The sequence below is a fragment of the Panthera uncia genome, chromosome C2, assembly GCF_023721935.1.
Source record: "Panthera uncia isolate 11264 chromosome C2, Puncia_PCG_1.0, whole genome shotgun sequence".
NCBI lineage: Eukaryota > Metazoa > Chordata > Mammalia > Carnivora > Felidae > Panthera > Panthera uncia.
Genome location: NC_064810.1, coordinates 37370590 through 37442678, shown reverse-complemented (window position 1 = coordinate 37442678; position 72089 = coordinate 37370590).

Sequence of the window (72089 nt, the reverse complement as noted above, 5' to 3'; positions counted from 1 at the left end):
TTGACAAATCTTCCTTCAAGTTCATTCTCTGATAATGATTAAATTTAATTGATAAAATCTTTAGAGTCCCTACAAGGGGTTAGCTTAGAAGCACAAGCTTTGAATTTCAGGAATAACGTTATAAAACCACAGGTTCCTGGGGTAATTACATGGGAACTGTCTGGGTTGTAACTTTCAGATGCCACAAGCAGAGCCAGTCTCTCTCAGAACCCATAAAAATTTTAAAATATTGTGCTTCCTTCACCAAGAACAATGCATGTTCCAAAAGTATCGTGTTTCTCTTGCCTTTTTTTTAAATCAAACTTTGGCCATATAAACATCTGGGACAAAAAGAGGTATTACTTTTTCACACAAATATCTCCAGATTTCACCAGTTGGTGGAGGCAACTTAAATGCTGTATTTTAAAACAAAACAAAACAAAACAAAACAAAACAAACAGGGAAATCCAATTATCCCTTCCCTGACCCCCATACATTTATACCAACTTTATCCCTTTTTGATGATAAATATTATACATATATTTATAAACATAAAACTAGGTAGTTAGGTCTTGGAATTCCTTTGCATTATTATAGATAAATGGATGGCAAACTATTATTTGCATACTATTTGTATTTAAATCTTAGTATAAAAATTAACCCAAATAGAATGATTAAGGTGAAGGGATTAATTTCCTACAGACTGAAATATACTGAATGATCCCAATGGAATATTATCAGTATTCTACAGACTGTTTTCCTGACTCCTCAGTTTTTATTTTTTTTTCTTTAAAACGTAAGTCCCTTGTAACTAGATTATTAAATTTTATGACTTTTAAGTGTGTACATATTATGTGTATATATATGTAAACCAATGTTAGATCATCACTAATCTAAATTTACCCTAAACAAAAAAGCTCAGTTATAACAGACTTGAAATATTCTTGCTTGATTTCAGTAACATGCCATATTATATTAGAAATAGATGGTAGAAAGTATTTGTGTGATGCTATAGATCTCCACATAAATAGGCTAGATCATCTAAATAAATACATACATTTAAAAATGTAACTGGTAGCCATCAGACTAAAATTTTTCCATATCCTAAATTGTCAAATTTAATTATATTTCAAAGTCCCAATACTTCATATTATGTTGATTCCAACCTTCTATGCGTCTCTGAATAGGCCTTTAAAACAAATAATGCTAATGTTTCTCATTTGAACACACTGATTTCAAGGGTTCCTCATGTGTTAAAATGCTTAGAAATTATACGATTCATAAATGTATTACCCCTTTCAATATGTAGTAAATTAAAAAAAAAAAAGAAAAAGAACTACACTATTCAGCACTTCCTATAGGTCTGGCACTGTCCACATACTTGTGCACTTCATCCCTTTCAGTCCTGTGCACTTGTATGGTAGGTATATCACTGCCTTTATTTTACAAGTGAGGAAACTAACATTTAGAGAAGGTAAGAAAATGACTTGCCAGTGGTCACCAGCATGGATATGATAAAGAAGAAATTCCACTAGTCTGTCTAACGCACGCGACTATCTCCCAGCAGTTGTCCAATGACTTTTCAAGATAACTAGCTGACTCAGGCTGATAACCCTACTTCAAGTGCTTGCCATGGACTGAATTATATCACCCCCAAACTCATATGTTGAAGCCCTACCCGTAATGTGTTGGTATTTAAAAATGAAGCCTTTGGGTCGTAATTAGATTGAGATAAAAATTTCAGAAGGGGGGAGCAGTCATGATGGATGTTTGCCCTTATAAAGAGAGACTCCAGAAAGCTAGCACTTTCTGTCCACCAGCTGAGGACATGGCAAGAAGACAGGTACCCACAAGTCAGGAAGAGAGCTCTCCAGAACCTGACCAGGCTAACACCCTGGTTTTGGACTTCTGGCCTCCAGAATTGTGAGAAAATAAATTCTACTGTTGAGTCTACCTTGTCTATGGTATGTTGTTATGATAGCCCCAGCTAACACAGTGCTCTTACACCACTTTTGCAATAAATGGTCTCAGAATCCCTTTGTTTACCAAGCATAACAAATTAATTACCATCTGCTTGAGTAACTTTGGGATTTATTTATTTGATTTATCTAATTATGATTTCTGGTTCATTGTTACTTTTCATGCTTTCTTTTATTGAGTTTTTAAAGTTTTGTCCTCAATATATTGCTAAAGTGACTCTGAAATAACAACTACAAAAAACTACCATGGTTTAAAATTCATCTTAACCAGACTCTATACCTAAAATCTTCAGTTCACCTTTCTTTGAAAACTAAATAATCATGAAGCTCACTAAGCACTTGCAATGGCTAATTGTGTCTTTATTTGGCTCTACTTTTATCTTGAAATTGTCCAGGTAATTATCCAGTCACTAGGAAATAAAGATGTGATAACCTAGCTTTCCATGTATAAGCAAGTTTATTGTGCTCCAGGGATTATTGGGCAAGTTCTCAAGTGATACAGTGTTCAATTCCAAAAACTTCTAAAATGAAGGGTAATTTAGCAAAGGATTGTTTGTAATTGTGTTGCAAATACAAGAAAAAAAAATCATGCTTTTGAAATGACTACTTTCTTGAAACATTTGACTTTTTTACAGATGCCTTCGTTCTGCTGTTTCAGAAACTCTTACTTATCCTCAGACTGTCTCTTTTTCTTAAAGACATCCTTGACTTCTTCAGGATGGATCTGCTCTAATTCTTATACATTTCTGCCTAGAACTTATGACAAGAGATAACATTTATTCTTATTCATATAAATCTCATTTTTTTGATATTAGCTTCTTGATATTGATGTTACAAATATTTACACACAGGCCTAGTGTTCAATATGTAATATCTTTGTTGTTTGTTGGTTATTTTAATGAAGGAAAAATGCACTGAAAATGTTTAGAAAGAACACTCAAACATAGACATTAATTACTACTAAAACAGATTTGTATACAATGTAAACACTCCACATAATGATAATTTATGTTCAATTGTCTCACCAAGTAAAAACACAACAAAAATAAAAGACATGTTGGATATATAATAAACTACTCTTTTAAAATGCACACATGTAGATATGTACACCTTTACATACTGGGATGAATGTATAAAAAGTAGTAAAACAATAGCTAACATATTCTGAGCACTTACCAATTGCCACATCTTGTTCTAAACAACTTTACATGTACTAACACACTGAATTCTCACCAATGAAAGATGGTACTAATGCAAGAATTTATAAACAAAAATTTAGACAGAATTTTAGAAGGTTTTTGTAACTGGATTTGCTATGCATCATAGTTCAACAAAAACAAGAATTCATTAATGAAATAATATTAGGAAAGTCACTTGACAAATTCTCATCTGTCAAAAGTTTTTTTTTTATTTGATACTGGGAAAGATAGCAAAAATAGGTCAATATTTAGGTCAATTATACCAAGACCCTCCCTGGAATAAATCATATCTATATTTGAAAAAGGAAATTTGATTAGTAATTTTTTCAATGCTAATTAGTTTCTAGCCACAAGCCACCTTTACTACCCATATCACCCCTTCATTCCAATACCTTTGGGTTAGTTCCAATCATATTCTGAGAGTTGTTTAACCTAAAATGTCTTTAGGGGATAATTTTCTAACCACTTTTTACACTACCACCCACAGTTTCCCACAAACTAAGATGCATCACAAAAGTTCTTTTTTCTTTCTTTTTTCCTCTTCTAAATAGAACAAGGGAAATACTAAAACATAAGTGACAATGACAATTTGATACTTTCTACTAAAGGTATTGTTCTCCCGCAGATAAAATGGACAATTCCATCTAAGTTTTAGGCAAGGTAATAAACAATTAAAATGATGAAGTGGGTGAATAAATAACCAAAATTTCAAAGCTTTCCAGTTTTAAATGATATTAATGATTCTAATGTCAAATAACTGATCCAAACTGAAAAAGATTGTGGAATGGATTCATGACAGTCCTCACAATTTTGATGTTGAAGCCATCGACAGTGATTTAGCTGAGTAGAAATATTTACCTACTTGATTACTACATTATCAAGAAATCTAATTGATGACTTACTCCCATACATTCACGTAAATGTACGCATATACTACAGGATGCATGTGTACACACACAAATATGCACATAGACACACACACACACACACATATATATATTTATATTTATACGTCATACACATTTTAAAACCCCCTTTTTTGCTTTTTTTTTGTTTTTGATTTTGTATAAGGCTATCCATTATTTTCAGTGTTTTTTATTAAGAAACTAGTTCTTATTTTATTATTTTAATAATTTCAGTAACAAACATTTTTTAAATAATATTCCTCTTATAGATGATTGTCTTTTTAAGAAGTCTCATATGTATTGAAGTCGTATCATCTATTAGTTTTATTTTGTAGAGAGGGTATTATAAAATATTTATTATATAAAAGGTGTCTAGCATCTGACCGGTTTTTAACCACTGCCTTATCGTGAGGATCAAATGGTCTAAAATATTCGAAAACACTTTGCCGTCATTAAGTGACTACGAATTCTATTTTTCACTTAGATTTGTAGCACTATGACATCTCTAGAAGGCAAGTCAAGCATTACTATCCCCATTTTACAGATCCAGAAATTGCGGCAGCAAGCAGGGAATGGACTTGTCAGCTTCTTAGGGGGAGAACTCAGGGAAAGTCAGTTTATCATCCAGTCTCTTGACCACTTGCAATCTGTCTGTTGCCTTACATGAAAAGGAGGCCAATAAGGGCCTTTTGAACGATGTTGTTAATACACAGATATCTAGTCTAATGGTGTCAATTATAGTGAGATTTGGTCTGTGCTGGTTTCTTGGAAGTTTTCAAAACCTAATTAATATCAATGTCTACTTCCATATTTACCTCCTATGTCCTTTGGCCTGTGACCATTGCTTCAGTAACTTCGAGACTTAATGTTTTCAAAATCCAAGTACGTACAATTACCTGGAATAAATCAAGAGCTACCTCATTCCATTTTAACAAACTTGACTCTATCATCAAGCAATGGGGAACCATGGAATGCATTGACTAAATTTACATTTTAGACAAGTTGGTCTAGTGGCCTTGTGGCCCACTTCTCACTAGTCAGAAATACCACCCTGGAGGCTGTTGCAGGCACAAAAGCAAGAGATAATCAAGCCCTAAACTAAGGCAGTGACAGTGTGGGCCATTGATGTGAGAGAAGTAAGGAAGAGAAACCAGGAAAGTCCTACAGTCCATGGCTGCCTGTAATTCAACTGGATGCAAAGAAAACAAAGGAAAAGAACAAAATGGGGGGGGGGGGAATGAAGGCTTGTAGGGGGGGGTTATATGTGAAAGGATTAAGTTTTAAACCTTATACATTAAGTTCATAAATCAAAACTATTTGCCACATCTGTTTTTCTTTCTGTAAATATCTTGCAAATTTGTTGTTTTAGGTATTAGCACTGGATCTAGGGTTACGTTCTTTCTTTACTCACTCATTTTAAGGAGAAAATAAGACACAACTCGAAATAAGCTTGGAACTTTTACCACTTATAGTCTTCAACATCCCACGGTGTGCTTTAATGCTTCTAAGACTGTGGTTCTTAATTTGAAACATTTCACACTTAGTTAAATTTTAAGAGGTTTAAAACCCTGTAAATTCAAAATACAAATAAATAAAATGGAAATGTGTGAAAGCCTTCACTTTATATTCACAGATGGGAGGGTATAAAGCGGATATCAGTAGCAACAGAAATTAGAAACTAATCACCACTAATGTTAAATAAAGATGGCATAGAACAGAATATCTAATCTGATTTAATTGAAATTTAAATTCATAGTACGCAAAAGAACGGGAATACAATCATTGCTTCCTCCTTTATCAGCACACACAAGTAATATCAGGTTGCACAATCACATTCCATTGCAAAGTATCATGATGCCATTTCATAAAGAATAGCTAGAGAAAGCGAAGCTGACGAATAAATTATGGTTTCAAGTGCTGCATATAAATTTACCGTCTGGAAGGTCTGTTAAACAAAAGAACTCTAGGATATTAATGTATTTAGAGGGTTATAAAAAAAGGAATGGCCTTTGCCCTATTTTTAACCTCATCGACCTCTCATTACAAAACCTTTCTACCATACTAGTAAGAAAACCTATTTTAAGGGAAAATTCAATGACCTAATCTCAAAATAATACTACAAACAATCTCTTTGCTGCTGTGGGAGAGGGTTGGGGATGAATGGTGGATCTTTTGACTCACCTTTTAGAATATACTCTTTTGTGTTTCAGTTTTGTTTTGAAACTACTGCATAATAATTAGCACATCTGACAATGCTCACTTCCTACTTGTCAGTACATGAAAGCTATATTGGGGATAATGAGGAGTGATTAATAGTGAAAATTTACATAAATCCTATAACATTAAGAGGAGGATTTTTCAGTGGAATAGGGGACTTGATATGAGAGAATGAATGGAGTATGTGTTTAATATAATAGTATTGTTTATTGAGAAATGTCCTCTCCTGTCTGATGTTACACAGAACTATTTATAAAAGAATTCTAGCAGCATACTTAAGAAACTTTATTTTTAAAAAAATCATGAAATAGACTTCACAGATTGCAATGCTAAAATTCAACATTTAAATATGTGTTATATATATTAATGTTATATATTATATTTAAAAAACCTGTTGTCATTAAAATGCAGCTAAATGGAACTCAAACTTGTAAGTAGTTTATGAATGGTGAATCCACAATGTAAATTTGAAAACCCATTGTAAGTCAGCAAACAAAAATGGTGACACAAATGAAAAAAACATTCAGATGGGTTATACAGACTTCACTATCTATATGAGAGAAGTTTCATTTCATTGACAGAGACAAAACTTGTCCTGAACTCGACATCTAGGAGAATTTTGTCTTTATTTTGGTTCACTAAAAATAGGATGTTGTCCACAATTATGTTCCATCTGTTGCTATTTCTTCTTGGTGGCTCTTGGTGAACACTAAATGAACATTATAAAATATAATGGAGGATATTTCTTTTTACATGAACAGAGACAAAATATTTTCAAACTTTTGGCTCTGGATAAAAGTACAATTTTGAAATAAAATGTGAGAATAGAAATAGAACTGCAACTCCTCAATTTGAAAATTAGAATATTAAATCCAAATAAAGTACGTAAAAGAACAACAATGTACTATCATTATTATTTTATAAAAAAAAGACAGTGCTTCTAAGAGAGAAGATATATGTTATACCAATACGTATACAAGAATATGATGGGGGTCCCTGGTTGGCTCAGTAAGTTAAGCATCCCACGTCGGCTCAGGTCATGATCTCACAGTTCTCGGGTTAAAGCCCCGCATCAGGCTCTGTGCTGACAGCTCAGAGCCTGGCGCCTGCTTTGGATCCTGTGTGTGTGTGTGTGTGTGTGTGTGTGTGTGTGTGTGTTTGTGTGTGTGTGTCTTACTCTTCCCCCTCACCCCCACTTGTGTTCTGTCTCTCAAAAATAAACAAATGTTAAAAAAATCAAAAAAAAATAAGGATATGATGTATGTATGTACATAAAGTTTATATATATAGTACATATATATTATATACAGAGTATGTAAAACTTTATATTTGAAGTATATACAAACAATAATATATACATACTATATATAGTATTTGTAAACCGTATATATAAAATATATAAACTGCTATACTATACTATACACATATAAACTTTTGGGAAACACTGTTTTAAATTCATCTTTTAAAAAAACTATCAGATTCAGGACTTTAAAAGAAGCTATATGGTAGGAATTCAGAGTTAATGTTTCCAAAATTGTCAGATATTCGTTTTCAAATGAGACCCTAGTTCATGGCTTGAATCTGGCAAGTACTTTGAATCATTTTTCAGCTATGAGGACTATATGTCTGCAATTTGAGGATATTACCACTAGAGGCCAGCCTTTCCCAGGCAAATGATAAAGTAATGAAGAAGATTGTTCTCAAAGAAAATTTCTTTTTATTGAAAACATATAAATTCACTGCTTATATAACTAGTTTTTATAATATATGTTATTTTTAAAAAGTTGACAATCTTGTAGATATACTAGGAGGTTCACATAATTCATTATCACTATAATAATGGAAAAACCATGTGCTAAATGCTTTTTTGGCTAAGCACTTTCCACAAATTGTGTTACAACTCACCAAATCCCACAGAAAAGATACTCTTATTTCCATGTTATAAATGAATAAACTAAGGTTCATAGAAGTTAAAAATGTTCAGAGTTCTTCATATTTTGACTTCTGTCTACATTTTGATTGTCATCTTTAGTTCTCAACTCAAGATATACCGAGTTCTTGGCAGTTGCTTAAAAATGCTCTTCTGACATATATGTGCATGCTGCTTAAAAAATACATCTGTAATATATCTTCATTCACAGTCCTCCTTCCTTTTCTTCACTCAACATTTTAACATCTTACTATCCTACAACTGTCATCTCAAATCAGAGTTTCTGTAGAAGACCTATTCTGCATACATAATTATTAAGTTATGTTCCACGGACTTACTCTTAAGTCATTATTTTCTGCAGTAATATTATCAAGTATGTAATTCCAGACAATCAACATAATCTACTTATAAAATATATGTCATATACAATCAACATAATCTATTTATAAAAGATATGTCCTGTATCTCCTTTTATCTTGCATGAAATTTAGCAAACCATTTGATTATCAAGCTACTAACAATCATTTTTAAAAAAAGTATGTTTTTGAAAACCTAAAATTTTTTGATTGAAGGAGTCTAATTGCCAGTAGGTTAAGCCAAAAAATATATATTCATACATGGAATTGGGAATTATAGGCATAATCTCCTTTAAGACCTGGCTAGATCCAGATATCCATGCCTCTTTCTTCATCACCATTTGTATTTGATACTCAGGCTGGTACTGGCTAGAAAAGAAAGGCTGTACTAGTAAAGACTTAAATATCTTTACAGAAGGCAATTTTAAAAAGAAAAAAAAAAGTGACTCTCATTCCCCTAGTATCCATCTAAAATCAGTGAGGAACTCTGATTCTCCTTGGGTAATGGGTCCTCCATCTGAAGAAAAGGATGAGGTTTCATGATTGGCTAAGTCAGGGCCAGGTGACTCCTGTAACCAGAAATTGTACAAAGTACACTAATGGATGGCTCCATCAAAACCGTCTAGAATGAGTGAGAGGAGAAATTTCCCAATGCATAGAGAGGGCATCTAATATCAAAAATAAGATACATCTACTTTAAATGTTTAGCTAAGGAAATATACCATGCAACACAAGATTTTATCCTGAGCACTTATTTTCTACTGCACATTTTACCAAGTTGGAATTTTTGTTTAATATGAGCCCATTTGAATATTTCTATGCTGCTAAAGGAGATGAAACAACTAAGTCCTTGAAGGTTAGTAAAGCCACGAGAAGCTGAACAGATTGTGAGTCTGTACATGATTCAGCCAAGGAACGTTTTGCAGATGATCCTGCCCTAGAGATATAACAGGAAAATATTCTTGTGACTATATATCATTTTACAATTTGGAACAGTGTAATGGACTGACGATAAATGGACCTAAAATGAAGTAAATAAACCAAGTTGCTAAAGGCAAAGCATACTTGCAGACTAAAATCCTCATTAGCAGCACGAAGCTAGAAGCCAAATGTTTGCTACCTTAGCAGCACCCCAGCCAGAGAGACACTAATTAGACAAGGAGATAAACTGTGTTGCTAAAGCAAACCCATCCTTTGTTTATGATTAAGCATTGAGTGACAGCAGTGAGCATAAAGATCCAAGTTCCAGCAGTCACGTATAAAGAGCAAGGGAATGTCAAAGACTAAAACGATTGCCAGGACTGAGGACCAGAAATATGGCCTTTGCTTGAACTTTAAATTTAAGAACAAAGTTTGACCTCACATAGGCAAAGAAACTAGGAAAAGTGAAGTGGAGGGATGCATAGGGTGATTAAGTGAAATATTTCATGAATATATGAGGGCATAATCTGGAATAACCCTTCAGCACTGTGAACAATTTAGAACAGCAGAAAGTGGATTTTATAACTAGTGCCTACTTCAAATATAAATTGCTGTAATAAAATCTTAAGTGGTATCAGGGATGTGATGGAAGATGGGAGGAACTGGTTCTTACGGGTAGAAATTTCATAAAGACTAGTATGGTAACATTAATAGTAACAGATATTCTGAGAAGGGTAATGCAGGAAGTAAGATCAGATCAACATGTAGGGTGTCAGTGAGCCACTGTGCCATAGCTTTACTATAGATATCTTAGATCTGGACCCTAATCCAATTGCTTCATTTTATACACAAAATATGTGCAAGAAAAATGTGTGCAAGATCACATATTATACAAGATCATAACCTGGATTAGAATTCAAGAATTCCTAATCCAGTGTCTTTTGCTGTATTGTACTGGTTGCAGACAATAGAAAAACCATCACTAGAAGCACACATTTTTCCTTTTTTTTAATGTTTATTTATTTTTGAGAGAGAGAGAGAGTGCAAAAAGAAGGGGTAGGGGGCAGAGAGAGAGAATCTGAAGCAGGCTCCAGCCTGTGAGCTGTCAGCACAGGACCGGACATGGGGCTCCAACTCATGAATCATGACATCACGACCTGAGCCGAAGTCAGCTGCTTAACTGACTGAGCCACCCAGCCGCCCCTAAAAGCACACATTTTTCTACATTATTAAAGTTGGTGACATTTGGGTCTCGAATGAAGCTATTATTTTTTCTCTAAAGACAATAATAACTTACTCATCTGGAAATGATATTTTTGTATTAAAATATATTATTTACTAAAATCACTGCATTTTCCGTATACTCTATTAGAGGACTAAGTATGTACATTTAAATGTATGTATATCTGCATGCATAGATTTAAAAAGCTATTTTAATTCATATATTTTTTTATAAAGTTTTGTAGCATGAAATATCATGCAAATGTTTTGAAATAGGAGTCTAGTAAGCTAGCTTGTTATTAGTTGAACAGACATTGTGAAGTTGGCCTTGTCTTTGACATAGGCAATGTCAGACCTCATTGAATACTATTGCAACCTCTTTGTCTTAAGGTCATGCCTTTCATTATTAGGTCTGATGGCTGATGACTATAAGCTATGTGTTCAACATCACCTGGAAAACAGACCTCCCTCACAAAATAGTCTCTGAGTTACCCTTTAGTGCCAGAGATTCATTTAACAGATGATATAATCTATCAATAACTAGAGATCAGAATTACAATCCAAATATCTTTGGGAGAAATAACATATTAACTTTAATTCTCAACAAAGCATGAGAAAACATAACTTACTCTACAGTGTGATGTAAGAATTCAATATGCTATATAGACATTTATCCATAAATACAGAACACAGACACATGTACTTATTATCATCATTAATAAAATTTAACTAATTTCTAAGCCATCAATTTGTTAATTTTAAATGTCTATTTTTTCTTTAATGTTTAAACACATATACATACACCCCAAACTGACAGTTCCTTAAATGAATAGCCTGGGAAATTTCAGCAGAAAACTGTCTGGAGAACTATACTGCAAGTTCTTTTGTTTTTGTTTTTTAAGTATAAGAATCCAAAGCCATAATTCTATTTCAGTAAGTTTTAAAACTCAACTGAAGAAAGCCATTTTGAGAAAGGAATTATATAAAATGAGAATACTTGGCATAAATTATTAACGTCTTGAAAGTACATTCATATGGATAATTTATTAGTTTAATGTTCTTACTTTGCGGATTCATCAGTAAAATTATTCGAGTTTTATGTCAAAGGAAAGTCTGTAGGAAATCCCTGCTTCAGAATGGTGCAAACAGAAGCACAGGGAAAAAAAAAAAAAAAAAAAAAACAACTCTGATGTGGACTCTCTTTTCTAGAGTAGGCTGGCAGCAGCTTGAGGCAAAAGCCCACACCACCATCAGCTCTGTGTAAGTAACAAGTATAACAATAAGAATGATCAAGCTGCTAATACTTAGTTATTATTATAGTAAAATAAAAAATTCTCAGGTACTTTTTTAAAAATCTTGGCTCAGGTTTCCCTTTCCTGAGCTGCAACTCTCACTTTTCAACAGCACTCCACACCTGATTAGATTCGCACACAATCTTGGTAACACTTTCACTGGAAGATGATGTAGAAGATAAATTATCAAATAATCATTTACTCTCCCAAAACAAGTTTTATTGATTTCCAGATTTGTCACAATAGATTCTATCTGTAATGGAAGAACCCAGAATTCTATATTTTTCCCTGAGATAATGACAACCATCTGTAATAATGTACATTATATCCAATCACTCCGTTAGGTTATGTAATTTTTGATACTCTAATTTAAGTCTCAAAATCAGTTTTTAAAAATGCTACCTATTTTCGCCCTCACAAAAATACCATATGGCTGAGAAAATTCATTTAAAGTACAGTTTTAATAATATAATATAGACATTAATATTGCCCTGTGTGTCTACAAGACTGAAGCTGAATATATTACACAGTTTACATTGTTGAAATCCATTGTTCATCTCCTTAAATAATCATTTATTCCTTGTTGATTCTTCATATTAATTTCTATTAATTAGAATTTCAAACTTATTTCTTTGGTTTCATAAACTATTTCTATTATAATAGTGGGCACTGTCTCTGGTAGCCTCCATTTCCATGTGCATTAACTATTAACCCATGTTTATTTAGGGTCCTGTTGGGACTAAGGAAATTTCCACAAAGTCAATAAAAATGATCTTGCAGATATTTGAGAGAGAGACGGTACACAGGTAGATGGTCAAATAAACATGTAGACTGAAAAATATATCAGAAGTTATCTTTTTTAAATGACTATTCTGAGTGTTCAAATTAATCTGTCAAATCTTTAAATACACTTGTAAAAGCAATATAACTTAAATGATAATCACTATTTATATTATGTAGTTGTTTTCTGAATAACAGTCATGTATAATAAGCTGTGTTTCCATTTAGTAGGGTCATTTTGACACCGGAGATTAAAGAAAATGTCCTTTAAATTTGATTTAGTCAACCAGTTTTAATTTGTCAATCTAAAATTGTCTAAAAACATTGGATAATGTCTTTATAAGACTGTAAGATTCTCCCAGAAATCCCTCCCAACCCTCACTGCAATATTGTGGGTCAGGTCTTTCTCTCCAACCTAAATCATTGTAATACGTTTCTAAATGATGTCAATGACTCAAGTTTCTCCCATTTCATTCTATCTTCCATTTGTTGCCATCATAAAGTTTGTTCTAAAACATTAATAGAGCCAAAAACCTATGGTGGCATGACTAATACCAAATGCTGAAAAGGATTCAGAGAGATTGGATAACTCATATAAGTAAAAATGTAAATGGTACAGCCACTTTGTGAAACAGCTTCTTAGTTTTTTATAACACCAAATATGTAGCTGTAATATGAACCAGCAATTGCACTGTTGGGCATTTATTCCAGAGAAATAAAAACATATTCCCACAAAAACCTATACATAAATGTTTAAAGCAATTTTATCCATAATAGCAAAACATTGGAAACAACCCAGATATCATTCAATGGCTGAATGATTAAACACACTATATTATATTCTTACCATTGAATACTAGTTCAGTGTTCAAAAGGAACAAGCTATTGACACATACAACAACTTTTATAGATCCAAGGGATTTAAGCTGAATGAAAAGAATCCAAACAATTGTAAAAAGTACATATAATGATTTATGATTCCTTTTAGATAACATTTGTTAGTGATAGTTCAGGATCAGGAATGCGGGTAGAAGTGAGGTAATACTAGGGATCCTTGTGATAGAACCATATCAACGGTTGCGATATTGTAACCTAGTTTTGCAAGATATTACAATTTTATTATTGTGTTCTAGTACTGGAATCTCTGTATTATTTGTTAAATATTATTTGTTACTTGTTAATATTTCACATGAATGTATAAATATCTCAGAATGAAAGGTTTGATTAAAACAAACAAACAAACAAACAAAACTACGGGGCTTCTGGATGGCTCAGTTGTTAACCATCTGATTTTGGCTCATGGTTGGTGAACATAAGCTCTGCTTCAGGTGAGTTCAAGCCCTACTTCAGGTGAGCATGAGCCCCACTTTGGGTTAGTCCCGCTTCTTTCTCTCTCTCTTTCTCCCTCTGCTCTCTCTCTTCCTTTCTCTCTCCCCTTTCTCTCTCTCTGCCCCTCATGGGATTCTCTCTCCTCTCTCTATCTCTCTCTCTTTCCCTCTCTGCCCCTTGCTCAGTTGTGCCCTCTCTCAAAAAAAAATAAATAAATAAATAAATAAATAAATAAACAAAACAAAAACTATGATGATTTCAATCTTGCAAAAGAAAAAGTGCAGGTGCACCTGGGTGGCTCAGTTGGTTGAACATCTGACTCTAGATTTCAGCTCATGATCATGATCCCATGATCCCATGATTGGGCTCTGAACTGAGTGTGGGGTCTGCTTAAGATTCTCTCTCTCTCTCTCTCTCTCTCTCTCTCTCTCCCTCCCTCCCTCCCTCCCTCCCTCCCTCCCCCTCTGCCCCTCTTCCCTGCTTGCATGCTCTCTATTTCTCTAAAATTAAAAGAAAAGTGCAAACTCTTCAATACATACAGAATATGGCCTTCGGACTTTTTTTATCCTCATCACTCTTTGCATGTTATGCTTTCTCTCCTTACCTCTACTCTGTAATCTATACTCCATACGTGTTAATCTGTGTGAAACTTTTTACATCACTCTTGTACCACTGAACAGAGTGAATTGTGGTCTCTATAATTACCAGTGAGTTGTAAGGATTCGAGTTGTGCCTACAGCCTTTCCACTCTTCTCTAAAATAATACATACTAACACACATTTGCACGATAGCCACCAGGAATGAGAGAAGAGAAATGAAACAAAACAGTGGGTGTTGTTTTTTTTTGTTTTTTTTTTTTTTTGCTATGGAGGTTGTATAGTATATAATCTAGTTGTGGGGGGAAAATCTAAGTATTAATATCTTTATTTTATTATCTGTGTTCTCCTAAAAATAATTTAAAGTTGGCATCAAAATACATGCAATATAGCACTTTGAATCACGTTTTTTAAAAAATGTGCTATAAGGAAAAATAGGTAAAGTATATTGCTGATATGTTACATAATGCTCACCTATAGGGGACATAATTCATAATGTGCACAATCATGCAGCAGACTGATGAAGTTTACACACAACATAAGTTTCATATTTCTAAGTATCAAGCACTATTTTATGCACTTTATGTGTCAGCCAATTTGATCACCAATACTACCCTGTGAAATAATCATTAACTCCTTTATACATGAAAGAAATTGAGGAGGAATGTGACATATTTTAGATTTAAACCCCTGTCTACTTGATTACCAAGGGTATACATTTAATCTCCTAAAAACAGAAAACATACTTGGCTTTCTAGGAGTCAATTCAAAGAAGAAAACAGTCAATTAAAAAGTCACAGTGTTCACTACGTAGAATAAAGTTTTTTTTATGAAAACCATACATGCTCCTGAAACTGAGGACAGAGGTTAAGTTTGCTTCTTCTTCCTAATGGAAAGGACAATATTTGTTTGAAGTCTGGGACTGATTGTTACATTTTGTAGATTGCTTCTCCTTTGAAAGTATTAGAATATTGTTAGAAATATCTTTATAAAACAAGTCCATCCACTTCCCAGTTACTAGACACACACACACACACACACACACACACACACACACACACAAATAATAATAATAAAATAAAGTAGCCTGTCTCTATGAGATATTACCTGCTATCTAAGATAGAGACTTGCCTATCAGCAAATTCCCAGTGTTTTCTAGAAAGGAATGTATTGTTTAGGTATAAATATTTTCACATTGATCCAAATAGGGGAGGAGGCAAGTTTATATGTACTCAATTCGAAATATAGGAAACAAATGTTCAAACTCAAGTCAGATTTTACAGTGTAAAGCAATGATTCAGAGATTAAATTCTTCTATAACTTTCCATTTATGTAGTTGTTTTAAAAAGTGTATATCTAGTTATTTACATTTTACTTCACTAAATGATTCATTTTTCACTTGTCTTTTGATTGCCTGAGACTTACTTTAAGTGAGATTTAAACTAGAAGATGCTGTCACAGTGAAACTTCTTATACACATTTAGTGGACAGATTATTTTTAGAGTGAGGAAAAGAGTAGAGAAATTTTTCCTAACTTAAAATATACCTCAAGAAAATTTGATAGGTTCACAAATTGGTTCTCAGGTTTTAAGTCCAAAAATTCATCAATCACCTTTGAGACACCTAAATAAAATGTATAATTTCTTATTTTGTACTCTTTTTATTGAAACTTTCTTGATGGGATCTTATGTACACGAATCTGTATAAAAAAATTCTTGAGGGGCACCTGGGTGGCTCAGTCAGGTAAATGCCAGCTCTTGGTTTTGGCTCAGGTCATGGTATCATGATTTGTGAGTTTGAGCCCCATATCGGGATTCTCTCTCTCTCCTTCTCTCTTCTCCTCTCTTTCTTGAGCTCTCTCTCTCTCTCAAAATAAATAAATAAACTTAATAAAAAAATCCTGAAGATACATGCAAATATTTTTGCTATGTATATTTATGGATTTATTAGGCATTCACAAAATTAAATTTTGAAACATTTTATCAGGCAATAACTTTGATTAGTTAAAAAATGAAGTATTAAGCAATGTTTTTTTTTTCTAAAAGCACTGATGCCTTACTAGCATTAAAATGTTATTACACAACTCAAATGAGATTTGGAGAGAGATGGCTTACTACAGCCTGCTAGTATTTCCTTTTGAGCCATATTCCTACTCTACATTTTAGTGGACATTCAAGTACTTAATTATAAACAACTTGGAATCTCTAAATCAAAAGAGAATGTGTAAGCAAAAAAGAATTAAATAGGGAAGGGTTTTAGAATTCTTTAAATGTAAAATAATTCTAAATAATGTACATAATATTTAATTTTATGTAATACTCCACTGAAATTTTTCCAGTATATAATCTCATTGTATTTTCAAAAGATAGGAATGTTTTATTACCCCTATCTTAGAGGGGAGGAGACAATGTCTTCTCCAAGTTTACATACCTAAAAAGTGGTCATTTAAAACCTGATTTTGTTGTTGTTGTTGTTGTTGTTTAGGGAAAATAGGGATACAATCACAAAAAGATGAGGATTTCTCAAATGAAGATTATTTTGGTGGAAGGGGTAGAAAAGTGGCATACATCAAATATGATAAATACATTTAAAAATAAGCAGTTTTGTGTTCTAAAATGGTTTCATTTATCTCACTAATAATTGCCACAATTTACATGTCTACAAGGTACCCTGAAGATGTAGCATTCCTTCAGCAGACACTATTAGCAAATGTCACATTGCGGTTTTCTTCATATATAAACAGAAGCCTCAGGAGACAAAGATGAAACTTCTTACATGAAAGATTATACACTCTAAATGTCAGTCTCTTAAAATACTCTAAACCCTTCTTAAAGATAGTTAATGCAAATAGCCTAAAATGTGCTTCAAATTACATTTGAAAGTATTGTTTTTCTTCTAGACAAACAGGTTGGCAGAAGTTACAAAGCCAAACAACTCTATGAGCAGTTATAAACAGTGCTATTCAATGAGCATAAACAGAAGAACTCCACGAGGTATGAATAAATTGGCATGGTACCATCTGCAATTAAGAACACCATAACCTAGCTAATTGTTTTTGTTCATGATGGCTAGTGAATCTTCCTCCAGCTCCTGAAATTGCCAGATGTATCCTGATTGGCATATGTAGATCTACACATGTGTGAAACTTCGAGCTATACATTTCACGTCTCTGTAGAATGTTTAAGTATTTATCTTACATCTCAGCACTTTTCCATGGAGTAATAGCTATTCAACTTATAGTTCACAAATTCCAGAGTCCGCATTTAGAAGACAGTTATTTTTCAGGTGAGTTACTTCTCAGCATCCTAAGGTAGTTTTCATTTTTCAGTCATGAATTGGTAGATCAGTATATTTCTTATATATTTTGCTCCTCCCATCCTAATATTTATAATATCTAAGTATTTATATCTAGATCTTTTTATTTTCATTTTTTTTAAAATTTTTTTTTAACGTTTATTTATTTTTGAGACAGAGACAGACAGAGCATGAACGGGGGAGGGTCAGAGAGAGGGAGACACAGAATCCGAAACAGGCTCCAGGCTCTGAGCTGTCAGCACAGAGCCCGACGCGGGGCTTGAACTCACAGACCACGACATCATGACCTGAGCCGAAGTCGGCCGCTTAACCGACTGAGCCACCCAGGCGCCCCTATATCTAGATCTTTTTAAAGAATTTATCAATGTATTTCCCTGGCTTGTAGAAGAATAAACAAGTATGTATGTTAAAATTATTTCTAGTGAGCACATACATGTAAATACACGATTTGATGTCCTGAAGATAAATTGATTACATATGTTACTACCATTGTATAGTTAGAGTGTAGAATAAAGATTCTATAAAATTTTAAAATCAGGCAATAGACTCTAGGAGTATCGATAAAAGAACCAGACTGTAGAATTTCAGAGTTGTTCATTATCTGAGTTAATTCCACCCTTTTGATAAGATGGGTCATAGGATGTTCTCTCCCACAGGACTTCTCATCAACTTGAGGCATTTCTCATCTCCAAGATTTTTGTTCTATAATTATTAACATCAAAGTCCATCTCTTTTGACTCTTAAATACATAACAAACTGAGGGTTGATGGGGCTGTGGAGGAGAGGGGAAAATGGGTGATGGGCATTGAGAAGGGCACTTGTTGGGATGAGCACTGGGTGTTGTATGTAAGTGATGAATCATGGGAATCTACCCCCAAAACTAAAAGCACAGTGTATACACTGTATGTTAGCCAATTTGACAATAAATTATATTTTTAAAAAAGTCCACCTCTTTTAAGAGAAAATGTGTAAGAATGTGAACACACCTAATGTCACAAAATTATACACTTAAAATGCTTTACCCTGTGTTATTTACCACAATAAAATAGTGTAAGAGAGAGAGAATACATAATGCTTTCTAAATTATTTACATGCAAAATGTACTTAGATTTGAACAGCTAAGTTTTTAGAACCACACTGATTAATGTTAATAGTGACAAAAGACATACCAAGGCCTGAAATTATTTACAATCTATTGTAAAGACAGAACAATCAATTAAAAAATTAAATGTTGCTAAAGAAATTCAGGGAAGGATATTGTTAAAACATTCTTGGGTCTTATTAAAGACCTGAACAAATACAAAGCAGCTGTGATTTATTTAAGATCTGAGTTCTGTTGGTACAGAAAGCATATTTATAGTAATCAGGGAGGTCCCCTTCTCTTTGTTTCCCAGCATATGTGGTGCCCCTGCAAGCGTCACACATAACAGTCCTTTGGGGTCAATCATTTATGTGGAAGATTTTAGTCACTTGCTTTATGTTCAGTTAACTCTGCTTCTGTGGCTCCATATGTAAACAAAGATCTTGACTCAAAGTCTTGGAATTCTCTCTTTTTAAAAATTGACAGGAAAATTAAAATTGCCATTAGAACCTACATGTGAATTCTAGTGGCCCTGTATAGATCTGGGATTTTGTTCAAGGCTCATGGTGGCTTGTACATAAATATCAAGAAAATTTAAAATAGCACTCATCTATAAATATCCCCTACCCCCACCTTTCAAACTAATTTGCTGGTATTTTTATTTAAAAAAAACTTTTTAATGTTTCTTTTTTATTTTTGAGAGAGAGAGAGACAGAGTGTGATCAGGCTATGGGCAGAGAGAGAGGGAGACACAGAATCCAAAGCAGGCTCCAGGCTCTGAGCTGTCAGCACGGAGCCCGATGAACTGCAAGATCATGACCTGAGCCTAAGTCGGACGCTTAACTGACTGAGCCACCCAGGTGCCCCACTGGCACTTTTAAGGAGAAACAAAACTAATGGTTTCCTTCTCACCTTAAAACTATGAATACACTGCTATTCAATTATAATAGAGTATGTATTTTTAGCATTGCAAAATTTAGTCCTAATGCAGTCTTAAAACAGTTTTACCTGAATGATTAATATTTGCCATGCCTTGTTTTGAAGTATTTACAATATGGGGGGGCACCTGGGTGACTCAGTTGGTTAAGCGTCTGACTTCGGCTCAGGTCATGGTCATGCAGGATCGTGGGGTCAAGGCCCACGTGGGCTGTGTGCTGACAGCTCTTCTCAGAGCCTGGAGCCTGCTTCATATTATGTGTCTCCCTGTCTCCACTCTCCCCCGGCCTCCTTCTCCTCTCTCTCTCTCTCTCTCTCTCTCTCTCTCTCTCTCTCTCAAATAAAATAAACATTAAAAAATAAAGTATTGGGGCACCTGGGTGGCTCAGTCAGTTGGGCGGCGGACTTCAGCCCAGGTCATGATCTCACAGTCAGTGAGTCAGTGAGTTGGAGCCTCGAGTCTGTGCTGACAATTCAGAGCCTGGAGCCTGCTTTGAGTTCTGTATCTCCCTCTCTGTCTGCACCTCCCCCACTCACACTCTGTCTCTGTCTCTCTCTCTCTCTCTCTCTCTCTCTCTCTCTCAAAAATAAATAAAACATTAAGAAAAAGTATTTACAATTTTTTTTTATTTAATTGCAACCAGATATAGATTTTAAAGGCATGGATCCATTCTAAAAATATTATATGAAAGTAAGTATATATGGAATTCCTAATTTTATATTCTTAGGATACTCTAGTGTCTTTTCTCCTTGTATAGTTTTTTTCTCTTTATAATTTAATGATATTAATTGATTAGTTCAGTTTTGGTCTCATGTATTAACTAAATTACCCTTTTCCCCCACAAAAACTCCCTCTTCTTGCATTATGTGGAATCGTTTTCTGTCATAAAAGTTCTAAAGTGGTGGTGTGGGTAGGTGGGTATTTGACTTACTATCAAATTTCCATTTTAATTACCAACTCCTGAAAATTAATACTACTATAAGCAGATTTTACAGCAGGTACTCTGCCAGATTTGCTACTGTTTGAATGAATTTTATGTGACATTGTCCTCTTAACCCCAACAGAATTTCACATTTCAATAATTTATCAAGTTCATTTTCTAGGTGACTTTTACATTCTGTCACAGTTGTGTTGCCTAATAATTTTCTAATAAATAGAATCTTATTTTCCCATGTGATATTGGAGCATCAGCTTCAATTTAGAAATTGAGCAAGACAGTAGAAACCAAATGTTGCAGCATGGTGCTGTGTTTATATGTCCAGAAAACCGATTAGAAAGTGTAAGGACATGATTGCCCTTCCTGTACAATAACTTTCTGAAATAAATGTTATTAAGTCACCAGTTAGATATTTCTGATCACTGGATAGCTTTGTAATGAATAATATCATGGAGACTGGCATATCACATATGGACAAGTCTCTGAAATGGGGTAGACAGAGATGTCTGGGTGGCTCAGTTGGTTAAGCGTTTGACTCTTGATTTCAGCATGAGATTGAACCCCAGGTTGGACTCCATGCTAGGGGTGGAGCCTGCTTAAGATTCGTTGCCTCAGACACCTGTTCCCCCTTTAATCACGGAAAAAAATAAGTAAATAAAGGAAAAGATGGGTGTGTATATAGTTTAGATCAGGCTATAAAATGTGGAGTAAGTGTTGGAGTGCCTGGCTGGCTCAGCTGGTTGGGTGTCTGACTTCAGCTCAGGTCATGATCTCACAAATTGTGAGTTCAAGCCCTGCATTGGGCTCTGTGCTGATAGCTTAGAGCCCAGAGCCTGCTTTGTATTCTGTGTCCCTCTCTCTCTATGCCCCTCTCCCACTCATTCTCTTTCTCTCTCTCTCAAGAATAAATAAACATTAAACAAATTTTAAAAATGCGGAGTAAGTGTATTTTCCTGGGAAATTAATAAAAATGGAAGTAGCAATTGTTAAAATTCTACCATGTGTTAGGAATTATGCTAAACACTTCATGGATGTATTCTGACTCAAAGTAGTTATTATTATTCTAATTTTATAGTTAACAGTTATGAAAAGGTTCATTAGACTACTAATCACACTTAAGTCCAGATGTTTTTTTATTCCATGTTCCCACCAAACCATCTGTAGGGTTTAAGCCAAGAAGTTATCCTATGCTTAGTGAACACTAACCAGCTTCAAGTACAAAGGCTGACATAAGTTTATGGGAACATCTTTAGCTTTACTGGACCTTTGCTCTTTCACTTATAATCTGAGATGTGTTTTCAAAGTTTTCTTCAGAGTTTTCTTGATTATTATCTCCCTACCAAATGCTTTTACTCTTTCTTGCTTGTTGCCTGCTTTTAGTCAATGAAAAGTACCACTTCTCTAAAATTGTAAAGCTGACATAAGTAAGTAGAAGCAAGATATTTAGTAAATTTGAGTGGAGCCTTAAATTAAACTCTAAATATCTGCAAAGTGTTTACCTTTAAAAATCTAACACTTGACACAATACCTGTCCATAAAAAAAAGACAGGTTTAATATATTTCCATTGAGTGAAGGAACAGATGACCAGATGGTTTTGTTCATGGCTGTATCCCCAATGCCTAAAACAGGAGGTGGTAAATAGAAGGCACTCAGAAACATTTGACTTCCTCCTGCTCTGAACTTTTAAACAACTTTATTTAAGTCAAGGTCCCATTATTATGGAGGATGAAATCAGGGAATATGTAGAATATGCAAATAAGAAAATATGGCAAAATGTTTACATTGATGTTGAGGCTGGGCTCATGAGGGACTGCCATACTATTTTCTGTACATTTTGAAGTTTAATTCTTATAGCTATTTGAATAACTATCCACTCATAACTAATATAAATAAGTAACAAACCACAGCAGTTTGGTGACTGAGAGTTGAGAACATTGGTCTCTGATCAAAACAGGAGGGAGTAAAAGAAATGCCTCATTGTGAAAAAGGGAAAGGAAAACATCCTGTACTTTCACAATGCAGCATTTGAATTGGCACTCTGCTTTCAGTTTCAGCACTGACTTTTCAGTCCTTCCAATTTCCTCCACCAGGCGTGTCTGCCTCTCGAGTGGCGACGGCTCCCATAGCTGTGCTTTGGCTGTATTTGGCAGTCATAGTATAAGAAATTAGCCAAGTGCTTGAATCTGGGTCTTATTTTTTTTTAATTCATTCTTTCTTTCCTCTATGTTTTTAAAGCAATATTTAGTACTTCAGCTCATTCCTTGGCAACTTTTATCTTGCTTGAACCACCATCAATAATGGTATTAACACAGAGACTACTGCCAGAAACTCAGGTTCTGTGGCATCAGTGGCCTTGCTGGTCTTCAAGCCAGTGCACCTGCTGCTGGTGCAGAATCAGGCTGTTGATAAAACTGTAATCCCCTCATGGTTCACCAGCTTAGCTTTGAAAGCAACTACAGGCATGTAGGAATGTTTCATGGAAAGAGTGAAGACATTCCCAGGATTTTTTTTTTCTATAAGCTTTCTTCTACATTTCTTTAATCCATAAACAATCATGTTTATGCATTTCAGAACTGGTGGAGGGGTGAGTTAATTCTCTAAACTGGAATTATGACTCAAAGAACTTCTTCCTATATCCAAGACACTATAGCTGTCAACATAGACATGTTGATATTAATTTCTTTAGGGAGGCTTATGATGAGGTGTTAGGGGCAAACCTTCTCTCAGGTGGGAAACTCTAATCTGATAATTTCTTGATTCCTTAAACTTTCAAATTGATAATATTCAAATAATTGCCATCACTGAATGGAGTTTCTCTCTACCTACATTCCAACAACTTTTGGCTTGTTTTCAAGCACAAAAGAAGTGAAGTCTGAACTTTTGCTGCAGAATCATGGCTTAGGTAATAAAAATAAAATAAAATAAAAACTTTTGTAAAAAATTGTATGTTTGTTCTGAATGCTTAATTTAAGCTTCCATTAAAAGAAAAGACAAGGCTAAAAACATATTTATATGTAATTCCTCACTAGACCTGTCTGATGGAAACAAGCTGTGGCTTATGAATTGGTCAATATATACTAATTTAGGAGCTTAATAAAACATTAATAGTCCATGTCACCATAAAATATAGACCAAATTGTTGCCACTAATAACTTGAATAAAATATATACAGGATCTTATGTTTATCAAAGTAGATGCCTTTTTTATACATGAAGGAAAACTATGAAAAAAATAAATTACTGGTATATATTAAGAGTAAGACTATTACCAAGTATGATTTAGATAAAACATATATGTTCTTAAATTTAGTCTTTATTTATACCAAGTATTTATACCAAGTATGTTGATAAATGTATAAGATGTAACATAAACAACCTAACAGATAATTAAATAAAGACAGAGTAAAATTCAAAAGGTCTCAGAAAAGAGACTCAAGCTATTTGAAAGGTATTTAAAAATACCCAAGAAAGTGTATGCATAAACAAAAATATCATGGCCAAAACAAAGATAATTTAATCTAACTCTCATATAATCAAATGCATACTTATCAGTCTTTTCCTTGGCCTTTACAAATGGGTTTGGCTCGCTGTCTGTTGAAGAAAATCCATTTCTGGCAAAGGTTTTATACACAAGAGATCTAGTTTATTTTGATAAAATTAAAATTTAAAGACCACTTCTCTCTATGATTGTTTTGGTTCCTGTAAGACTTCCAAATGAAGGAGATGCTTTAAACATATGGATGGGGTTAAGATGCCATCTGTACACTGCATGGGACCTCATACATACTAAATATTGGGATGGCTTTCAATCAACATTCCTCCAAACTGAAAAGTAGAAGAAACAGGTACTCAAGCTTTAGTTATAAGAACTTACGTTATTGATACCAATAGCTTGAAGCTGCAAGGATATAATGTACAAATACACGTGTACATAGCAGATATTCTAGAAAATGTTACTGTGAAAAAACTGAGGGGATTATCAGACCCATAAATTTAGGTCCTCTGAATTCTAAATTAATTCATTGTATGTTTAATTAATACAATAAAAGCATCATCATGCTAAATATACTATATAATATTTTGAAAGCCATTTTGAAAAGAAAATTTATTCTGTGTTTTATTTGACAGACTCAGCATCATTATTACTGTTTATTTTCTATTCCCCAAATAGAGGCTCTAATCTTAGCTAGTGTTTGCTACAAACCATGAAATTAGTCCATTTTTAGTTCAAGGTACAAAATTTAGATGCAGAGTAATAGAGTCAGGCTTCTTCCTCCAGATACATTTATATTTCTTATAGTAATTTGAGTCTATCTAATAAGCACCACATGAGCATATAAATTACTGATAGATACTGTTGTGGGATTGAGGGGCACCTGGGTGGCTTAGCTGTTTAAGCGTCTGACTTCGGCTCAGGTCATGATCTCATGGTTTGTGTTGAGCCCCACATTGGGCTCTGTGCTGACAGATCAGAGCCTGGAGCCTTCTTCAGATTCTGTGTCTCCCTCTCTCTCTGCCCCTCCCCTGCTCTCACTCTTTCTCTGTCTCTCTCAAAAATAAATAAAATATTAAAAAAAAATTAAAATTTGCTGTGGGATTGGGAAACTAAGACAGCACTACCTGTCTCTCTGTCTCTCTCTCTCTCATACACACACACATTCACACAACAAGGAAGTGTTTGTGGTCTGCATTCTTAAGGTAAAATTAGAACTGTTTTCATGGGCATATAAGTAAATATGAGAAGTCCCTAAAAGGCATGTCATCTGATCCTTTTTCTTAGTCTTCAAATGTTTTGTCTCAAAACTGGCTTTGCATTTATAAATATATTTATGCCTATGGGATTAGGCATGAAACTGAATTTTGAATAACACTATTATCAGCATAACAATACTGAAATAATTTCTTATGAAGGATCAAGTCTTGTGGCTAGAAAACATGGGATGCAAGATGAGAAATGGACTCAGTAATAGATTAAGTGTTCTCAAAATGCCTTCAAGAGGCAGAATGACTATATTTCTGGATCACTTCTCCTACAACCAAGTGAATCACTTTGTGTTGTCAATAACTCATCACAAAAGTACAAAACTACTGTTGTTACAATAAAATATTTTAGTTGTATGCATGATCCCTCCTTTATAAAAAACATAGGGAAGGATCCATTTTATATTTAATTCTTAAAAAGAACCACTGGGGAGCCTGGGTGGCTCAGTTGGTTAAGCCTCCAACTTCGGCTGAGGTCATGATCTCACAGCTCCTGAGTTCTAGCCCTGCGTCAGGCTGTGTACTGACAGCTCAGAGCCTGGAGCCTGCTTTGAATTCCGTGTCTTCGTCTCTCTTTGCCCCTCCCTGCTCATGCTCTCACTCTCTCTCAAAAATAAGTAAACATTAAAAAAAGTTTTCTTAATAATAAAAAAAGAACCACAAATTGGGCTTTACACTGGTGATAATTATATTTAATTATGTTTGATTTTGCTAAGAAACTCTTGCCTGCAAATGGAAGAAAAAAAAAAGATTTGAAGGAATAAATTGAACAGAGTAAGTGCCAACTTTATTTCTTCTATTACTTTGAAAAATTGAAAGTCTACTATTTTAATAATTGTTGGTTATTATTTTCATTCCTACGTCAACTCTCTGATCTCTGTCTTCTCTAAATTCACAAGTAGCAGAGATAATTTTCATCTTAGTTGCAATTAAATACACATGTATATATACACATACGTGTATATAGTTGTACATTGCCTTTAACCTAAATTTTTATTTTTATTTACTTTTTATTTATCACCTTGGCTCATTCTTATAGGGAACCTTGAGGCAGTAAGGTAAATCTGATTATAACATAATTTTCCCCTCCTTTCTCTAAAAGGAAAAAAAGGATGTATTGTTGATTTATAACTCTTCATCCCACCCTGCACTGATCTCTTTTTCTAGTTTCTGTTATGTAGTCACAAGGTTACCACAAAGTGACATGAAATGGTATTAAAATAATAAAGCCAATAATTCAGGATAAATGGTTTAGGAGTCCTGCTTGAATACCTTTCAAATTCATTCATGAATAAAGAACCTTATTTTATTGGACTAAATATATTGTCAAAATCTAGAAATTTATTCACATTGACATTGTGAATTATTTTCTAAGTTCAGTAATTTTGATGCCTGTCCAGATTTGTAAATCACCATATAGTTGCCTAAGCATGCACAGGATATTATGTACGTTATAAAATGATCAGTAAATGATTTCCTGTACTGTTGTTCTTAATGAGAGAATACAAAGCTTTTCAGAGAGCTACACTTGTGAAATAAATCATCTCTCTGCTGACCTAGAGCAATCTATACTTTCTCTCAACCAATCTGATGAACATTCAAATAATGTTTGGAGGTTAAGTTTCAAAATGTAAATAATTACTGCTACCATTGTAAATTGCATGGACTTTACAATTTATTTTTATTATATAATTCTTTTAATTTACCTTAAAACGTTGTGAATGATAACATTGTTTAAGGTAAGTGTGTAGACATTAAAAAAGTTACAGTACAGTTTTTGTGGTTATATGTTTTAAAGTATATAAAATAAACCATATGTCTATATGAATATATACATATATAATATATACAGATAATACATATAATTACTTTTGGGGGCTTACCCTGAATTTTAGTTAAATATGAAAATCTATAAATATTTTAAAAATATTACTAAACCTTAAAATACTTAAATGTTGAAAATACATATTTTAAATGCAAAAATATTTCAAATATGTTTCCAATTTACAAGATAAAAGTCACAATCCAATCTATAACCTAGTTGTGTGTGTGTGTGTGTTGTTATTATTGTTAATAAAGAATAATTGAAATGACAGTGTATGAAACCTGTCCTATATGTAACTTTGGAGAATTTATTTAAAATACCTTGTGAAACAAAGGACAATCCCAAGGGTGTACTCTATAAGAAATTATAAGGTATTTCTATGTCCCATATATTTTATTCTTTTTTTTTTTTTTTCTAGCAAATATACCGAACAATTCAAAGGTATAACATAGACTTAGGGTATAAATCAAAATAACACCAAATCAATGTTGATTCATTTCCTTCCTGCTTTCATGCATATTATCTTAGGACATAATTACATTTGGTTATACAAAGTATTTTTAGATCAATTTGAATCATACTGAAAGACAGCAAATTTACTATACACTCCATCTTTTCTTTGCCACTAATTTTATCAGTATCCAGACCAAGGTAGTTATTTTAAATCAAGAGTAACAGCATCTAAAATCTTGTGGAAAAAGTGTTACCTTGCATCATAAATGCCAAGCAAGAAATGGGGAGTGTAACGGAAAGAACATAGATTACTATAAATTGATGAAAATCATCAAATACCCTGGCAATTATCAAAGGCCATGTTCACATATGTAAGTATAAGCTGGTGATAAAACACTTTTTGTATATAAAATAATCAGAAACTTGGTATAATTATTTTACTAAATGATTTACCTTAACTCTATATTTTACTTTACATGTAAAAACACAGTGAAACACTAGCATGCTTAGATTTTTTTTTAAACAAGGTTATTAGATTTTAATTTGAGTAAATGACTTGAACTATGTTTTTTAAAGACAAGTACAGGTAGAATAAACTCATGTCAATTTTAAAGCAAATAAAGTTTAAAATTCCTTTATGCCCCCTTAGATTCATATTTTAGCAAAAATAGGACAATTTCTCACCCTGTACATGGGTATGTAATGCTGATCTAATAAATAAATAAATAAATAAATAAATAAATAAATAAATAAAGCACTTTCAAACAATGTTTAACTTAATCATTCATTTTTTAAAAATCTCACTTGAGGTCCCTGGGCACCTGGGTGGCTCAGTCAGTTAAGTGACCAAATCTTGGTTTCGGTTCAGATCATGATCTCATCGTTTGTGAGTTCAAGCCTTGTCTTGGGCTCTGAGCTGCCAGCGTGGAGTCTGCATGGGATTCTCTCCCTTTCTCTCTCCCCCTCCTCTGTTTGTTCTCTCTCCCTCTCTCTCTCTTTCTCTCTCTCAAAATAAATAAATAAATATTAAGGAATTTTAAAAAATAAATAAAATAAAATAAAACCTCATTTACCGAGGTCTCAAATACAGTAACATCACAGAACACAGACAATATTAATTTTGAATCAATTAGTGGATCAATTTACTATTTACCACATTGAGATTTTATTCCAACATAAATCATAACTTTCATTTTTACTCAGAACAAATGCTCTGGATTTTTTTCTGATTAAAACAGCAAGATGAATAATCTGTTTCATACCTGTCAAGGATAAAGTTATTGGATGCTCATTCCTAGAGGGAGAAAGTGAATCTTTTTATAATATTTTTTAATGTTCTAATAGTTTTAATACTTTAGTTAATTTCTAATAGTTTTGCTAATTACTAGGGCACTGGAACCATCTTCACTCCTGAATGTGCATATAAAAATGCATATTACTGGGTTCCTCACTAGTCCTGAATCAGAATCTCTATAGAAAGTTAAGTGCTCAGAAGGCATTTTCAGAATGCTTTCCCCAGGTTTCTTATGTACACCAAAGTTTGAGAACCACTGCCTTATTAGAGAACATTACAGTTTATTTTTTTATTTTTTTTTTAATTTTTTTTAACGTCTATTTATTTTTGAGACAGAGAGAGACAGAGCATGAACGGGGGAGGGGCAGAGAGAGAGGGAGACACAGAATCGGAAGCAGGCTCCAGGCTCTGAGCCATCAGCCCAGAGCCCGACATGGGGCTCGAACTCACGGACCGTGAGATCGTGACCTGAGCTGAAGTCGGAAGCTTAACCAACTGAGCCACCCAGGTGCCCCATGGAGAACATCACAGTTTAAAGTGGCTTCCATATTCCAAACATATCAGTTAAGTAACATCATAGAATTCTAATGTTTTATAAAGAAATTGAGGCCAAATTAGTTACTTTTCTAGAATGACAATAAGTAGTCCATGTAGCAAAATGGCTCAAATCAGATTTTCTCAAAATCAGCCAAGGGGTGCCTGGGTGGCTCAGGGGTTAGGCATCTGACTCTTGAATTTGGTTCAGGTCATGATCTCATAGTTTGTGGGTTTGAGCCCCGTGATCACCTCTGTGCTGACAGTGAGGAGCCTGCTTGGGATTCTCTCTCTCTTCCTCTCTCTCTGTGTCCTTCCCCCACTTGGGTGTGTGCTCTCTCTCTCTCTCTCTCTCTCAAAAATAAATAAATAAACTTAAAAAAAATAATCAGCCAGTCCTGTAGCACCTAACAATCATATATGTCCATGGGAACGATGCTTCTGAAACTCATGCTTTCCCCTGTATATAGGTAAGAAGATTTATATCTGACACTTTCCTTTTTTTTTTTTTTTTTTTTTTAAGGATAAACAGAATGAATTAGCTGAAGTATTTGATACATAGTAAATGCTTGGAAAATAGTTATCACCATCAGTATCATCAGTTTCTTGGTCCTCATTTCAACTGTGTTATAAAGAAGTACATACACATTTTCTTTTTTCATGGTTATTTACGGACTTAGCTACCCTTGGTATTACTTATGTAAGTATTTTGGTGAATAATCTTACCTAAATTGTGGAAAATAAATAGTTAGATTTCTAAGAATATAACATTAATCATATATACCAAGACACATGCAGTCAAGAACATTTAAAAACAAACAAGATTCATTCTTAAAGGAATATATATTTGTAAAGTCCCTGTTCAGTAAGATTGTCCTGCATAACTTAAGCCTTCTTTAAAAGGTTTTCAGAGTGGTTTAATTATTGTTGTAAGTTTTTTGGATTCTGATACTTGATAAAGTACACCTGTCTCCAATTTATTTTTTAAATGTCGTAGTCAAATGTCATAGAACTGAACTCTAATTTTAGTTTTGCTTCCTAATTGTTTCATCTTTAATGAGTCATTTATAACATTTAGACCTCAATTCCATTACCTATAAATAAAATGTTTGAATAACATCTAAAGTCTTTTATACTTTTAAAGTTTTAGCATTCTATAAATGATACTTAGTTAGCAATGCCCTTTTTGTATTATTTGCCCCACTAATTGATTCCATTAAGTGAAAAACTGATAAAATTTTCAAATATAAATTACAATGTATCCCTCACAAAATGGTTACTACAAATTTGAAATATTTCATTCCTATAGAAAAAAAAGTGTGCATGTATATATAATGACAAAAACACTATAAATTAATTTAGGATTTTTAGTCTTTTTCCAAATTAATTACTATAAGTAAAATGTAAAATAGGACAGAATGGGATTTTCATAGGACAAATGTATCTAAAATAGTGTTTCCTAAAAAAATAAAATAAACTAATCAACACCTGGGTGTCTTAGTTGGTTGAGTGTCCTGCTCTTGATCTCAGTTCAGGTTGTGATCTTGCAGTTCATGGGATCGAGTCCTGTGTCAGGCTCTGCACTGTCAACTTGGGATTCTCTCCATCTCTCTCTCCCCTTCCCCTGCTGATGCCCCCCCCACCTCTATCTCAAAAATGAATAAACTTTAAAATAAAATAACTAAAATAAAATAAGTGTTTTTACCTGCACTTCAGGGTGTCTGTGATTTTTTTTTTTGAAATTACATGCAAGGTAGGAACTTTTTTTGAAGAGGGACTACAGAATTTTCATTGGATGTCCAAGAAGCTAATCCAAAAAAGATTGCAATCATGTGAGTATGGATATTAGGAAAGCTGAGGAATACTGTAATACTTTTAATGATCTCTTTTTTTACAATCTATTAAAAATATTTTTATATATTCTTTACATAAATGATCCTTTAACTTGTTCTTGAAAAGACGAAGATATCAATTTTTTTAATTCATGATAAATCATGCCATGCTTGAAATTTAAAGAAAGAAAATGGAAGGAATGCATGTATTCATTTGTTCAATGAATCACCATATGTACCTATCCAAATGATGTTTGTAGTCCAATAGACAGGACAGATATTAGTTATATAAGTAATTATAAAGTGCAATCACAATGTAGGCTTCGAAAGGGAGTTCCTTTCAGCTAAAAGATCAAATAATAAAAACTTGCTAATCACAGACATCAGTGAAGAATTTTCTAAGGAACTGATAATTCAAACCTAAGACTAATTTGGAGTTAGAGAAGAAGGTAGAAATTATTATTATCACCTTTAGGAAAGGCAGGTACAAAGACCTGTGGAGTAAAATGAGATGATCACAATGGCCGGACTGGCCCATGGCTGGAATAGGACACAGCAGCAAGCTTAGCTCAAGAGGAATCTAGAAAGGAAGGCGCAGGAATGAGAAAGAAAGACATTTTAGTTCAAGTTAAGAGGCCTTCTCTTTTGTTTCAGAAAACCTGAAACTTTATTAATGGGAAGAGGGTCTATGGCAACAGCAACACGATTGGCTGCCTTTAAAATCCTGCACATAAATTTAAGGAAATTTAAAGAGTAAATGTCTTTGATCTGTGATGATCAAACTCACCAGTAAGAAAGAGTTTGTGTTATCTAGGTCAGTGATTCCCAAACCTGAAAGTGTACCAGAATCGCATGGAGAAATTGTTAAAACACAGATCATGGGACCCCCCGACCTCAAATTTTTGATTCAAAAATATCTGTTAGGGTCTGAGAATCTGCATTTGTACTAAATTCCCAGCAAATGTTGTGGGACTACACAAGAAGAACCACTGACCTCAGTGAATGGACCATGGACCTAAAGTTTTGAATCTCTCTCCCATGATAGATACATATGTGAGATCTTTCCTTAACTAGATCAGAACCAATTCACAGTGTATAGTCTCGATTCTAAAGTGCATCGTAAGGGGCACTGGGTGGCTTGGTTCTTTAAGGTCTGACTTCAACTCAGGTCATGATCTCATGATTCATAAGTTCGAGCCCCACATCAGGCTCTCTGCCATTCAGACCCTCTGTTTCCCTCTCTGTCTCTCCCCACTCTCACTTTCTCTCTCTCTCTCTCTCTCTCTCTCTCTCAAAGCTAAACATTAAAACAAAAAACTTGAAGTGCACAATGATACCTACATCATTTCAACCTTAGAGATATTGGGTAGTAGTAGTACAAAGTAACAAATCACAAATGTTGGGGCAGGACTCCTTGGGTTCAGCAAGGTGTGTGACCTTAGGCTAGTCATTCACTGCCCCCTCCCCAACCTCATCCATAAAAAGCTTTGGTAATAGTTGTTCCTTAAGACTATTGTTATTATAAATAAGTTAACCTATTAACTCAGGACAATGCCTGGTACCCAGTAAGTGATATATGTGTTTACATTTACTATTGCCTTCTTTTTTTCCTCATTATGTAGTTTAAAAAAAGATGGTTTAATTTAAATCTCTTCAGTAACTAAAAAGTGTGAACAGTAACAATGTAGTCATTTGTTCTCTCTTTCAAAAAAGTATCTGTTCTTGTTCTTTAATGTTCAACTACTAATCATTCACCTTGCCATAAAGTATATGGAAAAACTGCATTATGTAAATATGGGTAGATATCTATAGTTCCTATTTTTCCTCTTATGCGCGCAACTGTTTTTAAGTATAAGAACAGTTCAAAATTAACTGCCAACACCCGTGTGTATCACACATATGTCTCCAACTCAGTGTTTCCCAGACTGGATTCTCCTGCTACATTCATCTTGTGTATTCTCTATCGTAATATTAGTTTATATTCATTATGACTTTCATTTCACTACTGTTAACTCTGCAGGTTGCTTTGCCCTTCTGTGTGTTTCCTGGCTAATTTGATTCTGGTATCAGAAAATATATTCCACAGATGTGAGCATGTCATTAACAAAATACTTAACATGTGCTAATACTGACCCCTTGAGATGCTCCCTGCAGCTCTTCACTTAGAGGGCCTGCATTTATTGATTATGCTTACTCTATTTTATATGGCCAGGCTTTCTTTCCAGTATTTATCCAATTAATTTATAGGCATCTATTATGTAGCACTATAACAAATGCCTTTCTCAAACCTAAGTACGCAGTATCCTTTCATTACTTTTATCTCTTAAGTTAGGAGATATGCCAAAGAAGGCTATTACAATGTATGACCTGACCTACTTTTAATATATTCACATTTGCCACTTACTTTATTAGACACCTTTCTCCCCGGTGTTCACATTTGGACTCTTTAATTATATGCTCAGCCAAAGACTTCTAATACATGAAGGCAATTTAGGAAGCAAGGAAGTAAAGTTCTGCAGACATTTCAAGATACAAAAATAAAGACAAAAGGAGGAAAAAATAGTACCGCAATTCTAGAAGGATTTGCCTTCCTGTAACCTTCAGCCTTAAAATTGTTTTTAAGAGCCTAGGTTATTTCCAATTTTGGCCCTTAAATTACATACTACACATTCCAGACAGCTGGGACAGTCTCTCTCTGCTTTTTCTTATTATTCTGATTGTTTAATGCATTGTAAATGGGAACTCTGGGACTCTAGACTTCTTTTTCCCCCTTGAAACCTCTAAATAATTAATTACACTGTCGAGCTCTCACTGCTGCAAATTTCCCCTTCATGTTGGCCAGGGTGGCATACATTTATCCTTAGGCAAAGCCACAGGCTAAAGCAATTTCATATTAGCTAAACATCTTAGACTATGGCATGTTATCTGAGGTCATAAAATGAAATGGCTTCAGCCCAATGAAAGAAGGTTGAAATCAGTAGAGCTTTTGGATAAATGTGAGGATTAAATGGGAGTTCCAAGCAAGCTGTCAGTAACTTGAAATCCAGATCACCTGTGATTTAACAAGGCGGTGCATGTTTATTTTAATAGTGCTGCAGACAAGGTCTGAGGCCCACAGTCATACAAAACATACTGTCTAAACTGTTCCAAGGGAACAGAGATAGATGGTGGCTTATTTGTTTAAGTCCCTTCCAAAATTTTAATGTTCATTGTGACCCTTTTTAATACTAAAAAGAAATACTATAGAAAGGGTCTGAAATTATCCTCCAACTCTTTATACTCACTCTGTTGTGGCTGTAGGTATATAATAGGGGTCTTTCTTGGTAAGTTTTCCCATAAGCCAGACACAAAGGTGCTATGGGACAGTCCACTTTCTTTCTCAATAGTAGAGAATTATCACTCATGCTACAGCACTATTCCCCAGACATGAAGTGGTGTTTGATGGCAAATGAGTGGCAGTGCCCTTCGGGCAGGCCACCGAGCGACAGCAAAGGCAGCAGGAAGAGGGTAGTTTTGGGGGCTTGTGTTCTCCCTGGTCTGTGGTTAGACAAAGGGTTCATTTTTCAGCAGGGTCTTAATCTTCCCGAGAAGAATTAGAGGCTTTCTCTGTAATAGTCAACACTGTATGTACTGTATGCGGTTCTGTGGAACAAAGATAAGCTGTTTGGTCTAACTTTAAAAAGAATACTTAAAGCTCAAGTAAGCACACACCTATCAGACTCCAAGAGTTTACTCTTGAATATTTGTGAAAGCACAAAACACACACCATTGGAAATGAGCCAATTTCCTGCAAAAAAATATAGAAACTCTCCTCAGCTTCACTGAGGGCTTCGCTCTCCTCAGCAAAACAATCATATAGGGAGTGTGTTGGGAGAGGATGTGAATTAATTTATTCATGTTGTCCACTCCTCATCTCTGATCCCTCCGTCCCTTCACAAAGACTACACTCTATCACAGTGGTACTGAACTCGGTTCTCGAGCCCGTATTGTCTGGCAAGCACTGTGTAAGCCCACTATAAAATACTTTATGTCCTTAACCATTCTAGCTATGAAATAGGAACCATTTTATGGATAGAGAAACTGACTTGTGGAAAATAAAACAACTTACCCTAGTTAACAGAAGTAAGTGGGAGAGGCTGGTTTACAACTCAGGACTGATGACTGAGATCAGGTTCATAAACAAAGCATGATACTACGTCCTCTGTTATATCCATATTGAGTAGTGACTGTTAACTGAGATTAGGGTCATAACCAAAGCATGATACTACAATCTCCGTTATACCCATATTGAGTAGTGATTTTCCACATAGGTTCAGCTGTCCTTGGCCCTGACACTAAATGGTATTGAGCAGCTGTTGGCTTATCTACCTCGGCCAACTTATTCTAAATGCGAACTTGATCTAAAAGCAAACTTGTTCTATGACTGTGGTGATTACTTGTGATCTCCATGATAAGAACTTTGCTGGAATTTTCAATGAGGATCCAAAGACTGACAGTCTTGATCATACATAAGTCCAAATAATTCTTAACTTGTAAACAAAGTGGAGCTTCCACTTCGTGATTGGTTAGTTTTGTAGGACTTTTTAAAGACTCACAGCATTTTTTGAGCCAGAAAGGACACAAGCAATCACCAGTTCCCAACCGGTGATGATATCAGACACTGAGTCAGTTTGTTTTGGAGCTGACAGAAGTGAGGGTTCCTAATTGCTAGGTCAAGCCTTCTTTCCCCAATATCAGACAGCTTCCTATGACAAAAAAATCAAGCAAGTCTTGCTGAATTATTAAATGTTGCAAGTGGATTTTCAATATGTAATTACAGCTTAGTCTCTGATTTAATTATTTGGATAATTCACTTCATATTTTCTTGGTTAATTGCTGCCATCCATTGCACTGTATAATTCAAACAATCATAAATAGCAGCTTGAATTTTATGAAATCACCATGCCAAAATTTCCAAGTGCTTAGCCCTGAACAAATATTTGCAAAGAACTACCCATTTGTGGGATATTATATTACAGATCTGCTATCGCTAGCTTGAAAAGTGCAGTTTTCAAATGAAATTTTGCATCAAAATAACAAATACTTAATTCACCTTACCTGCATAATTTTGATGTATGTGCATATACACATTTATATTCATTAAAATAATATATATTTTACACAATATATTTTGTTTAGGTGTTTGCATCCCTGTTTCCAGACTTATTAAAAAATAAGAAACATGAAATCCCTTCGCTTTCCTGTTAATAAAACTTACAAAATGAAAACACTTTATTTAGACAACATAAAATATTTTTAAAATGTGATAGAAACCATGGTGTTTGACATATTTCTCTCTGCTAAATATGCACAGAGTATTGGATTTTATGTCTCATTTTTTTTCATTGACTACTCCATGAATTATATAATATTCCATTTATCTTCTGTACCGTTTACTTCATTTGACTCACTGCTTTCTATTTGATTGTTTGATGCGTGCTTCACCAGAAAGAGGAGACATTTAGTGGGGAAATAACATATTCTGCATGTCTGCGAGTAAACTGAAGTTGATAATCTGGGACTTAGTTTACCATCTTTCCCCTCTAGATGTCTGGTGTGGTGAAAGAGTATAAGACAGAGGTCCTTATACTCTTTTTTGGACTTTTTTATCCAATTAATCTTCTCTGTGTATAATTTAATGATAGCAGTTATCTTAGTTCTCTGAACTCATTCTAGTATTAACAAATGTTCTGCTCTATATCTTACTTCTGGTCAGCTTTTAAAACAAAAGAAGAACATGATGGGAAGGATGAATAGGAGAGGAGGTAGGAATGCCTCCTGCATCTTTGATCAAGGGGGAAGAGAAGGAAGTGGTATGGTTAGCTGTTTTAATTGATTATCTGAATTCCTATTTAAATAAAATCTGGAAGATGCTATCAAAGAAGCAACTCAAAATGTAAAAATTCAAGGCAAACCTTGGTATCTCTGCAGGTGATTAATTGCCTTAAAAAATGAAAGAGATGTCAAGATTGACAAACAACAGGCCTACCCAAGATTTGCTCAGCATGATGCTAGAATTTTGAAGAACATCCTTATCAGATCACCTTCTTAGGTATGCAAAAATCTATATCCCTGTGACTTGAGCATAAAGGCAACAGAACAGCATGATTTAGGACACTCCTAGGAACTATTCATGCATTATGATCTGCTATGGTCAGGTATATTTTAGGTAATTATGTTACTACTGTCTAGAGTATGTGCCATTTAATTTAAGGAAAGTAAAAACTTCCCATTAAAAAGTGTAAACTTCTCCATATATGGTCATCTTTTCTTGCACTGAAAAATTGGATGGAAAAGAAATTGGACCAAAATAGTAGTCATTGTTATCTATACATTCTCATCCCAAGATTGAGAGGTCTGGTATGGAGAAAGAGTATAAGACAGAGGTTCTGGTTCTTGTTTACCCAAACTAGCTGATAAAAAGTGAAATTTCAGCCCTTTCCTTTCCTTTCTTTTTCTTTTATGAGGACAGGCGGAAATTTTTTAAAACAAAACAAAACAAACAGGCAAAAAGCATGCCTTGAAAAGCACCAGATGTCATAGTTCTGATCCTAAGGCACAATTCTGGCCTGTGTTTGGGATGTATAGCAGAGATGATGGGTCTGCCCAAGGCTGTTCTGCCAATATTAGATGAATCTAACCGAAATGTGACAAAAAGACCTTTACAAGCTGTAAGGCATGTAGGTGATATGGGACTGAATGGTTGAATGTAACATATCCTCCCTTCCTACTCTCCTTTCTTACTTCATCTCCTTCCTTTCTATTCTTTCTTTCTCTCCTTTTTGACACATATAGGATAACATCAACAAATTTAACTTTGGACGTAAGAAATGAAAATTCATAAAAGTGGCCCATTCCCTATTATGTCCCATCTAGGAATTCCCTCTGGTAATAAAGTTTTACATCAACTGGGCATTCTCTTGCATCTTTCCTTGATATTTTCCTTAGGCTTCTATACTTGTCCTCACACAATCCTCTAAGCCAACAATGTTTTTTTGTTTTGTTTTGTTTTGTTTTGTTTTGTTTTGTTTTTGTCTCTCCTTTTTTCTTGCTCTCATAATTGTGTTTAGCCAGCTCAATGGGCTGTTCATCAAGAACTTCTTGCACTTTGCATTTACACATTGACACCACTCAGAATGTCTCTCCTCTACACTTAACCAGAACACACTCAGTCTCAAAACAAGTATGTGATTACTTGCCTATATCTTAATCAACATTTTTTTCTTATAAATTGTGCTATAACTTTGTTTTCAATTTTTTTTGTTTTCAATTTTAACTCTTCTCTTTCTATATTCAACAAATGTTAAAAATTGTTTCTAATTTGAAAAAATAAAAATTAAGTGTAGTTTAAAAAAGGAAGAGGATTACTTTAAAGTAGAATATAAATGCTATCAAGACACTGGGGCACAAGGAATTTTTAGTGAACACAGGATGTTTTGATATTCCATGCTTTTGGTGCAAAGAGTCCTATAACTTTGTATATGTGTTTAGAAGGCAGCATACTTCTTATGTACATTTTGGAACATGCTTATTTTTGTCCATGTAGAGAACCAGGACATCTGGTGCCATTCGGAAGAATGAATTTCTTGAGAAAGTAAGAATTTATGCAGAAAAAAATGTGCAACTTCTTGAGTTCTCCAGCTTTTCTGACATGAAACATAACAAAAACATTTTACAGTAAAAATTGTCAGTGGTACAATTCTACCACTATCGACCATACGATTTTGAGAGCTCTGTCCAAAGTTCTCCATCATGACAGAGCTGTGCAGGGCACTCTTTTTTTTTTTTTTTTAATTTTTTTTTTTAACGTTTATTTTTGAGACAGAGAGAGACAGAGCATGAATGGGGGAGGGTCAGAGAGAGCGGGAGACACAGAATGCGAAACAGGCTCCAGGCTCTGAGCAGCCAGCAAAGAGCCCGATGCGGGGCTCAAACTCACGGACCGCGAGATCATGACCTGAGCTGAAGTCGGACGCTTAACCATCTGAGCCACCCAGGCGCCCCCAGGGCACTCTTAAACAGTAGAATGATTTGAATAACTAGATGAACTCACAAACTACTCCTACTCAATATAGAAATTCCGCCACTACTGATGTTACATTTCATATATTTGATGCTAAACATTTTTTCTTATAATAATTATCTGCTCATTTCAAACGCTCCACATTCACCCCTTATTAAAAATAATAGTCATGGCAACAATGAAGGGATGGTTTTCTTTCTACAGGAGCTAGAGGACATGCAGCCAATCCTAATGGTTATGTCAATGATTTAAATATAAGCTTAACAGGAAAGTGATGGCACAGTTTAAAATATCATTTAGAATGAGATTTTTATTTTGACATAGGAACATTCTTTGACTCTGGTTTTAACAGTGGTATGGTTATATATAGGTTTTGAGGATACACAAAAAGTTTGGTAAATGTAATATACAAGTTATCCTATGAGGTGTAAGAGTTGAAAGACTAATGAAAACAATAATACTTTAAAGAATCTTTGATTTCACCCTGAAGGAGCTATTATGGTATGTACCACAATGCCTGAAATATAGTCAGTACAATTTTGGGTTTTCTAAAAAATAAATTGCATTAATGTTGAGGTAAATTGCTTGATGGGGATTGAGGCCAACCTCTCAGGGCAGGGATTAGAGAATTCTGGGAATAAGGTATCTCTTTCCTCCTAGTGCTTCTTTGAATCTGAGAGCTGGCCTTTAATGATTTCCTACTGTGTGCACATTCCAGAGCAAGTTTAACTTTTTGTGGCTCAATGGGTGAGAGACAGCTCTAAAACCTGGGAGGGATGTTACAGAGCATCTTAAGGTTTTTAAAGAGTCGTGAAATTTATGGGCTGCCATAATGCAATCAACTCATGAAAAGAGGCAGGCAATCAATCACTCTGGGAGATGATAGATTATGCCTTAGTGGAGAGCAATTGAGTGAGAGCTACTACTATACTTTCACTGGAGAAGATTTGGAAAGGTTGAAATTATTAAGAACAATATTAACACTGCACACTCTTCATTGTCTTTCTATTTGTCTACCCACTTTTTATTTCCCTTAAATGTACAGATAATAATAAAAGATATTTAGAGGTCTCTTATTGTGTACCTGTCTTTGATATAAACACTTAACATTATGAATTTAATTCCTTCAATAATTCAAGTTGTTGTTGTTGTTTAAAGAATTAATTGTTCAGGTTATACAGCAAGTGGAGACAGGATTTGAAGTGATACAATCTACATCTAGAACCTAGCACCTCTCATCCTGCAGGACTGTGTGCCTAGTCATTTTTTAATATATAGTCATCTTTCCTTTGTAAATATTCCTTTGGTGCCTACTCTCATTTCTCCACCTATTAATGATACATGTCTAAACTCTGCTAATACTTTATACTTACAAAGACGTTATCATATAATACCTTCCATAGGGTTTATAAATATAATATGTATATATGTGTATAAACACACATACAGGTGTGCATACATGATGTATATAATGAAGATAAATACATATATTTGTGCCAAATTGTCTGCAGAGGATTTGAAGGCAAGATTATATTTTAATAATCATTTCATCAGTTTTAATAACTATTATTGACTGAATTGTATTCCCCTAAATTCATATATTGAAGCCCTAACTCTTATGTAATTGTATTGTGACAGAACGCCTCTAAGGAGATGATTAAGGTTAGATAGTGGGCTATAATCCATTTGAATTGGTGTCTTCATAAGAAGAGGAAGACACCAGGGTCACCTGGGTGGCTCAGTCAGTTAAACATCTGACTTCAGCTCAGGTCCTGATTCTCACAGTTTGTGAATTTGAGCCCAGTTGGTCTCTGTGCTGACAGCTCAGAGCCTGGAGCCTGCTTCAGATTCTGTGTCTCTGTTTCTCTCTGCCCTTCCCCTGCTCACGCTCTGTCTCTCTCTCAAAAATAAATAAACATTAAAAAAATTAAGAAGGGGAAGATACCAGGAGTGTGCACACAGAGAAGAGACCATGTGAGCCATCTTCAAGCCCAGGGGAGAGGCCTCAGGAGATCCTGAACCTGCTGACACCTTGATCTTAGACTTTTAGACTCCAGAACTCTGAGAACATAAATTTCTGTTGTTTAAGACACCCAGTCTGTGGTATTTTGTTATGGTGGCCCTAACAGACTAATACGGTATACACCGCAATAAATGTTTTCTATAAGATTGTTATTTGACAAATATTTGATAATTGCACATTAAAATCATAATGGGGATTAAAATCAAAATGAATACATCTTTACCCCAAATATATGATTTAGAATACCTCATCTCTTTGAGGTACAGAGTACAGGGTAGTACTCTGAAGCCAGGTCTAGACTCAAAAATACTGTGCTGTAAATGATGATTATATTTCTGTTGGTATGAAAAAGCATATTTGCCATCTCTAACCACTTTAAAGTCAATATGTTTTAAATAGTCTCTGTTCCAACATGAAAAGAATCTGTCCTTAAAGATGTCAATTTTCTACTGACTTCTGTGTTCAACAAAGACCTACAACAAGCCCAGAACCTAAAAAAGTCAAAGTACTTTGCAGGTAAACTGCTGATAAAAGGCTCTCATGTGTTAATCTTCTGAAATTAAGAGATATTTGAGGGCTCCTTGTTAGTACAGGTGATGGCCTAGTATAGTGATAGCCACCTTTATCCTACAGATTTTGATGAAATGCATATAATCCTAAAGGATTTCATTTGGCTTTCATGATAACACAAATAATGTGACAATATGCAAGTTGAAAGTAAAAATTCCATTAAAATCACACTTAATGGGAAAATAGATTTATCATGATGAAGATCCCAAAGGCTTTTTCCAAGGTCCTGCTCTCTCTTTTACCCTCTCCTGAGACTGTCATATCTAATCCATGAATCAGACATGATTATCTCTAGTTATATTTCTATTCTAAGTCTAGAGTTATATATTGAACTTTCCAAGTAAACTTTCTTCTTTGAAAATAGAGGTAATTCAAACAATATTTCCCAAGTTGAACTCTTGATTTCATCCAACATCACCAATATCTATTTATTAAACTTCACCTTGTCTATTTTCCCTATTTTAGAAAGTGGTACTCATATCCATCCAGTTGCCATTGGCATCTTTAACTGATTCCCTTCCCTGCACCCTTATCCAATCCATTTAATTTTCACCTGTCACTTCTATTCCTTGAAAAAAACCACAAAAAACAAAAACTAATGAATGGAAGATTATGACCCCCTGCCAAAGTATCATCCATTGACAAGGATATGGATTATTTACAAAGACTCGATTAAATTACCTGGTGGACCTCTGATAGAACAGAATTAAAAGAAAATATATTAATGTGAAATGGAATAGGGAATAACGGAGCTGGAGCATATAATATCAGAAAGGTGAAGAGTAGAGAACTAGGGATAGAATTGCAAAGGAATTCTCATACATTGGGTATCATAAGTAGTGAAGGAGTAGAAAGGAGAATTGGAAAAAATGAAAACCTCAAAAACTTCACATGTTCTGGAAACATTTCATAGCAATAATTGAAAATGGGAAGTCTTCTTAAAAATGTAGAATCATCTTTTATCTTAGTGATAACAATTAAGACACTATGGACTTTCAAGCTATGTTGACTTACATGCCAGTATGATTGGCTTCAAATTGATACATTACATTCTTAGGTGCCAGTATACTTAGCAAAAATCACACAAAGCAGACATTGAAGGAATCCTATAAAGATGTTTTACTTTTAATTTTTTTTTGTTTATTTTGTTCTACTTTTTAAAAAAAAAATGTAATCTCATTTTTTAAAAAATCTAAACAGTTGTCGTAATGTTTAAGTGTCATTTAAGCCAAGAAAATGATGCTTGCGCATCCATCACAGATATGTGAAATCTAGACTTCTCTACATAAAATATGGCGGGGAGCCTGGGTGGGTTGAGCGGCCAACTTCAGCTCAGGTTATGGTCCGGCGGTTTGTGAGTTTGAGCCCAGCATCCAGCTCTGTGCTGTCAGCTCAGAGCCTGGAGCTTGCTTCAGATTCTGTGTCTCCTCCTCTCTCTGCCCCTCCCATGCTCATGCTCTGTCCCTCTCTGTCTCTCAATAATAAATAAACTTTAAGAAAAAAAAATTAATATGGCAAAGCAACTCCTAATTTGAGTGTTGTATTAAGAAGCTTTTCCTAAGGGGGGTGGGGGGAAAGCTTTTCCTACTCACAAATATATTCGGTCTTAGCATACATTTCAAAATCTTCTGCCGCCCCCCCACAATGTTATCTATAGCTCTGCAATATAATGTATTCAAGTCACGACATTACAGTCCTTAAAGGTCAGTGTAGCTGATTAGGCACACGCTCCTGTATCCCAGCCATCACCTCTCTCACTTCCCACATCAGACTGACATGGCAAAAATCCAGCTACATTCAAAAGAAGCAAATCTACAGAAGCATTGCATGTGGGTGATTTTAACACTATCGTTTTATTATAAGCAGACGGGAAATAGCATCAACAATTCCTGACAATAGTTTTCGTGATAAAAATTTTATACAACACACTGTCATCTGACCCTGCCACGCAGACCCATGGCCATGGCTGTTAACTTTGAAACCTTTCCCAGCTTCTCAAACTTCTCAGTGAATTTTTTTTTTTCTTAAGCATTAAAACAAACATGAACAAAGCAGTCTCTTTCCTCTTTCGTTCATGAAAGCAGCTGTGGGGAAGTGGGAAGGCTAAAGCTACTTTCAAGACCTGAACCTGAGTCTCAGCACAGTGTTTTCATGACCGTGTACTCCTGTATGAGGAGCCTCAGCGCCTCCACCTGCATCATGGATCTAATGCGACTCTCCGTCAGCAAGCTGTTTGCAAGCAGCGGGGATCAAAAAGGAACCATGAGCATGAAAGAAGTTTGAACACTTAAATAAAATATTGTGCTATTAAAGGACTATACGCATGATAGCGCTCGTCAGAATTGTGTCTCACAGCATTTGAAGGAACAACCTCCTATATTTTCTCTCCAGTATGTTAAATACTCACCTTGGAACCCCACACCCAAGGAGGATCTGCTGGGAGTACAATTAAAGACTGCAATATTCAAATAAATCTTACATATCTTGTTTTTTATTAATAAAGAGACGAGTGATTCAGTGTTTAAATAGAACAATGTAAACTTCGGTTTGAACCAAGCTTTTGCTATGGATTTCCGAGTTCAAATCTTGACACTGACCCATGTTAATAAAACACCCAAGTCTATTTGTGACCCATGTTAACAAAAAAACCCAAGTCTACATTTATTCCAACTATGGAATGTAAATTACTTATAATTCAAGGTTATGATAAAGCTGAAATAAGATGATGTTGTTAAATTGCTCACACGTAGTGAGTTCTTACTTCACAGTACCTAATATTATTTTATATGGAATCAGGGAATGAAATTATTAAAGCAAGTTTGCAGTCTATTTTACCTAAATTAGAATATCACTCAATTTAACTTGTTAGAATTCTGTCATGTTAAAATATGAGTGAGCTATACTCACTAAACAGTGTGATGATTCTATTTGTGGAAAGAAAAGCATTTTCTTCTCATATTAACAACGTACTATTTCTTTGTCTCTCACATACATATATATGTTACTTGTACTATCACTAATCTGTATTTTATAACTGTGTAATATTTTAACACGTATTCTACTCTATTTATCACGTCAATTTACATTGAATTCAAAATTACATTTGCTGAGAGAATAGCAATTCTATTCTGTTAATCTCCTAATTTTTCACAATGTTCTAGCATTGCTAATATATGCCAATGCAGATAATTCTACATACACTGAATACTTTGAAATATTTTAAATACTTCTTAAAAAGTCATATTAGTAATTTTGACATTTCTACATGTTAGAATATGTACAATTTTGCTTAATTTAAAACACATAGTATCCTTTGAAAAAACATTACAGATATGAGAACCGTGTTTACCTTTCCTCTCATCATACAAGTATTTTAAGTAAAGATTTAAAAAAAAAAGCCCAATTCTTAGAAATGTAGGAAGTTACTTACATAATATTTTACATAACAAACTCTTATGAGAAATGAGAATATTAAAATTTCAAAAGTACCGTCACAGTAAGTGGTAGGCGAGGCATGAAGATAAATCAAATCCTATTTTTTGCCGTGCTGTGAAAAGACCGCTGGCTTTTAATCATCCTGATGTGCCATATGTAAATTCCATCAAAAAAGAAGTTCGGAAAATGTTATATTACAAAACCACAGGGAGCAAAGCTATTAATAAACATCAATTAAAATATATACCATGGTCTAAAGTCATTAGTAATATTCTACTAATCTGGCTATACATACCTCTGTTATTTACTAAATCTTTCCCCTACTTTTTATGCAAACAACAATCCCTGAATTACCAGATGTCTGTCTGCATACTCCTACTTTACTCAAGGTCACTACAAAGTTCTTCAGTAAAAGAACTACAAAAGCTCCTTATTAATCAATCCATTGAAAAGAAACTGCAAGTTGAAACAGCCTCAGATAACCATCTTATATAAAACTTGATGCAATCAATGAAAAATAAAAATCATTCTTGCCAAAACCTGGAAAGACAAAGTATCACTCAATCTAAAAAAATAAAAATAAAAAGTATTCAAAAAAGACCAATTTTGAACACAAATTTGGATTAAGAAACAAAAAGAATATTTAGCTAAGGAATTATCAAGTCAATTACCATGATTTACTATACTTTCATTTCTGTTGGGCTAGTTAGTTCCACTGAATTTGCTTTTCCTAGTGAATCCCAGATATGTGTTATTCTTTCTCTAGCCTCACAAGTCCTCTCTTCAACTTTTCTCATATTCTTACCATTTCCCTTCCAATTAGTGTTTCCCTTACATAATAAAATGTCTGCCTGTGTTTTGCTTTCTAGATACCCCAGGACTTCCAACTGGTCTGAAGCTCTTTCACCATAATATTCCTTTTCATGTGCTACCATTTCCGAAGGTGTTGCTGGGACAAACAAGAGTCCCTAAGTTTTATTCTCTTTAATGCACCATCCAGTTTTGCCACAAGGACCTCATGGTGACACAAGTCTCCAGCCCTGAAATATCATTCCTTCTACACACAGCATTAGCATGTGATAGCCAATTGACCTTATAGGGTTACTCTGCTCGACGGTTGCTTTTTCCACATAACCATGCTAATTTCCTGTCTGTGGATTCCAGGAATAAATTCTAGCCTGCAGTGTTATGCTGTCCATTTCCCCTTTCCTTAAAGCTGAGAGAACAGTGGACAGAAGGAACGGAAGCTGCTTTGAAAAGAGGAAATAGGGCATCCTACCAGGGAGACACACAGCACCAAGTATCACAGGGGTAGACAACATAATTATCCTTATCGTTCCCCATGACCAGAGGCAATGACAAGAGGAAACAAACTCCTTCAAAGGGGATGGCATCATGTTAGATACAAGGAGTTGCACAGAAGATACTTGGCAAAGCAATGTTTTATTTATATTGTACCTCAGACTTGCAAACAGAAACTGCCTAATTCACAAACTACTGCAAGCCACATAAAAAATGGAATCAACATTCCCATGTGTCTATTTTAGATGGACAGTTTCATTATAGAGAGTTTGTTATTTAGGGCCCATGGAGGGGTTGGTTGCAGAGAGTTCCAAATCTCCAACATACCCAGTATTCGTATGTGCATAAAGTGAATCCTGTCGTACCTGTCTTCTGATTAGGAGAAATTTAATGCTTCAGCTCCTTGTAATGTTTGTTGTTTTGTTATAACTGGTGTGTAGATTGAATGGCAGGTGACATTTCATAAGATTTAAATAAGGTAAGAAATTAATCAAATTAACATACTGCTTTTCTAAAGTATAATGAGTCATTTGCATATAAAGTGCAATCGAGTCTGTAAATACAAAATGAACTCCAAATTACTGAGGAACATCGTGAACTGCATTTGTTACATATTATAAAACAGACATGAAGAAAGAGGCTTGTAAATATTCTCAACTCCAAACTGATTTATGATACATTTTGTGGCTGTAATGGCAGGCTTAGCTGCCGTAATACCCAGCATTCCTTGTATCTAGAGAATTTATGATTTCAATTTGACATAAACAACAAAAGTAGCCATTCTTTGCAATCATTTTCCTACCTGGATCTAAGAAACCTCTTAAGACTATCACTCTGTTAGAGAGCGCAAGATAGGAACCTTGAAGCATATTTATGCAAAACATATTATATAAAAATTAAAAGAATGGAAAGGGAAAGTTAAGAGCTACTCATTTTTATAGCTCTTAAAAATGTACTTTAGACAATGGTCTTGTTCGGCAGACATCTCTTATAAAAAGCCAGACAGTAAATATTTTAGGCTCTGTGGGAGATGCTGTTATCTGTCACAACTACTCAATACTGCCTCTGAAGGGTAAAGCATTCATATGTAACACTTAAACAGATAGGCACGGCTGTGTTTCCATTAAACTTTATTCACAGTAACAGGCAATGGGCCAGATTGGATTAATAGAACATAATTTACCGACACACCTGGTCTAGAATAGTGCTGTTTGATAGCACTTTCTCTGATGACAGAAATAGTCTATATCTACTTGTGGCTACCAAGGACTTGAAATATGGCTAGTGTGACTGAGAAAGTGAATTTTTAATATATTTTAGTCAAACTCATATTTAAATAGCTACATGTGGCCGGTAGTCACCATATTGAACAGTACCTATATAGAAGGTTCTGTACGATAATAAGCAGTTGAATAACAGGAGTTATGGGAAACATTAAACTTCCAAGACAATGAATTGCTTTAAGAATCAAATATTAAAAAACAAAACAAAACCAACACACACACACACACACACACACACGCATAAACAAAACAAACAAAAAACAAAAACAAAAACAAAGAATCAGATATTGAAAATGCTTAAACAGAAATACATGCAGTATTTTCCTAAGCGGATAGTGAACTTTTTTCCTGAAGAATACAGAAAAGAAAATATCAACATATGGTGCACATCTGAGTAAATATGGAGATTTCAAATTTGCTACGGTTGAACTGTAATTTATCATTTTGCATCATAGCTTCTTTGACAGTGGCATTTCTAAAAATGATAGACTTAGAATATTTTACAATAGTGACAAGAGATGTGAAGAAAGAGAGACTTCCAGGCTATCTATAAAAAGGTTTTCTCTTGTCCTAGAATTTAAGGACTTATTCCAAATTAAATAAAAATCAATGACCAGAATTTAAACTAACTTTCTGGGCATCCAGATGGCCTCCATGGTTCATGGCTTCTGATCTGGCTTAAGATCAAATCACCTTCTGCTTCTTGTTCTGTCTCTAAGCTGGCCCTTGATTATAGCTAATAACCCTCGGCTATAATATTTCCTTAACATACTATTTATTCTATTTCTGTCTGTATTCACAGGGCTTTACTTTTTCAGAGTAAAAGCATCTGAAATAATCACCATGACTGTTTGAACAACATCACCAACAAAAAAGATATTTGACTGTTATTTATTTCTTTTTAGAAATGGTTATGATATCTTGGCATCTAAATAAAATTCATACAAGCCAAATTTTCATTTATACCTAGATTTGATTATCTCAGAAAATCTGTTCTACTGGAAACAAGTCTTGTTTCCTTCAAAATTATTTTAAAAATTAGTTTTCAGTTAGTTGTCAATGTTGGACATTTTTAAGCATGCAAATTAGTTTATCATATAAATCATTAATCAAGCTCACTTGCTGTGCTATAAATTACTGTAACAGAAAATGCTACCTCTATTCTCTTTTTGTGAGAACAGGAAATATATGGTTTGCTTATAAAGGAAACTATGCAGACCGAGTTTCCTAGGTCACTCAATCAGATATGGCCAAAATACAAAGAACCAGTTGCCCTGAGATTTTTTTAAGGCTGCCATATTGCTTGTAGAGCCAATTAAATCAAAAGGTTTATGGATATTTGCCACCAAACATGGGTACTTCTATGCTGAAAATCATAAAGTAGTCTTTACATGGATAAAGATTTATGAGCATAAGTAAATAGAGAAGAATGGTGTTAACTAATGTAAGGCTGTGGCTCACAAATAGTGATTTACTCTACTGGAGAATTCAAAGATATTTAAAATGCAAATAGTCTGGGAAATATACTTCCAATTTAAAGAAAGAACAAAAGATGAAGATCATACTCTAGGGGACAGGGATGGCTTGCATATGCTTATGAATAGTGCTTTTCTCAATTTCATAAATTTTAAGTCAGGAGTAATATATTATATTAATTATATTATATTATATTATATCATATAATATCATATTTTTAACAGCAAAAAGTACTGCATGTAGTTTCTTCAGTATTAACATCAAAACCCTGCTACATTATTACCTACTTTTATTTTTGCCATTTACAAATATTAAACAGAGTCAGGTACCATTTAGAAACCAAAAGAATAACCATAATCACAGAATCAGAGGATTGACTTAATGGAGAATGGCTACTTTGCTTCATTTCATATACATTTTTCTGCCTTTCTACCTTTATTTCCTTTCTTCAGATATCATGGCTATATCTTTAGATTTGAGGCTGGAGGTGGGGTGGAACATTTTCTTCAGGAGTATATTCTTAACTACCTTTATTGGATATAATATTTTGAGAGGAGGCAGTTGAGAAGGCAGACTAGAAAAGCCAAAGAATTGCAAATAAACACAGGAGGAAGACGGGTGAACACACTCTTGTAACTGTTGACAGTTACTTGTATTAAAAATATTCCTCCGAGTAAAATTTGGCAATAATATTCATTATTTTACAATCCCTTAATCTCTTTTGTTTATGCCTTTATACTCATTCTTTAAGTGGTAATGCATCCTCAGACCACAAAAAAAACAAAACAAAACACTAAGATTTCTAAATAATTTATCAGAGTTTCAACTACCAAAAAATAAGCTGCTTAAACCAGAAACCATCACTACCAACAACTTAAAAAAGACGTTTCACATCTTGTTGGTTCTCATCTTTAGAGGTGAGTGAAAACCAGAATTATTTTCCAGCTTGCTAAAATCAAGAAATTAAGACACTATATTTAGTCATGAGCTTGTGAGGAAAAAAGCAGGAAGTGAATCAAAATAATGACCCATGAGAATAAAACTCAGAAGCTGCCCTCACAAGACAATCATGATTTTAGTGGAATGCTGTCCAATGAATAGAGTTCACATGTAAAAATCAGTTCTAGGTCTCAAATGGAAAGAGAAGGAAACTAGCACAATCTAAGCAAGAAGATTTACACATTTAATTCTCAAAATGTTCTGATGAAGGGAGTATTTGTTTACCCAGGTTACGGAGGACGTTATCTGAGTGTCAAGAAAATTGGGGAACCCTTCTGAGGGCATGCAGTAACTGAGTTTTGTTTTTTTTTTTTTTCTTTTTTAACGTCTACCAATTTGATCATGAAGCCTACAATATTTTAATTGCTACAATAATTTAATTTTAATAATAATTGCATGAAGCCCACAATATTTTAATATTTTATTAATACATTTTCCTTATTAAAAATTACTTATTAGGTACCGTTTATTTGTCAGACTCTGCCTGGTGCTGAGATTATGATGGTGAACAAGAATGAAATGGTTTCTGACCCCACAAGGGTTTACCAGGTGGCGGAAAAAATCATTACACAAATGCAACTAAATGTGTATTACATGTTTTGAGAAATGCTGTGAAGGCCAAAAATAGTTAACAGAAAGAATGAGGGGACTTAATTTATAAGGTGCCGGATTTCAGAGAGGGCATCTCTAAGAAGTAACTCTTGGGCAGAGATTTGAAGGTAAACTAACCCAGGAGGAGACTGAACATGTATATCATAGGTAGAAGGAGCAATGTCATGTAATATGATTCTCTGAGGGGGAAAATACATTGCAAGGGCTGAGGAAAGGTCAGGGTAGAGGGGAGGAGTGAATGGAGGAAGGGGCTCCACATGAGGTTGCAGTGATAGCAGTAGCAGGTCAGGGAGGACAAGGTGAAACGTACTTTAATTTATTATTTCAGGCAATCATTAAAGGGTGTGAAACAGAAAAGAAACATGTGTGTCATGCACTAAATGCTGTGCACACCCTAAATTCATATGTTGAAGCCCTAACCTTCAATGTGATGGCATTTGGGTCTTTGGGGAGGTAATTAGGTTTGGATAAGGTCAAGGCAGTGGGGTACCATGATGGTATTGGTGTCTGTATAAAAAGAGCGGAGAGCAGAGCTTGAGATCTCTGCCATGTGAGGATATAGCAAGAAGGTAGATGTTTGCGAGCCAGAAAGAGAGCCCACACCAGGGAATCAAATTAGCTAGTATCTTGGTCTTGGACTTTCTAACCACAAGAACTGTGAGAAATAGATCTCCGCTGATCTATGACATGTGTTATACCTGTGTATGGTATTTTGTTATACCAGCCCCAGCTAGGACAATGATCTAAACTATAAGGTATGGTTTGAAAGAATAACCTTTAGCCCTTAGAATTTACCATTAAGTGAATGGTATACTAAAAAAGCAACAAAGTCTTACATATCCTGGGGATTAATTAAATTACCTGCTGAATAAATTAATTAAATTACCTACTGAGTAAGTTGATGAATACAAGACAAGACTGGCGGCTCTCTGTGCTCTGGCCCAAAGAGTGTGTAGGCATCTGAATGTCACCCTATTTACTGTTTATGTATTTCGCCAAGTTTGAGGAAGCCATAGAAACATACGGTTGTCAACTATAAGCAGAAATGGCAGGTGTGCTTAGAAAATGGCCAATATCTAGCTGCTCAAAATACCATTTCATTCAGCTAGTTATGATATGCAACTCAATTAGAAATTTCAGATTTGAACTTAAGATTTCATTCCTTTATCTTTGGAAAAAGAAAAGACTGAGCTGGAGATTCAATACAAACTCTGACTTTATATCTGACCTTGACAAAGCTATTCCACTTTAATAACTTCATTTGTAAAATGGCACAATAATACTTTCTTGACAGGGTGTTTGAATGATTAAGTGATGCATGTATAGTCCTGCCATCTTCAAAATGTATTTAATAAAGCTACCTATTCCTCTGGTTTGGCTGTCTTCCTGTTAAACAAGTAGACAGATTTTGAAAGTAAATACCGTTTATAATCATATTAAAGGAATCATTTTGGTTTTGGTGTGTTTCTTTGTTTTGTTTTCCCCGAGAGAAGACTTTAATAAGAAGCAGGAAATAAATAACATTAGTGGGGATGTTCTAGATTTGGAGTCAGCGTGGGAGAGGTTGATGTCATGGAGTCACTGAAATCAATATGTTGCTTCTGACATACTTTTGCCCAAATGAATCTTTCCTTGTACTGCAATAGCAGTAATAGTCATTGCAATATAGTAACAGTAGCATTAGCAGTAGCAGTAGTCACAACTTAACACTTGCCTGACAACTACCACAGAGCAGGCCCTCTTCTAAGCATAACACTCAAAGGTAAGTGTATGAATTACTCCCATTTTGCTACTAAGAATGTTGACCTACAATGAGGTTAAACAATTTGTTGACTATCACGTAGTTATTTTTAGAAGAACTGGGTTTTGAACCCAGGAAGCTTTCTGCAGGTCCTGAGCTCTTAACCACTAATCTGTAAAGAAAAAGAAAGAGCTCATGTGTGCATGCGTGTGCTGATGTTTCCCCACTGTTACTCTAGAACTGAGCTGCTCTAGGATTTTCTCCTCAGAATGGCATGGGAAAACATGGCAGCCAGCTGACGTGTGGCACCTACAATGATTACAGTAGGGAAGTGATAGAAGATTCTCCTAAGCAAAGACACATAAAGAAGTGACAAGACAGATCTCTGAGAGCCTGGCCAGTAGAAAAATGTGTAAATTTGAGAGGTGATACAAAGGTGGATTTCTGTGCTTGTGAGAGTGTGGCAAAAATGGCATGTGACTCTAAATGCAGATAGGAGACATGGAATCAGACTGAGAAATACAGTCTCAAAGATCATATGTGAGAAATGGACTGTTAAAACATTTTACCAAAGAATATTTGACAGAAAGGAAGATGAACTCAAAATAGACTAAAAGAAAATGTCACACTGAAAGAGCATAAAATACTACTACTAGGGAAAAAATGTAATCTTCTGTATAATGATTCAGAGTGCTGCTAATGCAAAACATTTTAAAATACTACCATAAAACAGTGGTATGTGATTTTGAGAGTGGTAATGACATTTGCCAGGCCTCCAGAATGCTGATTTTCTGACATTGTCAATTTGTAGTGTTCGTGATGGAAATTTATGTTATATCATAAAGAAGAACCAAAACATGCTGACTCATGAACTGTAAAAAGTGGTAGCTGGTCTCCTCCTGGGTGTGCATTTGGGTATCTTCCAGGTTTTAACTCAGAGTCTTTTGAGAGTGCCATAGCCAAAAACAATAATATAAGGGAAACACTAACAGTGAAACCTATTAATTTTGCGTATAAAATTAAGTCCACTTACTAAGCAAGGTATCTTGAATATTTATTATGATGTAGAATTTATGGAAGTAGCAGTACATAACTATAGATTCTATATATACTGTAGTACATAACTATAGAATCGTAGATAAGTTTAGTGCATGAAATACCAAGGCTAGAGTGTTGTGTTTGAAAATCCTGGCATTAGAGTCATATCCCTAAAAGTAAAATATTAGTATAAATTACTTTATGAAAAGGAGGTTTAAACTCTACAGAAATAAGTAGAAAAAAGCATGGATCAAAAGTGAACTGGGTTCAAATCCTATAGAAAATGCTTGCTCATTTTGTATAGTCTGCCACAATTATCTACCTTATGTAAATTCAGTTTCCTTAGCTATAAAACAGGAGTAGTTATTTTTACAGAATCTTGAGATAGCAAATTATAATACGTGTTGATACCTTGCACATATTGGGCATTAAAGTTTATGCAAGTTGATTTGGATACCCATTTCACATTTATTTCAATGGAGAATAAAACAAGCATTTTAGAGGATCCATTATGAGCTACATCGTGTGCTTGGTGTTTTGATCTTCAATATAATCTTGTGATCTTAGAATTATTAATTTGGTTTTTCACATGAAAAAAATGAGTCCAAGATAGACTATGTCATTCGTTCAAGGTCCCAGAGCTACATTCCTATATTTTAATCCAGGTTGCCTCATTTCAAGTCCTGAGTTCTTCCTATTATATCACATTACTATATAGCATTAGATTTTTGTTGTGTTTTGTTTAAAATATATTTCCATATTTCCTAGTACAAAAAGGCCTGGGATGTGAGGATCTAAAGTGTGTGTGTGTGTTGTTCTATGTGTGTGCAAGAGAGACAGAAATGGAAGAGAGAGAGAGAGAGAGAGAGAGATCATCCCATGAAGTTCCAACTCTCTGAGAGAGCTCTTACAAAGAACCACAGTTTACATAGAGAATTACCCTGCTCTTAGTATATTTTAGATGGCCAAAATGCCTTTATAAGGACCATATTTATCTTCTCACTGAAACAAACAAAATACATGAAATAGCAGTTTGCAAAGTATTGTTTATCAGACAGTGAACAAAGGACAGTGAGCCCTGAAATATGGAAAACAAACAAGGTGAGCTTTTAAAATACTCCATTTTACTTTATTGAGAGTTTCCATGTTTTTAAAATGTTTATTTATTTGAGAGGGGGGGGGGGAGACAAAAAATCTGAAGCAGGCTCTGCACTATCAGTACAGAGCTCCGACCCACAAACTGAACCCATGAACTGTGAGATCATGACCTAAGCCAAAGTCAGAGGCTTAATAAACAGACTGAGCCACCCAGGCACCCTGACAGTTTCCATGTTTCACTGCAGGGATAGGAAGCCAATAGGACTGTGGCTGACTCCGAAGATAACCATAGTTCTTTAAATAGAGTGCCAGAGAAAAGAGATAATTGAGTTTTTGAACAAAAAATGGTAATGATATAATGTGAAGTTTATAAATATGTAAAAGTAAAATGTACAGCAAAAAAAGCATAGATGTTGGGAGAAAAAAAAAGAAGAATACAATTGTAAGGTTCTTTTTCTCTATGTAAAATGGTATTGTATCTTGGAAATAGAGTGTAGTAAGTTAAAGATGTCAACTACAAACCCAAAGCAATTACTAAAATAATAAAAAAGAGGTATTGATAATAAGCCAAAAAAAAAGAGGAAAAACATGGAATCATAAAAAAATTCCTTTAAAAACAAAAAAAAAAAGGAAAAGGAAAAGGGGAATAAATTAAAATAATTAAAAATAAATAGGAAGATGATAGACTTAAAGGAGACCAATCAAAAATCACATTAAATATAAATGATTAAAAGGTGGGGCTCCTGGGTGACTCAGTTGGTTGAACGCCCGACTCTTGACTTGGCTCAAGTCATGATCTTGCAGTTCATGGGTTTAAGCCCCATGTGGGGCTCTGCGCTGGTGGTGCGGAGCCTGCTTGGGATTGTCTCTCTCTACCCCTCCCCCATTCATGCTTGATATTGGCTCAGGTCGTGATCTCATGGTTGGTGAGACTGAGCCCCTTGTGCGTCCTCAGGCTCTGTACTGTCCACACAGAGCTGTTTGGGATTCTCTCTCCCTCTCTCTCTGCCCCTCCCCCATTCATTCTCTTTCCCCCTCTCTCTCTTTCAAAAAAAAAATAAATAAATAAGCTTTAAATAATCATAATAATCATTAGGGAAAAAAGATAGAAATAGATTAAAAGTAAAAGAATGAAATAAGACAATAGCATACTAACACTAATAAAAGAAAATTGGAAACTGCCACAGTCCAAAGAATCCTAAGACCTGACTACTAAAAGTAAGGTGGTATCCTGGATGAGGTACGAGATGGAAAAAATGACATGAAGTTAAAACTGAGGATTCGAATAAAGTCTAGACTTTAGTTACTACCAACCTACCATTGTTGGTTTTTTATGATCTATGAACAATGGAATTAAATAGAAAATTAAGAACAGAATGTTTTCTTAATAACCTTGTAATAGTGGATGCTAAGTAACCCACATCTAAATAACTGAATGCAAATGAAAAACAACATATGACAATCTGTGAAATGAGGCCAAAGCTGTACTTAGGAGGGACGTTATAATACTCATTACCTATATTAGGAAAAAAGAAAGTTCTCAAATTAATAGCATCAAGTTTCATGAATAATAAAGGAATAATAAAGATCAGAATGGAAATTAATCATATAGAAAAAATAATTAAAAATCAATGAAACTAAAAGCTCAATAAAATCAGTCAACCTTTGGTCAATATTATTTTGGAGGTGGTAACTCACAAAATAAAGGTTTTCTAATTTTGTTAGAGGTAGTCTCTTGTGGGTGATCTTCATAGTGATTAATGACTCCCTTATAACCTGATGTGTATCTACACCTTGGTAATCAAAAATGAATGGCCTCCTCAAGTTATATCTGCCCTCAATTAATTAACAATACATTAAATATAGTTCTGATTTGACCAACCTATAAGTAAGCAGTTTAATTTCCTTGTTGGGCTAAGGTGTATGTAGGCATCATTGCTCATTTTTTGCCGATCTCCAAATAGATTTTAAAAACCTTACCTATTTCACTTTTTTCTCCCTGTGGTCATACCTTTCCCCAGCACGGACCCAGTACCTTCCTATGCTTTAACGCTTCTCTATCAAAAGAGAAAAAAAATCAGTTTCTCACACAGCAACAGACTCACTCCTATGTTACAGCTTTTACTAAAGGATATTTGCAATTGAAGCTGGAGGAAAAGTTTCAGATAAACGAGTGACAGCACTGATATATATTTTGGAAAAGGAGTATTTCTCTTTGCGGATGAAAATGTGTGTGTATACATATCTAAATATTTACAGTTACCATTTTATTGATTGTTTAATATTTATATTAAGTACTTTATCTACATAATTATATTTTCATGTTCAAATTATTCTGTGAAATTATGTTTAAGTATTGACCCCATTTTACAGATAAGGAAAGAGACACACAGCTCATGTATCTTGGGATGCAGAAATCTGGGAGTCAGATGTAGACACAACTAACTCAGACTTCTTTTAGGACGCTCCTTCCTTCTTCTATGATGTGAAATTAAAATATGTTTGGGCATTCATTAAGTCCTTAGATTTTGGAGGCTTTCTTTTTATAAGATGCTCTGTTTCAAGTGTGAGAAATAAATCAAGGTGTGAGGCAATTTGTCCTTACCTCTATGCTGCTTTCAGGTGGTTTGAAACTTATAGAGATATATGCGTGCACATTAATATTTAATATAGCTACTGTGTGGGAGTCTGGTCAGAGGAGATGTTTGTTTACTGCTCTTCCCTCGGGTTTCCTTGCATTTCTGAGGTAAGGCAGCTACAAATAATATAATCCCATTACTGGTAATACCTGTGTTATAGTATTGCATACTGTTTATTATTATTATTATTATTATTATTATTATTCTAAATATCCAGGATGTGTGGACTTACCTGTGGTCTCTCTCTCTCCTTTCTTCTTTTCTCTTTCCCTGAAGCTTCCTAATGCTGGAGGTCCAGAGGCTATCACCCCTGTGTCTGTCACTCTCTAATCCCTTGGATTTTTTGACACTTGCCTTTCCCATTTTAAACTTCAGAATATAGTAACTGTGTTTGTCCATTGCTCCTACTTGAGGTAGCAAATTCAGAAGCTTCTTGATTTCTTTGAGAAATTTCTTTGAGAAATGTTACTTCTTTGAGAGAAGTAACAGAATCAAGTCCAATGGCAGCTAACAGATATGGTCTATAAACGTGTTTCTCTGAAACTGTATTTTCCAGGCTTATTCAGAGTCATAACAATTAGAATGAATTGCCATGTAGAGTTTAAAAATATCAATATTTGTTACTTTACATCTTGTTTATAATATTGAGTTTTTGATAGTTATTTAATGAAATTACCTCTATACTATAAAGAAATGACAGAAATTACTTATTTTGCATTTATTTTGTGGCACAGACTGAATGAAGCATTTTTACAAACACCATTTAAGTAACTTGCTTCAAATATAACTAAAAAAAGATTAATTACTATGAAGAAAAGAAAAAATGAATTTTTAAATATTCAGATTATCAAATTATTGTTATGTACATTACTATATAATTGGGCTAAGTGTATGTGTGAGAGAGAGAGGGAACTAAAGAGAAGGGAAACAGTCAAGGGAGAGTATAATATACCCAACAGAACAGTGAAGTGAGAAGAGATTATACCAGGATGAAATAGATGAGAAATCTACAAAAGTATAAAGGAAACAAAAAGAAATACTGTCTTTAACACAAAAGGGTTATTTTCCCAAACCCACAAGCATGCACTCAGAGCCCTAAGAAGATAGTTTGCTAACACTGACACACCCTGGAACAGTGATTTTCACTATTTCTCCTGGACCCTTAATCCTGAGGGAGGGCTCACCTCCCCATCAGTGTGAGTGGTTCAATGCAGTATTCTTTTCAACTACTTAAGGATCACCACATGAGAACACAGGAAGATAGTGTTTTATATCATTTTCTGCTCTTTTGCTGATTTTCTGAATGACCCTGCATAAACCTCTTAAACTCTTTGCACGATTCTCTCACCTGTTAAATGTGAATGTATTCTATGAACGCACTGAGTATGTAAATTAGCTACAGGGTTTTAAATTTTCTGCGGAAGATTGGTTATCTTAAATACCCATTGTGCTTTAAATAATAATTAAGGAGCTTTAAAAAATCCATTTGCTTACTTTTGTTAATCTCTAATTACTTTTCATTTTCAAAATATTCATTTACAGAAAGGAATTACTTTCATTGAAAGTCACGTGCTTACAACCATTAAAGGAAACAAATCCTAAATAGAGCTTTGTTTCAATAAACAAAGATACAAACATAAAAGAGTAACCTAAATCATCACACTTAAATGCAAATGATATTAATAAGCATATAGCCATAAGTAGCTGATAACATTGAGTGTAAAAAAATGAATATGGTTAGCAAAGATCTAGGAAGCTTTCATATATGGATATGTAGTTCTTCTGAGGAAAATGTCTAATTCCTCAAGAAGATGACATTTATTATGCTTGCTTTAGTTGAGTTGTTTAATGGATTGGCCTAAAATTAAGGAAAAAATAATAAAACTATATATCTGTGACATATCCAAAAATTAAGAAGAGAATACAAACAATCATGTAGTAATCTGTCCTAAAATATCCACTTGTCTTATTTTTTTCTAGATATTTTGAGGAAGAGTGAATTGACACTGGCTTTTCCTAAAACACTGTTTTCATTTTTCCTATGCAAGTGGAAAATTAATTACATTAGAAAAAGTCAATCATTGAATAATTTGATGAGTTAAATGAAACCAGATAGTATATCATATCTCTTCATGTGATAGTCAACGCTTTTTGAAAATAAATTATGTTGTACCATATTTTTTTTAATGGAATAGCATATATTCCCACTGGAAACTGGAAATGCCTAATCTAACTTAACTATCAGAGTTCAGCATGTTAATAAACTATTCCATAAACTTTTCTGCAAGGGACAATAATGCTATCTACCTTTCAATCTATAATGAGTTGGAAGTAAAATAAGTTATTATATATTTTTAAAGGATACATACATTTACTAGCTGGTATGTCCAAAAATTTCTAGTTAAAATTTAGCAAAAGTGACTCTGATTTTTTTTCTTTAATGTATTAAAGGAATTTATTAAGACAACCAAACTAATTTATTTTACTTTTTCCCATGTAACCTAAACTACAGATGGCTGATGAGTGTCCAATAGAATTATAGTCTATGCAAACACCCAAATCTTTGGAACTTATATCTATAGAAATCTCACAGATAATGTCGTTTACCATTGATGCCAAATGGAAGAGTAAAAGTTATACCTGTAAAAATGTCCTTTAATTAATCATACACACTAAGTGTATCATGCATACAGAATTAAAATGAATAAACATATGGATATTTCATATACATCTCCAGGGACTATTGCACTGTTGGAAGATTTTGGATTTTAGTGCATCTGATTGAGAAATTAATATTAATTGTTAATAAAAATACAGGTTCTGTTTTGCAATATATTTTGCATTTTTTAGTCAGTGAAGTAGAACTTTCTTTCATTATGCAATCTCTTTCCAAGTTCAGTGGGCAAAAAAAAAAGAATAAGAAAAAAAAAAAACCTTGTACTGAATTGTTTTCACTAACTTCTCTTCATATATTTAAAATAGTATGAGAAACTTTGCCAAATTATGTAGTATTTCCTTCAGATAGAAAATCCAGTTAACCATGGGTTTACTAACTTTATAACTTAGTGTTGTTCCTGTGTTTATACTGAATTTTAACAATAGACTTATAATACAACGTATCTATAGGACCTCAACTCCCCCAAACATGTAGAAATTCAACGTAATGCTTACTAATTTCTGAATAAACAGGGTAAAATGACAACAAAAGTAATAATGTTGACTATATTAATAATATATAATAAAATGCTAGAATTTTAAAATGAACATATGAGGTAGGTATTATTCCAAGGTTAAAAAAATAAACTAAGATTCATATCTATTTAGTAGAAGAGCCAGGTTATATAATAAAAACATTGATTTAGGATTATCAAAAATATAATTGAAAAGATAGTTAGCTGATAATAAAATCTGATATAATTTTCATAGGAAAAATCAGTAAGACTATAAAGAAGAAAATCAAATATCAACTTCAAGAGGAAAACATTGCTTAAATACATAATACTTCTTTTTCTTTAATGATAATCAGATATATTTTATTACTATAGTTGACTTTAAAAGGCAAATATGAGTTGTTTATACAATAAATCCACCCCCACCACCCCCAAACACACCACCATTTCCAATTGAGCTTGGATGTGGACTTCAAATCTCTTAACAGAGCCATTACTATTCAGTTGGAGTTGGTGAAGGAGATGAAAAGTATCTAGTATGCCTAATCTAGACTATTGCCTAAAGTTATGTTACAAATATATTCATCACATATTTATGTTATATTCAGTGAATATAATAAAAAATAATGAAGAGCCCTCAAGTACTCCAAAAGATATACTACAACTTTCTTAGTTACAGGAAGGAGCAGACAGAATTCTAGGATGGTCCCTGTAGTAGACTGAAAAATGACCTTGAAGATAACAAGTTATAATTCTTGAAAACCTGTAAAAGGTACCTTGTAAGAAGAAAGGGTCTTTGATGATGTGACTACATTGAGGATCGTGAGAGGGAGGGATTAGTCTAGATTATTTCAGTGGGGTTTACATGCCATTACAGGGTCTTTATGAGAGAGAGGCAGCAAGATTTGGCATACAGAAAAGAGGAAGGGGGCATGTGGCCACGGAGGCAAAGATGAGAAACAAGGAATGCCAGTAGCCACCAGCGTTTGGAAGGAGCAAAGTGCAGGCTCATCCCTAAAACCTTCAGAGGGAGCACTAGCCCTCCTCACACTGGTCTTGGCCCAATGATACTAGTTGCAGATTTCTTGCCTCAAGAATTGTGAGATCATAAATTGTTGGTGGTGTAGCCAGAAAGTTTTTGGTGATGTGTTAAAGCCCTCACAGGAAACTAACACAGATTTTGATACCTGGAAATGAGGTGTGCTGTAACAAATACCTGAAAATGTGACTTTGTAATCCGATAATGCATAGAGATTGAGAGAATTTTGAGACTGTTTGATAGAAAAGCCTATACTCTTTTAGACAGAGTGTCGGTAGGAACATGGATGTTAAAGATACCTTTGTTCAGGGCTCAGAAGAAAATGAGGAACTGAAGAAACTGAAGAAAAATTCATTCTTACCAGTGGCAGAAAACTGAATTGTGTCTTACAGTCATTCATTTGTCTTTCAAAATAATTTGAAAGATCATGTATTATTACTAAGATAGTGCTGTCAAAGAGGAACAAAAATGAACACTGTATTCACCCACTGACATCTCCCCTTCCCCCAAAATAAACAATGTAATTCAGTGCTAGAATCAGAGCCTGCATAATAAATGAGAAAGGATATTGAACTCAATGATGTTATTCTGCCCACTGTTTGAAAAAAGCATGCATGCAATCTATAAACTTCTTTCTAAATAATTCGCCCTTCATGATTCTAGTTGATATGAAATATTTTTAATTAAATGCATAGGGAAAATGTTTGGAAGGTTTCCTTAATATTGTCTGCATAACTGTGCAGCTAAAAGAGAAAACTAAAAGTCTAATAATTTGCACTTTAGGGCCAAACATACTTAACTCTTGGTTGTCATGTTATTAAAACCATGATGATGACACAGTTTTAATAACATTGAAAGCCCCAAATTCCTGATGTAAAATGACTGAAAAATTTAGGCTGGAAGGAAAAGGGTTTGTTTGCAACTGACATTGGACATTGGATTGAAGTAGACTCCCATTGATAACAGCACATGGTGAAAAAATAACTAATTGTTTGTTTTAATGCAGAATCATAGAAGTTGAAAAAAATTTTTTTTCCTCATAGTTTTAACATATGAATCCTAGAATGGAATCAAAATAATTCATTAATATTTTAATAGTTTGTATTCTAAAACAACAAAAGGGATACATTTGAAATAGCTCCAAAACTCTAACTATTAAAGGTAACCACGAGTACTAGTAACATCAGGAATCTTATGGGAAGCTTTTCTTATATTGCTTATGCAGAAGGAGTTAGATTGAAATTCAAATATGAATATTAAAAAAAATCCAACCATCACACAATCATCATATTTTTTTTTCCTTGAACCAAGAGACTAGGTAATTATCTATTCATGCTAATGACGGTATAAGAGAATTCTAAGAGCATTCTTTCGAATTAGAATAACCAACATGATCTAGTTGTCTATATCTTCATATATTTTTTGAGAATTATGTATGAGTAATGATGACAAACACTTCTTAAGGATAATGGAAAACAAGCATTCTGCAATAACTTAAAAAATGCAGGTGCTAAACAAATAATTTTTAATTAATAATAATAATTTAATTAATAATTAATTAATTAATTAATGAGTAATGGTGCTAAACAAATAATTTTCATTCAATTATTAATTTTCAGTCAATGTAGTAAATTACACATGTATGTATTCAGTGGCGAATGTCAAATCACTAAAAGAGGTAGTTCAAAGGTATAATTCTGGAAGTAAGATCTTAAAAAATAAAATATTTCTGTCTATCCTTGGTATGATCACTCACATTTATCCTAAATCCCTAGATGCCCTTATATAAACCATGAAACAGTATAATTCAGTTACAACCATGTTGGTTGTATTAAATTAATTATGTCTATGTTGCATGAAACTCCTTAGAATTTCAGTGGAAAAGTAAAGTCACTGCTTACCAAAATAGGAAAGAATAGAATGGTGAAGACAGAAAAGTTAATTTCAAGCTTCAAAGAAGATATTATAGGTAATGGAGGTTAAAATAAAATTGAGACTATAAAAGCAATTAAGAATGTCCCTTTAAGGAGCAATGCATGAGAGATTGTGATAGCCTCAAATTGTTCATATTTGCATAGAAAAGGTCACAAGATATCATTAGATTGTTAACACTGAGTAAGAGACTTCCTTAAAAAAAAGAATATCAGATGCATATTCCATTACAGGACATCAGATCTCTTTAGAACTATAATACACTACGATGGTATTATGTAATTTTCATATTTTTTCCTCAGACAAAGAAAGACACTTTTGCTTAGTTTTCATAGATATTTTTCTGCCTAGAAAACCCTTGATCAGAACTCTCTAATCCTCAGTATGATCACTCACATTTATCCTAAATCCCTAGGTGTCCTTATATAAACCATCAAACAGTATAATTCAGTTACAACCGTGTTGGTTTTATATTGTATTGCAGCATATTACAAAACGTGAATAGAGAATCAAATAAGCAGTAGGGCCTATCACTGCGTATTTTTCATTACAACCCTTTGTACAATGTGACAGGTTTGAAATACTATGCCAAACAGAAAAGACATTCTAATAGCATATATTGTTGTTTCTTCATTCTCAAAGAAACGTAAAAGAAAGAATTTGCTAATTGAAAAAAAATGATCCTCTAGATGTTCTGAAACTTTAAAGAACTCTATGTCAGTTTACGGAGAAGCTAGTCAAAGAGTTTGCCCATTGCTGTCCTTATTAAAGTTAATGATGTTTGACCCAGTCTATTGACATTTACTTGACCAAAGACACATACCGTTGTTAACTATAATACCTGTGCAGAAATAGTATTCTTCTGCTGAGGTCATATGTCATGAGAGTAAATAAAATTGCATGTTGAATGTCAGGAAGACTCGGAGTACATCAAGCAAAAACAGATGTTGCTAAATCAAATAACTATCAATCTTATGCTCATAATGCCTTTTTTGGGTGCTCACATTCAAAGTATAGCCTCAAATGGACAAGGAACATATATCATGTAATCTGGAATACCAATGTCAAGTGAAGCATCAATTGGTTAGAATTCAGCTAACAATAAATGCCAAAAAGTTTGTTCTGCTTTTTATGTAGGCAAAAATGCCAAATAGCAATAGAAAAAGTTTTTTATGAGATAATTTATAATATTATGAATACTACACTATGTTTTAGTTTGGTTTTCTGTTTTTTGTTTGTTTTGATACAAGCACTTATAATTGTATCTTTCACTTTATGATGTTTTATTAGAATATTTACTTCAATGGATTCTGATATATGGCATAGTTAACATAGTCAGCAAAGAAAGATTAAATTATATTTCCAATTCTGCAGTTAAAGAGAAAACTACGTAATGGATTTTAAAAATATATTTTGTCAACAGAAGTTTAAAACTGAAATGTTTTCTGTTTAAGATTTATTTAACCAACCACATAACCTTTTTCCAACATATGGAAAAATTGGTCAAAGTATTTTGAAATCACAGAGTAGCTTTTATATGTCTACTTCTATAAAATTATATTTCATTACCATTATAGACAGTGGTCACAGTGACAAAAATTTTGAACTTTTTCTCTTAACAGGCACATTTTGATAGGAAGGAAACTAATTTTCAGAGTTAAATGTGTGATTTCAAATTTAACTGTGATACTCAGTGAAACAGACATTGCTAAACCTTCCCAGACACCACTGTAAAATGTTTAGAGTTTCTTATACATAATTACATCATAGACATTTATCCTTGCTAACAGAAAGAGGACTCAAATTAGTTCCTAATTAAAACAAAAAGTACCTCTTTTAACAAAGCATCCCAGTGACTCACACGAAAGAAAAAGCAAAGGAAGATTAAAAAAAGAAGGGGGGGGGGGTTAAATCTATAGTCAAATAAGCCTTCTCTCTTCTCAATCTACTGTTATAAAGGCTTAATTGTGTCAAAGTCATATTAGTATAATGTTTTTATTTAAAATCAGTATCAAATGATTACATTTAGAAATATAAACCATATCTCTGTATGATTACTAAAAAGATGAAAGTAAAATTTAGCCTTTCTACTTATATTCAAGTGTTCCTTTATAGGAAGGAGAACACCCTTGCTGTATCAACTAAAACATTATTTACCTTCAAACCATTATAATGAACAATGATGGCTCTTCTTTTAATTAAAAGTACTTTGTCCTTTTCTGAGATAATGAGCCTTCACCTCCCCTTCCAGTGTTGCCAAGTTTAAAAGTACTACATTCTAAAGCCATGTACGTTCCTAAACCATCAATTTGTTGTCTGTTCCAAAAAGAACTAAATTTGATTATGCATGCCTAAAATTGCCTATACATGCTATGTTCCTACTAATTTGAATTCTTCTGGCATTCAGTGCAAAAGTTAAAGAAGCAAGCTATAGTGGAAGGAATTATAAGCATACTTTTATCTAATTTTGAAATAAAAAAATATTGGGAATGGAAGAAACATTACCTATACTATATTAACTTAAATATTACTGCACTTCTGGAAAGTGTTAGAACTTATATTCCCTTGTAACCATGATTAAATTTGGCTCTTTCAGTTGTGAAAAGCAAAACAGCATATTTAACTATGATTTGATTATAGAAAAAATGATAGTATAAATTTTACAGATGATAGCATATATCTCCTAGAAAACTGATCAACTGATTTTTCAGAGATGTTTATTTCATATGTTGATAATTTTCAGAATGATAAATAATATTGATTATTATTACTGTATATTTCCTAATTATGTGTGATGTTTAAGAAAACTATATCCTTTAGGGGCGCCTGGGTGGCGCAGTCGGTTAAGCGTCCGACTTTAGCCAGGTCACGATCTCGCGGTCCGTGAGTTTGAGCCCCGCGTCAGGCTCTGGGCTGATGGCTCGGAGCCTGGAGCCTGTTTCCGATTCTGTGTCTCCCTCTCTCTCTGCCCCTCCCCCGTTCATGCTCTGTCTCTCTCTGTCCCAAAAATAAATTAAAAAAAAAAAAAAAAAAAAAAAAAACGTTGAAAAAAAAAAAAAAGAAAACTATATCCTTTAAAAACATGTACAACAAATCTCTTCTAGTATTTGAAATTCACTTCTTTAATATATTTCAATTTCTCTTTAATCCAATATGTGTTGCAAATATATTAATTTGCATATTGACCACAAAATTGTTTTGCATCTAAAATCTACTCTAATTTGCATTATTCACTTTAAAGTGAGAAATGCCCTAATAACATTAGAAGTTAATAAATGGTTTTAATATTCCACATGATACACAATTTCAAATATTGCAAGCCTATGATATTGATATCAAAACATAACACACAAACAAACTGAACATTTAGATTTTCTCTAGGTATTTTCAGCCTTTAGTTTCAAAAACAAACTTGATTTTAACCAATTTTGTCCAAACTTTATATTTACATATTGATTATTGCTATGAAATGTAATTAAGCCATTTTTACTTGTTTTACCTTGATGCAGTCTGATTACACCTGGAATGATTAATGTGCTTACCTAAAACAGAAAGAAACAAAACATGTTGTTAGTTTTAAAGGAATATTTTTTTTCTGAAGTTTGTTGTGGAGAAAATAAGACCTGGCAGATAAACAATCACAACTCTCATTCCAACTGCTATTTTCCTTTGCACCCTAGAGATCTTTATAGTTGTGACAAAATCAAGTGGAATAAGTTGTTTCCAAAGCTGCGTAGGCAAAAGAGCCTTTACAGATGACTTGGTGGCAAGTACATTTTTACTGAGTCGAAGACATCTATTTTTGTCATTTCTTTTCTGCCACCAGCATACAATGAATCAAATAAATATCAACAAAAGGTTTGTGGAATTCTATTACTTCCCCAAACATCTTAGAAACATCCTTACTACAAATGCATCGATTGTAGTTCTACTACGGTAGCGATCAAACTGTCCACATTTAGCTGCCCAGGAAATTTCAGAATACAGATCTGTTTAAAATCAGGTTCTGTAACAATGAAATGGAAATAATAAATAAAGTATGCTATGTCTGTAAGTTACATATTATATTACATGCTATGTGTTATAAACATAACATGTATCATATGTCTATGAATTATAAGCAAATTGTAAGTCTATGGTAAGACTAGAAATTTACTTCTTTCTGCTTTCTATTAGTAAACTTAGAGGTAAAGCTAAATAAACAGTTGAAGTCTTTTAAATCAAAGCATCTGTGATCCCTAAAGGTTGACATTTTCCTATCTTTCCACCTATCTCCAATTTGAGAAAGGTGCCCAATTCTGTGGGGCACTTTGGTCCCTTCCTATGGAAGTGTGGTTTTAAGGAGAGGTAGTTCATATCTGAGGTCAGACATTCCAAAGATTTCATGTGTGAAATATCAGTATATTATCTTATTTGGGATTATAAATTAAAAAGACACATTTAAACCGCTAATATCATTAAATTTGTAAAATGATTGTTTATTCTTGTATATTCCTTAGGAATCTGTGTTTTATATTGTATGATTTATATAAGGGGTTATGAACCATCATTGGATTTTTTATTTCTGTGTATTATTTTTCGAATGCTATAAGGTCAGAAATCATATTTGCTTATGATTCTAAAATCTAGCACAGTGTTAGATATATAGTATTAGCTACATATGTTTTTTATAGAATTAACAGATGAAAGAATAATTTAGCTAATCACATAGAGAATCTAAAAACTAGAAATTAAGCTATTGTCCAATAAAATCTAAGATAATTGAGTACTAAATAGTAAATAAAGGCTGCTTGATTGGTTATTTACCTTCTTTTTGGTAAAACTAAAAAAAAAAATCATAAACCTTTTAAAATTAAAACAAAAAAAAGCAACAGTGTTTTGTGCTTCAATAAACTGGAATGCCCCATCAATAGGACATTAAGGAGCAATTTTGGGCAATTTAGGCATGTAAAACAATTCTAGGTTGCTATTTACCAATAAGAATGGAATTCATTTCACATAATGTCTGTTTTGAGAGGTAGAATTTCTAATTGGAATATGCTGATTTTCCAATTAACTTATTTAAGGCAGATTTGCACATTGTAGTTAAGTTACAGTTTCCTTGGGTGATATTTCTTCAACATGTAAAATGGTGGAGGCATAGGTAGCTTCTTTTGTTTCCTTTGTGTTTATCTCAAAGGGACTACTGAAGAATGCACATAGAAAAAAAGAATCTTAGATAGAGATACACATAGCTTTTACAAAGTAGATTCATGAAAGGCCTATAATTATTTTCTAGCATGGTTTTGACCAATTACTGTTCCTTTTTTATTTTTCTTACCTTCTCATGAAGTCAGTTGTGCTTATAAGTATTTATTTTCTTTGCTCTATTATACATATTTGTGATAATCTGGGCAGTGAGCCCAGATTGCTTTATTTTTTGTTTATTATTTATAGACTGTCCTAGATTCTTTTGAAAAGGCATAATCTAAATTATTATTACCATAATTATAGGAAGATTGGCACTCTGAGATTATAATATAAGAAGATTCTCCATTATTTCATAATAAGCTACATACTATACATTTTTTAGAAGTTATGCATTACATGGACAGAGCATTTTAATTTTAATATTGCCTACATGTCTAGACTATATTCAGGACACAATATGGCTTTAACTGTAACATGCTGTTTTCCAAAATCAGAAGCCTATCCACACACTGGTATCATTTAATTGTCGATGTATTTATTATTATCACACATTCCATAATGTCCCTCTTGAAAATATAGGATTATTAAAAAAGCATAACATTTAATGCAGTATAGATTACCTCTGCCCTCATGGATGAATACCACAACTAAATTCATATTGTAGAGATGAGATATAACATGTAAAAACTGGAAACAATCGAGGTAACCCGAATCCTTTAAACATGCCATCTAATTGTGTCTCTACCTATTTTTTAAAATGCAGTCACTCGGAAAGCTAAATAGCGTATCAATTTCCAAACCAGACCACAGTAGCTTCCAAGGATATGAATTGCAATGTTGTTTGGACCATGATAGTGATAATGATACTATCAGGCATTATGTTTCCAACATGCTCTACTGCCTGACTCATGCAAACCTGTGCCAGTAGTTTATGGTGATTTCCATTTTCCCTTCTTAGGTTTTTTCTTTTTTATGTTTATTTATTTTTGGGAGGTGGGGAGGAGCAGAGAGAATGGGGGGGACAGAAGATCCAAAGCAGGCTCTCTGCTGACAGCAGAGAGCCCGATGCAGGGCTTCCAATTCACAAAAGGTGAGATCATGACCTGAGCCGAAGTCTGATGCTTCGCTGACAGAGCCACCGAAACTCCACTAAGGTTGTTTGTTTGTTTTAAACAGACCCCACCTAGTTGCTAGATGCTTGGATATGTAAATATTAGATTGGAAAAAAAATTATCTATATTCTAACATACTAAATGCGAAACACTAACATCTAGACAGGTTGAGTGATTTGCATAGGGTCATACAGATCTTGATTTCCAGGCAACTATCTTTTCACTTTACTTTGGGGATGATTATTCCTTTGACTCTCTTTTACAAGAGGCTCAGGATGAACTGTGATCTTAGTTTTGTGAGTTTGAACCCCATGTTGGGCTCTGTGCCTCCCCCAGATTCTCTCTCCCTGGGACTCTCTCTCTCTTTCTCTCTTTGCCCCTCCCCTGCTCACACTCTCTGTCTCCTCAAATAAATAAATAAATAAATAAATAAATAAACTTTAAAAAATAAAAAATAAATCCCTTATAAAAAGAATTAAATATGATTTAAAAGGTTGACCACATACTTTTGACATATATATTCAATGTTAAAATACAAATAATTTGACTTCATTGGACAGTAATTGCTAGCCACTCTTTCTAGGAAATGCACAGGTGCACGTGCTCAATATCTTTTTCAGGATAAGGTTCTTCATTTCTCTTTAAAGAACCCACTCTGTTCAGCAACTCTATTGCTGATTTGCTTTCAAGTATTAAAATCTCTCAAGTCCTAAACTACTGAACTAAAGCCACTTCTTAAGTTCAAAACAAGGGCAAGGAAGTTTTCATTTTGTATTTACCTGATTCCCACTGAACTTGTAGTCTCAGAAAAACAGATACCAGTCTCCCAGCCTTGTCTGTTCCCATGATTTGATTTTCCCTTTTTAATTCTTTCCATATAGAGCCTTTCCTTTTTACTCAAATTGGGATCTTTAATGTCACCCCAACTTCTCTCGGGTCATCTTTCCAAGTAAAATCATTTATTTTTAAAGCACATTCTCTGTTTTTGAACAAGGTTTGGTAGTAAACTTCATGATGCACAACGAAACTGACTTTCTCTTCATAGAACACACATTATTTAGAACACAGTGGAAATCAGTATAAATTTCTGTAAAGGGCCATAGTTTGCTAGCCACTGGTACTAGCTATTTTGAACTAAATAATACTACTTAGTTTACCAACTCATGATATTGTGGGTATCAACTGAAATAATACATCATAAACAGCAAAAGGATGTGATACAAGAAACAATATATGCTCATGGAAGTCTGTTTTGGGAATGGCCATGAAGACAGTTCCTGTATTTCACCTCTTTGTACTTCCTAATCTGTAGATTGAAGGCAGATAGATGAGATGCTCTCCAAAGATCTTTCGTAATGGAACATGGTATGAAATGGTAGAAATCATTACTACTGATGAAGAGACACACTACTGTGTAAAAAATGAGCAAAAATACATACCTAGGGCAAAATTCAGCAGACATCTATAACTTGGCTTGCGATTTTAATTGAAATTTTAAAAAGTGCTAAAAAATTACAATTGCATATCTGGATGCTGTCATGAGTGTAATGTTGGTTATTGGTTAAATTATCCCTAAGAGACACATGCACTTATTGACTGTTTTTGATATATATTTGGGATCATGAGAAGTCATTGATATGTAAAAATCCACAAATGCAATAATACTGAGGAACCCAAAGAATGAAATTCTTTTTT